The following is a 72,089-nucleotide window of genomic DNA, read 5'->3' on the forward strand; positions in this document are numbered from 1 at the left end:
ATTTTCATAGGTTGAAGGATTTGATTTTAAAAAATCATTCACTTCAACTGCCAAAATGACCATTATTCACATAATACTTGCTATGGACACTCATAAGAAGTTGCCAATTTACCAAATGGATGTTAAATTGGCATTCTTGAATGGTAACCTCAAGGAGGATGTATATGTGGCTCAATCCAGGTTTGAGCCCCCCCATTGTGAGAACAAAGTTTATAAGCTAAAAATGAATTGTATGGGATGAAACAAGCCCTTGGAGCATGATATCTGTGGATAAATAAATTATATTTAAGCTTAAACTTCAATAGATGTGCCTCAAATGCTAACTTGTATGTTTTCTTGTATGGTGAAAAGTATATAGTGATTGTCCTATATGTGGACAACCTTCTCCATCAAACTCGAAAGGCTTTGAGCTTCACGTTGAAATAATTGACTTGGGCTTTTGCTACACTATTATTTAGGGATTGAAGTGTGAGCTTGGAAAAATATTTGTCTCTTAGAAGAAGTATTCATTGGATATATTAAAAGCATTTGGCATGACTAAGTACATGGAGAATAGCTATATCTATGGAGATCAATGGAAAGTTATCCATTGAGGATACATCAGCAGTAGCAGACATGGGAGGTACAAGAGATTACTTGTGCAACACTAGGCCAGTTTTGTTGTTAGTGTTTTGAGTAGGTTCTCAAAAAACCACAAGAAAGTCCTTGGAAATCTAAGATGCAGGTGCTCAAATACTTGAAGGGGACTCCTAACCATGGTATCACATGCAGTTCTAGAAGTTCTCTTGTGGGGAACTAACTTAGATTGGGTAGATAACAGTGATTCCAAGAAGTCATTTTTGGATATTACTTCTCTTTGGATTCAAGAATCTTCTCATGGACTAGTAAGAAGCAAACAACAATGGCATTGTCTTCTACCGAGAGTAGAGTATAAGGCAGCTTGTTTTGCTACATGTGAAGTAGCATGGTTAAGGAGGATCCTATGGCATATGGGAGTGTAGGATGAAGATCCAATAGTGCTAAGATTTGATAATAAAAGTTGCATGACCATCCAAAAATATAGTGTTTCATGCATGCACCAAACACATTGAATTCTAGTATCACTCGATGTTGATTTGATCAAGGATGGGATAGTACAGCTTGTCTATTTCCAAAGAATGAGAATGGACTATATATATTCACCAAAGTTGTTATTATGAAGGATCTACTTTCAATTCATCTTTAAAGACTTGGCATTGGGTCAAGGATGTAGTTCACCTATACGAGTGGACATTGGGGGGGAGGGGGGGCTATTAGATATGCTCAATGCTAGGCCCACCCTCATAAGGTGCCACCAATGATCTATGATACTCAAAGTTATAAGGCCCCCATTATGAGGAGAAGCCATCAGTGAGCCCGAACTTGACTTGAATGTCAAATGAGCTCTATGTGACCGAATGGAAAAAAGTTAACCTTTATGGATCTAATCTTTGGGTTAGATAGAGGAGTTATATCATTAGCATCTCAAGGAACACTGCATCGAGTTGTAAGGTGTGGAAGTTATCAAGGACCCCTATTTTGGGGTTCGGGCATCGTGGAAGCCACACCTTGCTAGGGGGTCTCACAAGGGCAGCCACCCCCTAACAAGGGTCTAGGGGCATTGCCCTAGCTTGATGGTAAGGAGAATATTCCTTGGAATAATTCTCTAGCCAACTAGGGAAGCTTCATAATACAACTGGATAGGTTGACTAGACTACCTTCTGTGGCTATAAAAGGAAGACCCCTCCAAAACCATCATCAATCTATCTTTCACTCAATCAACGTTCTTGTAGCTACCCCTAAGCTCTTCACCTATCATCTATTTGGATTGCCATCTAAGCTTCACAATAGAAGCACATAGGTGGACAAAGCCATCTTTGTATCAGTGTGTTTGAAATTAAAGAAGTTTCTGTTACTCTTATATTTTCTATGTATCCTCTACTCCTTGCTTAAATCCACCACTGCCACGGTTGAAAATGTCTTGAGATAACATAAGTGAATGTTGGCCTCAAAGGAAAATGTTCATTATAACTTAATGTTTGGAGGAGATGGAGAATGCTTACACGAAATACAAGCCTGCAACATAGTTAAAACCTTCTTGAGAGGCCACACCTTGTGACAACAACATGAGGATCCCATTTGACAATAATCTCCCTCTTCTGCCCATGCCATGGCTTATATGGATACAAGTCCATACTAGGATCCACAAAGTAGCCTGAGAGGAAGTCAAAATCTGAATTCTTCACGTGATTCTTCCTTCACCATCACTTTTTCTTTGTCTCTTTAATCTTCACACCTATCCTTTCTTCTTCTTACCACCACCTTATCCCCATATCTTTACCTTCACACCCACCATCACCATCTTCTTTGCTACTACCTTATCCTCCCTAAACCCAACCATCCTTCATGTGGAAGCTGTAGATGACTCGCTGAGAAGAGGAATCTTTAAAATGGGTGCAACAGTTAGTGTTGTTTATTAGTCTATGCTAGAAGCATTGGAAAATCCGCCCACCACACTGAGAGAGTGCATTTCAACCTTATAATGCTCGATAGCTACAAGCTTTGATTGTTGGCAAAGTTGAAATATGGGCTTGTTAAAACCATGAGGATAAAGAGCGTGTGAATCGTTGAACCAAGCATGTGAAGAAAAGCTCATTGCACATGTGTAATTAAGCCTAACACACTAGAATTAATATATGTCCTAATGAGAAACTCAAAACCATCTCAACCTAACATCATAGGGTTCAATATTTCAACCAACCATTGGGGATTAAGAAAAATTCTTGCTCAATAGTGATGGTGTCTCTAGGACCAACTTGTTGATTTTCAAGGAGCTGATTTAGTAACAAGAATGAAAGTGGGCAAGGCTACATCAAGCATTACTTGATTATCATGTTGAATTAGCCACACCGCTAATGAAGCTTGATGAACCTAGGGGAATAAAAGTTAGAAATGTTGAGGAAGTCTTCATTGAGACGAGGAAAGCGAGGATAAACAAGATGATGAATTTAGAGACTATGACTTTGATGGCAAGACCACATAACAAATTGCAACAAATCCCAAACCCTAAAGGTAGACAAAGTGCTTGTGGATGCAAGACTAGTAAGAGTGAAACTAGAGCTAGAATTATTAGAATATTTGAAGGTGATCACAATCTAATAGGGTTTCAACTCTCAAACCTCATTCTAGCTCTTAGCATCCTCATGTGGCTTAAGAAGCACAAGATATGGACAAAAACTTTTCAAGAATCGAACACAATAAACACATAATCAAACAATAGCATGGATTTTAATCTAGAGATTACATAGCCAACTCCATCCAAGAAACCCAATGTAAAATAGTTTGTGCATTTGTGAAGACAACATGTGTGTGGGTACTTGTGTGGGCATGGCATGTCTTCAATGCCACCCCGTTATTAAAGAAATTGAAGGAAACTCAAAAGACTCAAGACTCTAACAATGACAACCAAAAGAGATTTGCTCAATTAAAGAAGGGGAATTGCATAGACATTCTATTGGAAACTAAACAAGAAGGAAAATCTAGTGAACTAATTGAGGAACTCATAAAGGTCAAGGAAGTGAATCTTGCCAAGCATGAAGAATCTTCTAAACGTATGTATATTACTGATAACCTTTCAGGAGAGGATGAGAGGAAACTCATTATACTCCCTAAATAATTACAATACATATTTGCATGGAATTACACAGACTTCAAAGGTGCACCACATTACATTCTCACCTACACTATACCGAGAAAGACCCACAACTCGAACCCTCTAAGCAAAGATGATACCCAACAAACCTAAGATACACACATCTTGCATGAGAAGAAGTGGAAAAGCTTCTCAAGGTAGGGTTCATTTACGAGATAGAACATATGGCTTGGGTATTGTCCATTATGATTGTGCTCAGCGAAAATGTAGAGATATGAGTGATAAATTAAAAGAAAGTGAATGTAACTACTAATAGAGACCACCATCTATTGCCTTACACTGAACATGTGATTGAGTGTGTGGCAAGCAAGGAGGCTTACAACTTTCTTGATAGCTTTTTAGGATATAATCATGCACGTTCACCCTAATGATTGCACATCTACCTTTGCCACTGAATGGGGGATATTTGTGTACATTGTCATACCCTTTGGATTGAGAAACATGCTTGCAATCTTCTAGCACCTAATGTGCATGATGTGCAAGGACATGCTTTGTAAGTATCTTGAAGTACATGTTGATGACCTTTGTATCAATTTCTCATGTGATGAGCACTTAAAGATGTTAGTATATTGGATGTGTAGGCATATGACCAATGTCTATGAGAGTGGATGGATAATGGATGAGGTGGCAGCCAAGGAGGTCACATACAAATGGATGCAATGTATCCCATAAGCAAAGAGAGAGAAGAGTAGCATTATTGAAAAGCTATAAACTAATATACTAGCTTCATTCTCAAATCAAACAACTCTATTTGGTGGCATCATGCTTCTTCACTTGATCTTCTTCTTTCCCCCATAGCTCATATTATCTTATTGCCTAAACCATGTTTTCCAACATGGTATCAAAGACTCTTTCCTTGAGGCTTGTGAGGTAGATAAGCATCCATTGTTGTGCACAAGGTAAAGAAGCTCGAGACGAGGAGGTGGTACTCAAGAAGTACAAGGCTTGGGATTGCAGCTTGCAAAGGTGTGGATTCAAGAAAGGTTTTAATATACATCTTCATCATTTTCTCATTGTCACTCAAAGTGATTTAGAAGGCTTCCATTATCAAGAAGGAGAGGTTGTAGCCATTGTAAGTCTTGTCTCAAATCGCAAACAAGTTTGAGTTCCTAGTTGTCATTACTCAAGCAAGGGGGTTGTTTGAACCCCTTGCTTAGGGGGGTAGCTTGAAGGCATAACCTGGGGGGTATATTGGTGCCAAATTTGAAGCTGATGTGGCTACTTGATTTGGGATATTATGTTGTATGGAAGTTACTACTGATGTTGATCTGTAGTGATGAGTAATGGAGCATGCTAACTTGTTGGACAAGTTGTTGGATTGAATGCCATTTTGGTTATTATTCTTATCCTTTTTTTTTTAATAAAAACCTTATCACTAAGCTTTAAAGTCTCTCCAAATTGAAGCCTCTTTCACATCTACTCACTTGCAAACTCGATTGTCTTGAGCCTATTCACACTATCAACTCAAAACGAGCTCAACTTCAAAATATGCATACACACTTGCTCTCTTAAAATAGACTAAATTAAAGACCTTACAGTACTGCATCTCTATTATATTGACATGTCTACAAAAATCCATCATATGCGGGAACTTACAATGACTCTACCCATAATATACAAGAGCCCAACATCATTGTTCAAAATCAACTCCAATGCCTATGTAATATCAAGCCCATTGACTGATGTCCAAGCAATATATGCCATGAAATTTGCAAAGTTAAAGTCCAAGAAAATCCCAAATTCTATGTATCCCAAGAGGATCCTTGTAATGCCCCAATGAGTCATTTATGTTAAGAAGAGTCTCTCAAGCCAAGGCAATGTATCTTTGTGTATCCAATTATAAAGCAAAAAGAGACTGTCATAAAACTTGAAGTCAAAGGGCAACTAAACAAAGAAAAGACCAAGATAAAGACCATGAAGAAAAATAAGTCCAAGAAAGAAAGCGAGAAGATCAAGATTAGAGCTAAAGCTAAGGAGAAGAAAATCAACCAAGACTAAAGATTCAAAGAATAATGAGCATCAAAGATGAAAAACGAAATTGTAGTGTCCACTATCAGCACCAATAATGTAACCAAGGGGACAAAACTCCCAAATCAAGTTGAATGTCATTTGCTCACATCCTAACTATGTCACACCGCATGCTTATGAGTATGATAGTTGACTCATGGGGAACAATCTTATTTTGTAATCACATCCCTCATTACATTGGAAATCAGTAATGACCGACCATGCATCAAGGGGGGCTTTGTTAGCATATGTCTTGTGTAGGCATAAGAAAAATGTTTATGAGAGTGGATGGATAATTATTGATGAGGTAGTAGCCAAGGAGGTCACACACAAATGTATACAATGTATCCCATAAGCAAAGAGAGAGAAGAGTAGCATAGTTAAAAAGCTATAAAACAATGTGCTAGCTTCACTATCAAATCAATCAACTCTATTTACTGGCATCATGCTTCTCCGCTTTTTCTTCTTTCCCCCATAGTTCATCTTATCTTCTTGCCTAAACCATGTTTTCCAACAAAAGAAACTTTGACTGGTCTTTCAATGATGTAGGAAATATCAAATCTCATTGAATCCATTGGCATGTTAGTTTTGGATGAAACATGGCATCATTCTAAAGTCACTCATGTCCAAGAATGGAAATGCAAGTGACACTTTAAGATTCACATTATCTTAAGAGTTGTTGCCACCAAAAAACACCAAAGGAGTATAATGTTTTGTAGGATACATGAGTTACTAATAGATGTGCTTCATGCTTAGTTACGTGGACATTAAAAGACCGTTGTACAAACTCTTAGTAAACCAGTAGTACAATGCTTCCTAGGAAACCATGGTTACTAAAGATGCTTCGTGCTTAATTATATGGCCATTGCAAGACCATTGAACAATATCTTAGTACCCTCTTAATAAACTAGGAAAAATGGATCAATGGGTGACAACAAGCTTATGAAGTATTGAATAAGGCTTTAATTAGTATGGATATTTTATAAGCTCCTCATTACAAGAAACTAACCTTCCATTTGTACATTGACGCATCCAAAATTGCTATTGGAGGAGTGCTTTTCCAACCACGAGAACATGTGGATTAAGAAGAGATGGTTATATCACCAATCTATCTACACCTTGAACTCATTTCTTGAAAGGAGGTCCTAGTCAATGCACTCATTGACAAAAACTTGGACTTCAACACCTTGTCATATGAATTTTGGTATCAAGCAAGTCACCTTTCATTGGTACGATATAATGCGAAGTTAAATTTATGCAAGGGTTTACCTTATTCAATATTAGGCAAGTGTAAATTCATGGCGAAAATCCAAACATGAAAGAATTCCAATGCTATTTTACGTTCTCCCCGACCAAGGAGATGTGAAATGAGAAATCCTACTAGGAATCCCTTTCAAACACAAAACATGGTGCCAAGTAGATTTTCTTGATTAGTGCATTCACATTAATCTCCCTAGGGCTAGAATAACATGTGCCTTCAATAAAGGGGAACTAGGTAGGAAACAATCATCACCAACAAAACCCACCCAACCAACTATGTCTACAAAACAAAAAAGTAGTCTATTGTAAAAACCTGTGTTGGCCCAAGAAACCGTGTGATAGCATGTCAATCCATAAACAGTAACAACATGTACTTCTCCTAAGTCACAAACACACATATAGAATAAGCCAAAAGCTCGTATTACTATTGTGTGGATACCCAAGGCTCTATTGACCACTCAAGGTTGCTATGTGAATCATCATTGTATATCGATCCCAAAACGAGCCTCTCACCCTCACTATAACCCCACCACTCAAAGCCTCGTGAATTGTAGCCTAGATGCAACGATTCAATTCAACAACCAAGGACCCTTAATAGAACTATACCTCAACAAGCCATGTTAGCATACATACCCAAAAGAACTCAATCTGTGCTGACTAGAAACTTGATCTATCATAAATTTGAGAAATTCGTGCATCATGCAGTATCAATAGCTAAGAGAACACCAATTTTGGAGTCTACATGTGAGAAAGCAAAAAACATGACCATAGTTTATAATACACATCTTTACAATTGCAAAGAGAGTGTATCCAAAAGCAACCTAGTAGTCACCACTACAACACCCCTAACAAGTGTCATAAAGCCACAACTACCAGTTCAAATGAAGCATGATAATACTCGTCGATCAATCTATCACAAATAGCTACGATACTAATAACCAAGAAGATGAACATCCCAATTGCCAATTGTTTTACCTAGCTAAATGCCACATTTGAAACACTTTGCTAAGCATATGAAATGATAGACCTAGGAATTGTTGGTGATGCAAACGGTTGAGCTCATCTCACGTTAAAACACTACCTAGGAGGATATTGAACACATCTTTTACAAAAGTGAAGTTGCTCAAAAAGATATCCTGACAACACTTTTAGAAAAGAGCGCTAAAAACATGTGCCTCCTCACAAATTGGACTCCAATCATTCATGAAAGTCAATGATCTTACTAAAATGGTTAAGATTGAGCAAAAGTGTGATTCCAACTAGAATCACAAATTGGACTTCAATCATTCATGAAAGCTAATGACCTTACTAAAGTGGCTAAGATTGAGCAAAAGTGTGATTCCAAGTAGAATCAAGTATACACTCCTCAAAGTCCTATACAATCATCATCTTGGCATTGCTTATAACAGTAGTCAATTAATGACCAACACAGAACAACGATGTATTGTCAAAACCCTACAACACAACTCAACTCACTACAATGGAATTTCATTATTGAGGGGGAGGGGAAGGGGACATTGAATTGTATTATATTCACTACAAATATGAAACTATATTGATTTATTATAATTTCATATTGATGTTTTTCCAAGTGCATTGCTTTTTGTTCATGCAATTCTCACTATAACTTATTATTAAAAATGCATAGATGGCAAGCTAGATTCCAACTCCATCCATACAAATCATTGGCCTTGAGTTCCCTATACTAGCTAATGACCTTAGGAATAAAGATAAATGTGCATTTGTCGTAGAAGAGTGCAACAAGGATGACTTACAAACTAGCATTTGGGGTCTACGGCATATTAAATACTTACTAATGAAAAACTTTGAGCAAGTTAATAGAAATGACATGACAAAAAAACTTGTCAAACTTTGTTGCCTACAACTTTATGCTAAATTGTGCATTGAACCAGCTCACTTGATCATGTGTCTAAACTTTACTCATGACTATAAACCTAATTTAAAACTAAGTGTATTAGGCTACCAGATACAGAGAGAGTAAAAGGTCGACAAAGTGACACTAACACCACAGCTTGTAGACCTCACCCAAAGAATACAATAAAAAGAAGGAAAGTGTAAAGAACCTATATAAACTCCCACAGTCTCACAAAGATAGTAGAATCACAATCTTAGTCAATACAGTTTATGTGCCACTATGGAGAAAGAGTTGCACATATCAACCCAAGTCTTCCACCACATGTTTACTTATAACAAGCATAACATTTCCATAAGGATCCCAAAGTACCTCATGAAAGATATACTCATATAAGATATTATGATTAGAAATATGAATGACCTTTGGACAAAGGGAGTTCATGAGATCATAATGAAGGCCAAGAAAATGCTCACTCATGCTCATGATGCAAGCTCTATTGAGTTGAAAGGAATAGTCATCAACTTCACGAGTGCACTCACTAGAGTAATTAATGTAGGATTGGGACTCTCCACTAAACACCGCCTACTGTAAGAATTGTCACATTACTAATGAAACTCGTCACTCCAAGAGACACAACACAAGAACAATTGCACCCTAGAGAGTCTCTAGAACAAGCTAAGGAGAAGCAACAAAGAGAACAAGAGAAAAGAAACCAAACCTCCAATACGGAACAAAGTAGTCAAGGGGGAGAAAAGAGGAGCAGGGAGAAGAGCAAGAAGAGTTCATCCACCTCAAACTCTAATGAAGGAGATACCCTCCAAAAGAAGAGCAACACCCCGCACAACTAACAAAGCGACAAAGTGAAGAATATGAAAGAGAAGATGAGGGAGCACATAGAACATGTCAAAAGAACCCTCTTGTAGTCATTCGTGGAGGCAAGACAGTAAATGAACTAAACACTTCCTTGGCAAATGTAAGCAATAATGACAAAGAGAGAAAAGTAGCTCAAGTAAAGAAAAGGAAAAGCATTGAGAGCTCACAAAGCTTTTACCAAGGAATTCTCCAACTAGTAGTACAAATTAAAAATCTACAAGTCAAAATCACTAAGTTGGAGAAGGTAAAAACCACGAAGTAGGTCACAATCACTTCACAAAATGACAAGCTACACTTTGTTGAGTCCACCTCAAACCCACAAGAGTGCAGACTAACATTGAGTGCAATACAAAACCTAGGTGCCATAGAGTCACTATGCAAGGAACTTTGAAAGGATAAAACAAAAGCACTTCAAGGTAAATAGGAGCTCCAAAAAAGGTTAGATGATACCTAGGAGACATATATAGTTTAGACCAACCATCAAATGCAAGGCCTCCAAGCACAATTAAGGGAAAGAGACTTGGCATTAAAACCTAAAAACAGAGAAATGGAAGAACTGCATAATAAAATAGGATAAAGTGCAAGCCTAGGCAATAGACTTGATGGTCCAATTGGAGTAAAAGGAATCTAAAACAACTCTCTATCAAAAAGGAAATCTAAGAGAAACAACAAGCCTAGGAACAACTCAAAGCAACTTGCCATGAATTTCTTCTTGATATACAAATCCATTAGCAAAGGAATCAAGCTACCCATTCCAAAGTTTGGTAAGCTTCTTGATGTAGAGTTTATTGGTAGCTCAACTACGTATTTAAATAGGGATAGAATGCATTTATGCCTTTTGTAGAAACCATGTAGATTGAATAAGCTTCAAGTTCCCTCGTCAATTGGCATATGTTATATGGATTTTGGACGTGTGATTCCACGCTTTGATTGGAGACCCCATCAAGACTTTACTTGGGTATAGCATAAGGCTACAATGAGGTACCTTGGATGTTATAAGATTGATATTACCTTAGAGCAACAACCAACCCCTCTACTCTTGAGTACCAAGCAAAAGCTCCTTTATTAGAGCATCGGAGCTCTCTTTAGTCAAGAGAGTAGTAGTTGCTAACCAAGTTCTTGATGTGACCATATGCTACATTACTTCTTGTTGGGCATTCTCAAGGTCATGCATTGACCAAGCCAAGTGTCTTATCAAGAACTTTCTTTCCTCAATCTAGGAGAAGGTGGCTTGGGACATTATATTCAATCTAGATCTAGAGGCAATCTAGGGATCATCAATCCAAAAAAATCCCCTTATTAACCTAGATAACCAAAGCAAAGTCTTATTGCTTAAGCTCATTGTTAGGGGTCTGTCTCCAAGCCAAACGCCTTGGAAGAAGCCACCACTATGGAGATTACAATCTACCACCACCTCTCCTAGAAAACCATCACAACCTAGGATCTATCAAGAGATTAATACTCGAGAATTAAGGAGTTTTGAGGTCAATTTACAAATGCCATTACCAAATCTCGAATATTTGTCTCATTGGGTCTCCACTAGTTACAACCGATGATGGTTGGAGAGAGGAGGTAGTTTCTTTTGAACCACTATTTGAGATTAGGGTCTAGCCACACCTTCAAATAGAGGATACATCTATCCTTGAGAGCGTTCTCCTCATAAATTACTTTCTCAATGGGAAAGTGGTTCACAAAAGGTGTAATGACAAAGATTGTAAGGTCTTAGAGTGGCAAAGATGCATGCACTTCTCAGACTTGGACAAGATTCTTCTCCAGAAGCAGCATTCCATTGGGATAATATCGCCTAGTGAAGGTAAGGTATTTACTTACAATGGGGAATGACAACTAGCTCATGAAAGAATTTGGATCACATGGAGTTTGCAAGCTACTCCCAACAGATAATCAGATTCAGTGCCATTATTATACCAAGAGATGATACATGGACCCAAACCCAACCACTTGCTTAATGGAGGAATGGAAACCCTACGTATACAAGAGGAGACTCTTGAAGATTACAATGGGATTCGGGTTTGAAGATATCCATTCCTTGATAGGCCCATTGATCGTGTAGGCTTGTCTGGATACACCATAGGTTAGGAGGAATCTAGATGAGTAGAATTAGAGTAGAACCAGTAGTCGCTTAGCATTGAGACAGATGAGATATCTCAACCCCTTTCCTGCTTGATTTTCTACAGGAGATTAGATGATTGCTTTGGATCCATGAAGATATCCAGTCTCCCATCAGTGTAAGGCTCATGTCATCCACATAGGTTGCAGCATCAAGAACTTTTCACTTGCTTCCCTGAGGCACATACCAGACCTTTATTCTGCCAACATATCCATGATTGAAAGCAAGTGTCCCCCTCGTCATATGTAACCAAAGAAAGGTATAAAGGACCTCAACACCAGGGGAGTGAAGGACATGCTTTTAATCAACTCATTGGATGGCACAGACAGTAATAAAAGAGCAAAACACCAGAGGATTGAAGGACATGTTTTTAATCAACTCATTGGGTGGCACAGACACACATTGCAGGTGCGTGTACCTTTTTTCTGGGACATCCCATCACAGGAAAGGCACCCCTATTGTAATCATCATCAGAGGATAGGTAGCTCACATGCTTCATAGATGCATTTGGAATAAGATGTGAACAAACAGGATCTCAAGGCCTGCTGCAGTAAAAGAATCTCTCATTATCACAGTTTTCAGTCATTTTGACCCTATCCATATTAACCTATTTGCAAATATAATGCACACTCAGCAAGTTGGTCCATCGATGGAGAGGATCTGCACAAAAACTCATACCCCGCATATCTTGACACTTTTAATCCATCCAACTGGTTATCCTTCATACTTGTACTTGATGGCATTTTGCGCACCAGTGTGAAGAACTGTTCTGTGACTTCCCTGCAATGGAATTTTATGAAGGCAGAACTATCATCTATTCGATATACATCCATAGAATGGTTGAATTCAAGATCATTTACCATTGCTGCTTGTAATGATTCAAGAGAAGTGCCAGAAGGGTAGCCCCAGACCAATACTACATTGGAATAAAATGGAGGGCTTTTTAAATCTCTGATCTCAGTTCCTGTTGATAAATCCAGGACAGATGCCGTTACACTATTCATACACAGTATGTTAGCATATCTCTCCAACTCTGATTTTGCACCTGATGCATTCACTTTTGACATATGTCTGATAAGGCTCGGTTCTGTGCCTGTTAAAGCACAGGCATGAACAAACAGCGACCCGGCCATGTATGCTCTAGAACCTGTATCATGAACTTCTTGTTTCTGCTGCACTTCTATGAATCTGTGAAATCAAAGAAAAGGTTAGGCATACCCAACCATAGAACATACAGATCAAGCAAACATCAGATTAAACATCTAAAAAGTACAAACAGAGCTAAGAAGCTGGTAATCAAACACAAGGCTTTCCAATCTTGAATCCAGTATGTGTAATTGCGACGTCACTGTTTCAAACACTCCAAACAGAAACAGAAGTATGGAAGCATTTCGGATAAGGAAAAATGCATTTCGAGATAGGCCACGCCTTCCTCAATCTTCACCCTTCAGCTGCGCTGCTGCTGTCCATGCTCCAAACTAGCTGTATTTTCCTCTGTTTGCAGCTGGTTTTCTCTATTTCCAGCGAGCTCCATTAGCTTCTCACCCTGAGGATGAAGATGATGCCTCCATTGGCTTCTCAGATGGCGATGCCTCCTCTTCCTCTACTACCAGCAGTGGTAGTACTGTTGATAGTAGCTCAGATGAGGAGGCAGAAGAGATAATGTATTTAGATTATGTAGAGTGATGATGCCTTTAGATGATACATCATGACCATTTTTGGTAGTACTTTATAGTTGATCTGATTCATTTCATAAATCATCCAATGATTTATTTACATTATGGACACGATTATTTGGCGTTCACTATTCACAGGTTGCATATTCCAGTTTACTATGTACTCACAAGTCTTGAGTATTGACTCAGGCCTCAAACGCTCTCTTTTGAGTCTATATGACATCATGGCAATCTCTTATATTGAGTACTGATGTTGAAAATTCTTGAAACTCGTGTATTGTGGTCTTACTATCTTAGGTACTCTAGGCTCATCAATCTCTTATAATGTCAACCTACATGTATAATGTACTACGTTTAGGAATTTGAGTGGTTTTTGATCCAAAGCTTCAAGTTACAAATGGTATTAGCCCTTAATGTATGTGTAATATACAAATACTCCTAAAAATCAAAATAAATTTTGGATCCCTGTATCACTATTTCCACCTAAGCTGAAACTCTGTTTTGCGATTTGAAATGTGTTTTTGTTTACCTGCTTGATGGAACTTCATCATAAGAAATTGTATACCACTCACTAGCTTTCTTGCAACTGCAAGTTTGCCTTAGCTGAAAATTGCAAAGTCCCATGCAAATATTATAAATATGTAATAAAGCAACTTGGATATGTATCAACTATAAATATTAACTAATGTCCAAGGTAGAGTACGCAAAAACAGTAAAGTCCGCTGGCTGTAGGGACCTCAAGAGCATCACCATTTATAAGCAAACCTCAAGTATGTGGCCCACATGGAAGTGTTGTAGCCCTTTTTTGGGGCTCAACAACCTTTTGACTTCGATAACCCTCATATTTTGGATATCAGTTCTAAAGAAACAGTATAGCAAACACAGAAAACTGCAAAATGTTCGACAACCTGTAGAATACGATCTATAGAAAGTTGATTGAAAATGAGTGAGTACAATGAATGACAAACAATCAAGGGGATTCAAATCTCTATGTCTCAAAATCGCTTCACAGAAAAATGGTTGGGCCAGCTCAAGGCTGCCAAGATGAAGACGATGTTGGGCTGCCACAATGGAAGCCTCACAATTGAGGTGGCCAGCTCCTGTTAGTTTGCATGTCCAAAGGGCAGAACAACTCCAAGTCAAGGCATCTTGATTCTTGAGGGGGTGCTCGTTCTTGCAAGAGGGTGACCATTGCACAGAAGCCAAGGCAGCTTCAAAGGATGTAAATTTCAGATATTGACAAGCACTGCTCTTGATTTTTCTTGCACAAAGTGGATTCCTTGTTGCTGATCATCACTTTCGTCCTTTTTTCTTTTTCTTCCTTCTTTTTCTTTTGAGGATAGCCTCTGTTACCCATCAATCCCTTTACCTCAAAAATAAGAACACCTATCGACCTAGGAACAGCAGAGTTCACTGGCTGATCTCATCAAGGGATCAAAGTAGTGGCCCACTATGATAGATGATGGTACATAGAACCACACCTGACTACTTGCACAGTGGATGGCATGGACTCTGGAGACACTAGGCTTACAATAGGAGGCACCTACAAATATAACAATGGACCCAAGAGAGTAGATATGGAGGGATCCCTTCCTAGTCAAAACTTGCAACGCGTCGAGTTTTAATATACCGTCAGGCTGGTAAGGAGGATCCACATGAGTGAGATTATAGGGGTGCCACATGCTACTTGAACACTAGTATAGACAAGGCATCTTTTCACCTTTTTTGACTGACTTTTGGAGCAGATTGTAGACAATAGCTTCAGACCTAGGAAGATTTCACTCTTCCTATAGTTAGCAGCGCATAGGACCTTGGCACATTTTCCTAGCAAGCAAATAATATAGAGACTCACAGAGTGGCACATTAGGAATGCCCACTATTAGACAATTTTCTATGGAGATCATTACCCTTGAGCCTACTGGTAATCATCATTGACTCTATTCTCTCCTCTTGACTACTTTCCCCTAGACCACCTTAAGAGGCCTTGCCCTATTTAATGTAGTTCCAAGTCAACTGTGAGGTAGTTCCAACTCAGATGTGAGCATCTCTTTTGCTCCAACCATGCTGTTGAGCTTTTGTAACTTCTTGATTTACTTGAAATAATACAATTAGCTACTCTATTAATGCATAAAAGAGAGTCTCTAATTGCAAAATTGATAGATACTTTGGGAACCAATGTCTACATGTATCCCTGAGACTCCAGATAATTATGACACCACATTTAAGGCCACAATTTTTTGGGAGTGCAAAAGCCAGGCAGGCTAAAATGCCCTGAATCTGTGTACCCTTTTTCGGCCTTAGCATTGGTTTTAGATTGCAGATGTTTACATGAGAACTTTAATGATAAACGTTGATCAACAGGTTTAAAATCTTAAGGTGGCAGGCCAAAATAATCAGCTGATCCCAATGTCCAAAGAAATTAGGCTTTTCTTTTTCTATTCTTCCAGAGATGGTTGAGACTTTCATCCTTGCTATAAGTCACTAGTTTTGTCTTCTATGGCATGAACTAGGATTTCAAAGCCAAAAGAAAGGAAGGACCATTGAAGGAGGATACATCCATGTGATCATTGCTTATTTTCGGCAGAATTTTTCAAACCATACATTAATGGCAAAATGGTTTTGAACCTTTGTCAAACCATACACTAATGGTGAAATGGTTTTGTAACAAAGATTCATCAAGATTTGAAAGTAGAGAGGATGTAAGGACTCCACATTCATACCTCCAACTAGACTTGTCTTCTAGTGCATCTTCTATCTCCACTTTAATCCCGACATTTCCAGTCCCGTGTTTACCAAAATACTTGATATAAAGTGTGCTGAGCGAAAGATCATCATCAATCTTTACATCATAAATATGCTTCACAAGATAATTTACATCGAATATGAAAGTAAAATTTTCATGGAGGTCAGCTGAAAACTTTGCAGCAGTTACAGGAAGCCCTTTGATAAAACTTTTGTAAATATGAGCAAGCCCTGCAAGGAAAGTCATTGAACTTGAGCCAAGGAACCAACAAGCATAATGAAAGGATATCCAAAATCTCCACTATGTTTGAGACATGTCAAAGTTGACTATTTGAATTTGGTTAATGCACTCACCAAACAGACAATGATAGCCAACAACAGGCTTCCTAGAATCCACAATGACATCAATGACATGATGAACGCCTATGGCTTCGGTTAATTGATTTTCCCTTCCTCTGCTTTCCTTCTTTTCCAACTCTTCCTTTTAGCCAAAAAGAAACACACCAGTCATCAGTAAGTTCTAAGGAGATCAAATAGAGACGAAACTCAAAAACATTCATCTGCTACACTTATTGAGCTGCACAGATGACATTTACAATATTGCACAATCAACACACGCGCCAAAATATTAACTTCTGTAAAATTATTCCAGGGTCAGAAAATTGCAATGATCAAGCTGGGTTAATAGACTTGGTTGTCAAATCAGAAAACCCTTAAGTTGCTAGGAAGCATTACTTTCCCAAAAAAATATGCATATTCATTTTTGAGTTCAAAGAATACACCAATACCAGGTCTAGAAACTCCACTTCAAGGATGGTATTCCAAAGCTAAAGGGCCTTGATATTTACAAGCTTGCTGCTCTGTATATATCTATCATGTTCAAGACATTGGACATTTTCCAGGACTAGTAATATAACACTGCTGTACCTATGCTATCAGCAAAAGAAAAGCCATAGTTCCTGGATGCACAGGCCTATCGCCTTGGTCACAACCAAGGCCTATTGCCAAGTATCCAAGTGGTCATTACTCAGAAAAAACTCAAGTTTGATGTTTAAATAATTTTGTATATGAAATGATTGTCATACCAATTAGTCCTTGATACTGTTAAATTGTCACAAGGAAAACAAAGTGGGCAGTCCTGTTCATGCCCTGTAAGGACCCCAATATCAAATTCCAGTTGAAGCCACTCTTCAAGGCAAGAAGTGTAATGAGAACAGGATAAGGGCATGCTTACATCAGTGATAACTTTGAAAGCATTTGTTAAGTAATTATCTACCATGGAGCATCAGTCTAGGCCCTAGCTTGCATATAAGCATCAACATTCTAGAGTTTGAAATGCAGTCAATTCAAAATAGCCCTATGGAATGCAGGATTTAACAAAAAGGTGAAACATAAAGCAGTTTTAAAAAAACAACATGAGCTTATAATCATTACCAGTAAAAGATCCCTTTCTTTCTGAGATGCTGTGTAAAACACACACACACTTTTGTGAGTGCTAAAATTCCCTGCAGGTTGAACAACTATTACAAGGTCACTGAAATAAAGCTTCGCCACCTGCAAAGGGCAAATATCATTAGCACTAACTAGAATTTTGTGGAAATAGACCCTTCACTGACAAGTCAAATTTTGCACAATAAACCAATCACCTCTAGAAGTACTAAAAGCTCACGATGGCCTAAGGCCTCCCACTTCATTGCTGTAGACATAAGAGAGAGAGGCTCACAAGACTTTAGCCATATGACAGATGAGGTCAGAAGCCTATCTGACATGCTGTCTTCGTTCTTGAACTGAGGATATCTATTATCACTCGACAAATTAGTGCCAGCAGAACCGTCCACAACTCCTGCAGCACTTCCCGAGTGATGACTACAACCATTGCCTTTCACAGTCCTATGCCAGTGCACCAATCTAGCCCTAAACTGATTGAAAAGTAGCTTGTCACCATGACTTGTTTTTCTTTTGGAACCATCACAAAATTTTGCAAATAGGTGCATTGTTGCATAATCTTCAGTTTCAAATTTCATGTTCTTCCCAGCCATAGTCTGCTGACTCTTTGACATGTAGGGGAGGCCTGTCACAACAGCACTTTTTTTACCAAAATTTGAGGCTGTGCCACAGTGTGTAGTCACATAATGGTGTGTAGATTACAAAACTGTGTGAGATAAATTAATGGAGAAGTTCCTACATAAACAAAATCTAGTGTTGTAAATGACTCACTGGGTTGTTGCTCAGCATTTGTACAAGAGAAAGCCAGAAAAGGGATCCACTGGACAATCTGTCCTAAATTCTATCTGCTAATAATGACACTTCAGATAGTATCAAATGTGAGGAGCTATTGTTTGATTGCTTACCATGCTGGATGCATGCATTCAAATCCAACCCCTGGTCAGCAAGAAGCTCCAAATTTGCAGTCTGGCACAGAAAAGAATCACCTTCCACTCGAGGAAAGAGAAGAAAGTTGTACCTGTTAATTAAATTGTACAGTACACACAAACATTAATCCAAAGTTTATAAAACTCTACAGGATAGAAACCATTCTAATGATAAATATAGTATTAAAAAGTTTCAAATGACTTGCTAAATTTGTGAGCATACAGTTATATACACACAATTATATTTTTTGAAAAATCATAAACCTTTATAGATGCATAGAACATGCTCAAATAAAACCCGCTGTATGAAAGAGTTCAAATGATGTTATTAGATTGTGAGGCACAAATGCATAACCCCTGAGTTGAATGGCACTCTCCCTTGCTTCAGGCAAACAAGAAATTCAAGCATCTGATCTTACAACAAGAATTTCTTGGAACATGTTGTTGATGGTTAATGACTGCCTTCACTCTACAGTCATCCCCCTATTAAAAGATATCTGTACATTCACAGAAACGTTAAAGTTTTTCCTGTTTCAGCCCTTGCATTCAGTTGAGGAAAATTTTCTCCTTGAGCCTATCTTACACACAGCTTTTTCTTGACCTATGGGACAGCAACATCAACTTCGTCGGGAAATCCTCTTTATACAATTACTTTTGCATGACTCACTTATGAAATTGGGGCATTTATGAAGTTTTTTGAGAAGCAAGGGACAAAAGCTGTACTTCACACGTGTGCGCGCAGATATTTCCAATTAGTCTGTGCATCCACTTCCACACTCTTGTGTTGAGCTAAAAATGCATTAGCTTTACTTAAACAGCCCCAAAACTTGCTTAATTAATGAAGAAACCTAGTTTATTTAAAAGAAATGCGATCCTAGAGAGTTTCTGTGTCCCATAAGCACAAATCCACTTGGGAGGGCCCAAACTTTCTATAAATATATATGCTACCCTCCATTCAGCCTAACAATCTCGATTTTGCAGATTTCAGGTGTTTCAGCTTGCTGCCCACACCCCATTCGTAGAGGACATCTCAGCCGAAGCTGTCCATTGCTGTCTACATCAGTTGGCACCTGATTTCCAGCCCTCTTCACGCAGTTTGGAGCTGATCCCAGCCACTCACCTACTGTTCCTGCACAGACCTGCTGCCGTACTGCCTGCCACGTCATCTACAGCCTGCGTTTGGCAGTTTTCTCTCTCCTCCAGTTGTCGCCAAGCTATTTTGCCTGCGTTTGGCAGTTTTCTCTCTTCTATAGGCTGTCCTACCTGCGTTTTTAGTCTTTCTCTCTCCTCACTGCTGTCTGCATCAGATCTACCTTCTCACTGCTGCATTTGCTCGTATTCGACATCCGGAGGCTGCCTTGCTGCGATTCGGGATCCATTCAGAGTACGACACACTCTCCAGCTCATTACCCCTACCCTGATCCTTGAGATATAGGAGTTCGAGGTTCAGTATTCATTCACTACATAGTGTGTTTGCTGCATGAGCATTGTATATTCAGCAGTTATATCACTTCAGTTATTTTCTGTGTTCATTGTCTCTGAGTTACCCTAACCCTAATTGAGCTCTTTTATCAATCTGTGCTTTGTTGTACAATTTGTTATTTGTGTTTCTATTGTAGTCAACGAGTCTGTGTATGAGCTGAGAGTGAAGGGAACAGAGAGTGAGAGAGTGAGCATCACACAATGGGTATTCGGTACAATGACTAATGTACCACATTTTAGGTTTTGAATGTATATAAAGTACAAAGTATAAGGGTGCGTTCACACCTAAACACAATAAAAGGCACGATGACCCTTTATTCCCAACAACCTCCCACCTAAAGGCAACATGCTTGAAGGTAGAGGAAAGAATCAACTAAGTATATGTATGTACAAAGCTGAAAGGCATATATACTATCCAACCCCCATCATCTAGCGGCAATGAGCAAACCGCTCAGCTGGGAGACCTTTTGTGAGAGGTCTGCAGGATTATCATCTGCATGTACCTTGACAAGCTCAATGCATTTGCTGTCAAGTACATCCCTGATGAAGTGATACTTCACCTGTATGTGCTTTGTCTTTGCATGAAAGATAGGATTCCGTGCTAGCATGATAGCACTCTGACTGTCACAGTGAAGGATGGAAACCTCTATAATCCCAAGCTCTCTCATTAGACGTGAAAGCCATAAAGCCTCTTTGTATGTCTCTGTGGCAGCCACATATTCTACCTCTGTAGTAGACAGTGCAACACACTTTTGTAGCCTAGATATCCAAGAGATTGCTCCTCCTATGAATATAAACATATATCCTGCAGTAGATTTATTGCAGTGAGGATGGCCAGCATAGTCTGCATCCGTGAAACCAACAACAGATGACTTCTGCTTACCAAAGCAATAACACAAATCCTTTATGCCCTTAAGGTATCTCATGATACCCTTTACTGCTTTCCAATACTTTTTGCTAAGATGCCATGAATCTACTAACTACTCCCACCGAAAATGCAATATCATGACGTGTAGCAACCATAGCATACATCAAGCTACCAACAGCTGAAGCATAAGGTATATTGGCCATTTCAGCCTTACCATCATCTGATGTAGGGCTGTCATCTGCACTAAGTTTCACATATGGAGACAATGGTACACTGATAGCTTTTCCCCCCTCCATATTAAAACGTTGCAGAACCTTGGTAATATACTCTTGTTGTGACACATAAAAAAGATTGTTTGATCTGTCTCGGAGTATACGCATGCCAAGAATGTGATTTGCCTCACCAAGATCTTTCATATCAAAGCTATTGTGTAGACTCTGCTTCAAGGAGTCCAAGGCATGAACATCCTTGCCTACAATTAGTATGTCATCCACATACAATACCAAGAGAATAAGGCTGCCATCTTGGTATATAAGCAGTGATCAACTTGAGAACGATGAAATCCCTGAGATTACATAAATGTATCAAATTGTTGATACCATTCGCGTGGTGCTTGCTTCAGCCCATACAGACTTTTGTTGAGTTTACATACCATGTGCTCTTTTCCCTTAGTAACAAAACCGTCAGGCTGCTACATATAGATTTCCTCATGCACATCACCATGTAAGAAGGCGGATTTTACATCCATTTATATGAGTTCCATGTCCTCAAATGCAACCAAGCCTAAGATAGTTTGCAAAGTAATCATTTTGACTACATGAGTAAAGATTTCATCAAAATCAATTCCATGTTCTTACTTGTACCCTTTAGCAGCCAAGCATGCCTTGTACTTGGGCAAAGAACCATAAGTGACTTTCATTTTGACTACATGAGAAAAGATTTCATCAAAATCAATTCCATGTTCTTACTTGTACCCTTGAGCAGCCAAGCGTGCCTTATACTTGGGCAAAGAACCATAAGTGACTTTCATTTTGTAAACCCATTTGCAGGGTAGCACTTTTTGTCCTTTTTGTTCTTCATGAGAGATTCCATCTCTGATAGCATTGCTTTTTGCCATTTTTTACTATCTTGTACATCCATTGCTTCCTGGAAGCATGATGGTTCACCACAATCTGTTAACATGACATAATCAGCCACATAGTTTACTCTAGGAACAAATCTATTTGGCTATTTTTGCACTATGGTCGATCTACAAACCCAATGGTCAATATTTGCTGGCTATTCAGCCTATAAATCTGCATTAACAGCTTGCTGTTCTGCAAGTACAGCTTGCTGTATAACTAGTTCAGGTTGTTCCAGGTGCACATGTTCTTGTTGAATTTGTGGGACATTATGGGCAAGATCCTGCTGATCATTTACAACATCATTCCTTGCATTGTCAAGGACATTTTCAGCAAGTGTGCTGCTGTCTAATGGACATTCTTTGCTATCCAATTGGTACATCCTCCTGGAATACAACCCTTCTGACTTCCTCTGTTCTTTCAGGCTGTTTGTGTATGCGATCCTCCCAGAAGATGACATTATTGCTGCGCACTACTTTTCTTTTCTCGTGATCCCATAATCTATATCCCATTTCACCTTCATCACCATATCCTAGGAAAATACATTTACAGGACTTTGGCTCAAGTTTACTACGTTCTTCCTTACATATGTGCACAAATGCCTCGCAACCAAACACTTTCAAGTGTGCATACGAAGGTGGCTTGCCCGACCACGCTTCTTGGGGAACTCCCCCCCCCCCAAGACTTGTTTGGTGACCGATTAATCAAGTATACGGCTGTCATAACAGCCTCTGCCCAAAAACCATGGGGTAAAGCAACATGTGACACCATTGTACGGACCTTGTCTTGAATGGTCCCATTCATACGCTCTGCAACACCATTTTGGGGCGGATTATAAGGAGCAGTAAGCTCCCTCTTAATCCCTTTGCTGTCACAAAAGTCTTGAAAGGCTTTGGATACATATTCCCCACCATTGTCAGAGAGAAGGCATTTTAATGTCTTACTAGTTTGATTTTCAGCAAGTGCCATGAATTTTTTAAATTTATCCAAGGCCTCGTCTTTGCGACGGATTGGATAAACCCAAACTTTGCGTGTGGCATCATCGACAAAGGTAATAAAATACTTCTTCCCCCCTAAAGATAACCCTGTCATTTGACATACATCTAAATGTACTAACTCTAAGGGTGAAGACTTTAGAGAAATAGATTTTTTGTGTGACGTTTGAGCATGTTTACCATAAATGTAATGATCACACTGTTCAAAATCAGCATATCTCAAACACGATAAATAACCCAAACGAGAGAGCACTTTCATTCTAGATTGACTCATGTGTCCCAACCGGCCATGCCGCGAAGAAACACTTGGCTACTCAGTTATGGTGACAACATGGTCACGCGCACTAGATACATGCAAAGGATACAAAGTATCACTTTTGGACCCCTTGGGCAATAATACAGGAGCCCTTAAATATTTTCCATTTGCTATCCCCAAAGGTGGTGTGATAGCCTTCATCATCTAGTTGCCCTATGCTAATCAAGCTCTCCTTGAGCTGAGGTACATGTCTCACATTATGTAAAACAAACATGGAGCCATACTGAAATTCCAATTTCACACTGCCAATACCTGCAATTTTACATACATAGTTATCCCCCAAGTGAACAACACCACGTACAGCACCATTGTAGTCAGAGAACCACTCATGATGTGGTGTGATATGAAAGGACACACCCGAATCAAGTATCCAAGTATGAATGTCATCCTCAAAATCTGCAATCAATGCATATGCATCCAAAGAAGAAGCTAGAAGTACATCACCATCACTGTCATGAGTAACTACATTAACCTCTTCTATTTTTACATTGCTCTTTTTTATAGGGTGGTTGTCCTTGTTTTCAACCTTGTTGGCTTCATTGTTTTTGTTTTTGCCCTTCTCTTTCTATAGTTGAAAGCAATCCCTTTTGTAGTGCCCCTTTTTGCCACAATGATGGCATTCTTTCCATGAGATTTGATGTGTGCTCTGTTTTCAAAACTGCTCTTATGCTGAAATCTGCCTCTAGTGTGTAATGCATTTGAAGACTTGTTTGTTGAGTTGTTCTACCTATTGAGTTCTTCCATCAACAAAGAACTCTCCACATCAGAGTATAACAGCTGAGCATTCGAATTACTCAAAGCTGTCCTGAAAGCATCCCAACTTTCAGGTAGAGTGCATACAGAAGGTAACTTTGAACTCTTCATCGATATGAAAATCCAAAGCAATCAGCTGACTGAAAATTGAGTTAAACTCATTCAAATGTACAAACATGGCTGTACCCTCTTTCATGCGAAAGTCCATCAGTTTTTTCAGCCAATAAACCTTGCTGGCTGCACTTTTCTGAGCATACAATTCTTCAAGCCTTTGCCACATTACATATGCTGAATTCAGCTTCTCAATGTTGAAGAGCAAGTTGTCTGACACTGAGAGCTCAATGGTAGAGTGAGCAAGTTCGTCCAAGTCATCCCACTCGTCTTGTTCCATGTCTGCTGGTTTGATTCCCTTTGTTTTGATGGGCTTCACATGTTTCTTCTGCACCAAGACATTATAGCATTGTTTCTGCCAAATTGCAAAATTATGGGCACCCTCAAGCTTCTTAATGTGCAAAAGATTACTGTTGTCACTGTTTCCAGCTATAATTTACAGCCCCAAATTGACTAACCAGTCACCAAAGGCAAGCCCAAATATGACACAACTGACCACAATGCACAAGAGTACCAACCAGCAATGAAAATCCCAAGATTGCAGAAATTTTCAGGTCTGCAAATGAATTTTCAGAATTAAAAAATGTCGTTTGTTGCACTCCTCAAGCAATTTCTGACACAATTAGAGACCAAGCCAACAATTACATGTGAAATCCCCAAAATTTCACTGTAATTTCTGCTCCTAAAGCATTCCTATGCACAAATTTGTGAGGGGCTTTAAAGTGCTGGACGGCTTGAAAGCCACCCTTGAGATTGTTTGTCCGAACACAGTTTCTTGCGCAGTTTTAGTGGTTATGGTAGCCAGGGAAGCCGTGGTTCAGGCTGGAGGACCTTATTATAGTATAGCCAAAGGCAAATGAGATAGCGCTAACTCGTCAGCCAAGGCTGCAGCAGAGCAACTTCCTCTTCCGGACTTCAATATTGCAGAAATGAAAACCTCGTTTGCTAACAAAGGGTTGGATGAAACCTCCGATCTTGTGAGCCTTTTAGGTGCGCACACAATCGGCCTTGTTAATTGCACAATCATATCAAGAAGGCTGCAAAACTTTCAGAATGGATTGCCAGACGGTCACTTGAATATAAGCCTTTTCCTGGCCAATGTAAAGAAGCTTGAGATGAGCTACAAGAGTTCAAAAATACTCTTAATCATGAGCAGTACAACACTTACATTTTTGGCGCCAGCAACGTGAGTGCATGTTGAAGTACCATTTGATCAAGAAGTGGCTAATAAGCCATTTGAGTACTCAATGGGAAGCTTAGAGCATGGAGGCTTAAGCTATTAGGTCCATTTTGATAGTGGAGATCATGGGAGAGAGAGAGAGAATGGAGTTTTTGGCTATGGAGGTTGAAGGAAGCTTGGGGCAAGAGAGAGAAAGACTATTTTGCAAGAGTAACCCTTCCCCTCTCAAAAGTAACCCATACTAAGCCCCATTCTAACCCTGATTACCTGTGGTTTCTCCATTCTCCTCAATTTTTGGACCAAACTAAGGTCACAACCTGCCAAGTTGGCTGTAGCCCGCCATTGTCCACAGGGTAATGCATAGATCCTCCATCTTAGTCACAGTTTGTGACAAATCTCCATGTCTGACCACGGTTATGGAAGAACTAACTCCTGTGACTAATTTTTAACTGCGGTTTTCACTCCCAAGTCACTGCAACTAGATCCAACGCATGAAAATGACTTCTGACAGGATCTAAACTAATGCTCTGATACCAATGTAAAGAAAGACTAATCTAACAATGGAAATGAACAAGAAATCAAAGTATTCTAAGCTACACGTAACAAGAAATATACCAAACTGAGATCCAAGCATGGCCATGCCATGGAACATCTTCTATTACCATAGCACAGGTAGCCATGAGCTACAAACCAAGTACAAGAAGATGAAAGACAAGAAGGGAAAAAAATTAGTAATAGTGCCAAAGAATGATGCTACATTAGCACTTCTTGCCTTTTTATACTAAACCCTAAAGCCCTCGTCTCTCTTGGCTCAAGTATTTACAAGGTTTATACTTGGAATAGGCTTCAACTCTCATGTTGATAATTTGCTTCATTACATTGAGACAACTTTGCTCCTCCTGTAACAAAAGAGACACAAGCTGGTCAAAGCTATAGGTAACTTGGTTATCCATAGTTACCAACCGCAAGGTAGTAGCAAAACCTTAATATAACTCCAGTAAACCATTAAGAGTGATGGAAACAAGCTGATTATCAAGAACTTTTTCATCAATATTTAATAATTGCTCGATAAGATCTTTGATGGCAATGAGATATGCATCAATATTACCTCCTCCTTCCATGCGAACGTCTTCCAGTTACTTATGTAGGTAAGCAACGCACGCTTCATTGCACACTTGATATAATGATGCAACCTTATCCCATTCTTCCTTAGATGCCTTGCATGATCAGATGTGTGGAATGATGCCTCTCTTCATGAATAACGCAATTAGGGTATGCGCTTGGGCGTCACAACCATCCCATCGAATCTGATTGTCGCGAGGACAAGTATTTTTGAAATCTCACTTAACATGTGGATTAATTTTTTACCACATGGTTAAGTAAATGTTGCACATGTGAGGTGTAACTAGGGTTAGAGTAATTTGAGGCTTTCTTTGGAAAGAAGCATTCTATATTCCACTTTTGCATCTTTGGGCACAATGCTTATGTCCATATGCACAAGAAAAACAAGACAACAAACTTCACCCGAAGTCAAAGAAGCTTATCTTTTTTTGTTAAAGCATGACCACAAAGGACTACAAGCTCTATGACCTGTTGACACAGAAGATTGACGTGAGTTGGGATGTTGTCTTTGATGAGGCTTCCACCTCTGATGATCCCATTGATGGTGCATCTTGTACACGTAGTTCTTCATCATCAACCAATGCCCCCACCATCAGCTCCACCCCTTCCTTCTCGGTTACTATTGGCACCCCTTCTTCGTCTTCAACTCCTCCCCCTCCATCCCCTTCTACTCCTCTTGCACCTTTAACAACTCCTATTCCTTCTTCCTCGAGTGTTTCTAGTCCTTTCCTATCCCCTCAAGTGTCTTATGGCAAACTTGAGCCGTCTAGGGAGAAGCACTATTCTTCTGATGAGAAGGATGTACCTTTACCCAATGAGGGGGAGTCCCTTTCCCAAACATATACTTTACAAATACCGAAGGCCTTTCGATTTCTCTCATAGCAAGATGAGCCTATCACCATTCCTCGGTCCTTGGTGGTATTGACAACTCATGGAGGATGCAAGTGTTTCTCACTTTCCTATGACCCCTTCAAGTCCGCATAGATCAACCACGATATAAGCCCATTAGGATAGCTCACTCTGTGTAAACTACACTCTTATGTCTTAGATTCTTCAGGATCATGGGCCTACCACTGTTGATGAGGCTTTTGCAAAGGATATATGGCATCATGCTATGCAAGAGGAGCTTGATTCTATCAAGTGAAATCAAACTTGGGGGTTAGTTCCACAACCATGGAAGCAAAAGGTAATTGGTGTGAAGTGGGTCTTTAAGACCAAGTACCTAGCTAATGGCTCCTTGGACAAGCACAAAGCTAGGCTTCTTGCCCAAGGATCTACGTAAAGAGAAAGGTTGGATTATTCAAAGACTTTCGCACCCATAGCTTGAATGTCCACTATTCAAGCTATCCTAAAAGAAAAGATCTGTCTCACAACATCCTGGCTTTTCTATGCAAAGGGAAGAATGACCATGTTTACAGATTGCAAAAGGCCCTCTAGGGCCTGAAGCAAGCTCCTAGGGCTTGGTACTAAAGGATTAATCAGTTCTTCTTACAAAGTGGCTTCCATCGATCAAAACATGACCCCAACCTTTATTACAAGGTTGTGAATATGTGTTTTAGTTATCTTATATATGGATGACTTAATTATCATGGGGAGTGACTCATAGGAGGTTGATTGGACTCGTGAGATCTTACGGCAAGAGTTTGACATGATGGACCTAGGGATCCTTCGCTTCTTCCTTTGGCCAGGAGATCTATCCAATGGCACAATGCGTCTTCATCTCCTGGCACAATACATCTCCGAGCTTCTTTCAAAGTTTGGTATGACCAAGTCTCAGCCTATTTTGTGCCCTATGGACCCTAAGTCCAATTTGGTTTCTACCAACGACCCCTTTCTTGATGCTACCCGATACATATGTCTTGTTGGATCACCAATCTAGCTTATCCATATAGACCCGACGTGTCTTTTGTGGTAGCCTTGTTATCTTCTTTCATAAAGACTCCTACTCAGGCTTATTGGCGAGCTCCTTTGTGCATGTTGCACTACTTACAAGGGACTTGATCCTACGGGATCATATATGGAGAGAGGGCCCTCTTGCTAGATAGAGAGACACATTGGATAGGTGATATGGAGTCAAGACAATCCACTACACGTTATGCTTTCTCCCTTGGATCAAGAGATATCTCATGGAGCAATAAGAAGCAATATACCATGGCTTTATCTTCTATGGAGGCAAAGTACCAAGCGCTCTGTTCTAGAGCTATGGAGGCAATTTGGCTCCGTCAGATATTGACAGAGATTGGCTTTCCACAAACAGGACCCATTCGACTATGTGTGGATAACTAGAGTGTCCTCGCTCTAGCAAAGAACCTTGTGTTTCATGCTCGCACAAAGCACATACAAGTTAAATATCATTATGTCCAAGAGCAGATCATGGAATTCCAAGTTAGCGGTGGCCTATTGTCCCACAGAGGACGATGCAACAGATCTCTTCAAAAAGCCTTTGACCAAGGCTTCTATGTTTCATCACATGAGATTGTTGGGGCTTCAAACACTCCAGGATCTAAAAGGGGATATTCGCCTGCCATGTTATTCTACCAGTCTATCATGTCTTGATTGTGAGATCTATTAGAGTCTGATGAAGAAAAAGGAGTTCTTACTATCTTTATCACTCAAGTTTAGTGAGCATTTCTTGTTTCTGTCAAGCATATGTTAGCCTGGGCAGCCCTATCTAACTACAATCAGCTCCAAACCATAGCAGCTAAGAAATGCGTTCCTTTGACTTTGAAACTTACGAAACATTTTTTAGAGTAAAAAACGTGGGCTTTTTTAACATTTTTTATTTTTTTGGTGAGTTGGAACCCAAAACATGGTTTCTTGGAGAAAAACTAATGGGCAATGTTAAACATGATGATGATGATGTATAATGACTCGTGAGGGCTCATGATTTTGGATGAGAGGCTGATTTTTTTGTGATTTTGTTTAGTTATTGAACTTTGTCAATCTAGTATCTATCCTTGTCTTGAGATTTGAATATTATACGACTTTAGTCTCATTTATGAGTTATTTATGATATATTATGATTCATTCTTGATTTTGTTTGTCAGTTTGTTTTAAAATGAGAATCATAATGTTGCAACTTGACTTAGTCCATATTATAGATAGGCTATTTACATGTTAATTTCAGTTTTCTTTGTATGATATATATGAATCATAATATTTGAGTTCTAAACCATAGTATGGCTTGTCTAAAGATTAACTTTGACGTAAGTAACAAGTCAATAATGAATCATGGATATGTAACATATCAAGTATTATTCTCAATTGACTCTATTATCACTCAAGCTCAATTAGCCATTCTTTGTTTAAGAGAGAGTTCCATAGAGGTTTAGAACCTCTTTCCCCAATCAAAACTATTAAAAATCTCTATATAAAAAAACCCGTATTTCTTATTTTACCCCCTCTTGAAAGAAACTTACAAAACACGTTTCTGACGTTTCATTTCTAAACATTTCCGACGTTTCTGGCTGCTATGCTCCAAACTACTTCGATTTTGCCGAATAGCAACCCACATCAGCAATTTTGCTACCTGACTGGCAATCGAACTACATTTAATGCAGTCAGCCAGCTAGCAACAATCACTCAACTGGCTAATCAGCCAGTTTTCATCATTTTTCGCTATTTACAGCCATGGGCTGGCAAGGGCAGATCATCTATTTTCTGTCTCTACAGGATTTCAGTCAGCTTGTAGCGTTCTTCCCAATCTTTTGCAAGGTCTGCTAATTGCACACTCCATCTCCATCATCGTCACTGTCTGCTATCATCATATTCCAGCCTGGGTCCGGTGCCCTCACTAATACTTTGGGCTGCATGCAAGGACTAATCAGCCCATTATTGTATTCAACATCTTTCCCAATTTAGTGTAGATTTCTCTTCACTCCTACTATGTTCTCTCTTCTCTTTTTCTCTCTGTGTATGTGTTCCTCTTCCGTTACGCACTCTCATAGAAGGATAGTAAAGTGGGATGATGTAGGATGAAAGTGGCCTTGTCCCTTGTTCTCTTTCTTATAAAATTTTTCAACACTACTAGATTTCCTTTGGGAGTGGATGAGAATTGAATAAATTGGCCAATAATGGAGGACTAATTGGACTTAATTTGTCATAGCTTTACACCCCCCTCTCAAACCCAAAAATGGAGCTCGAGAGGAAAAGACAACAAGGCTCTTTGCCCTACATTTTTTCATTTTAAGTTAAAGGAAACCTAAGGAATATACCACCTTGGAGGGTCTCCACTTGTACTAGATCTACCATATCAATCTAAAGCTCCAATTGGAAATCTACAAGTGGAAACTAAGTGCTCTTGCTTGAAGGTGTATTGATACTTGTAAACTATGACACAAGCAACAAAGCACCAAGCTATTTTCAAGAGATTGCATTCATATTTCTTTCTTTTCAACCATGGAGACTTTAGACACAATTAGATTCACTGCCATCGACCAAGAGCGACCCAAAGTTTGAACTCAAACACTCATCAAACTTGTTACTTATTTCACACTCAAATGAATTGGATTAAGACAACATTAGCTTTCAACCATGGAGACTTTGAGACAAGTAATATAGGAGAGGGTAAGGGGGCCAATTGTGAAATAAGTGCCAAAATGCAAACACCGTGGGGATAGTATTGTAATTTAAAAAGGGAATATACTAGGAATCTTGCTTAAATGTCACTCGGTGATCTGCTAAAAAGTATATCACGTTACTAGCTCACCAAGTGTACCAATACCTTGTAAAATTCCTAAATTTTACTTTTCTTAATTATGTAAAATATTATAAAATTTGCAATTCCTCTTGATAACACATATATGCTCATATGTTTAGATCTCAGAAAACTGCAAAATGTGAAATCCCCCCTCCCCCAAAAAAACATGCATATATCTGTTTAATTAGGTGTTCTATAGTTGGTCCCCCTTACCCTACTACTAAAGACTTTTGTAGCCTGATTTTATTTTTCTGTCTTTAGTTCAAAGACCATGATCGAGTAGCAACGCTCAAACTAGCCCTCTTTTCAGCAGGGATGATTTTAGGACGCTTACGGATGTGCGAGGTACTTTTGTTGGCTCTCGATCCATTTGAAGGTGCAGAAGCCGAGCTGGAGCATGGCAAAACGTTTGACAGAGTCCTTGAGCTTGTGGTACCAGGTTTCGCAGGTATCCAGGGCATGGCAGGCGCGCCAGGGCGCACTGTGGAGGCCTGTGAGGCCGGCGTCGAAGGCCATGAAATCGGCCTCCTCGACATCTCGCCGGATGCCATCCAGCAGTTCAGCGATGTTCTTTCTCGTTACCAGCGTGCTAGGAACCACTGCTGCTGCTGCTGCTTGCTGGTGATGCTCTCTCACCATAGCTTTGTTTCTTCCTCCTCCTCTGCTTATTTTTCCCCATGCTTTCCTACATGCCGTTAGTTGTCTGCTACCATTCATGCTGCATCGACGTGCCCCAACTGCAACAGACTAAAGCTACTGACGTATCAAGTGATAGGGGATATCGTCATTCCCTCTATTTTTTTAATAAATAAAACAATGCGCAGGATTTAAATAAGGCGTTAATAAATAAAACAATGCACAAGATTTAAATAAGGGGTTTGTGTCGAACTCATGCAACTGTAGTCTGTCCTCATACTCGTGAGCCTTTGACTAGTATTTACGAACTAGGTTGACATGTGCAGCTCAGTAAAGGAGTTTGAAGTTCTATATGCAGTTCTTGCATGTTTGTTATGTAGCAGTTTTATTGATGGTGTTTAAACATGTATCGTGTTTCAAAGCGAAGTACGTTTGTAGATAAGTTTTTGCATTGTTTAAATACAGGGAGGATGTCGATAGGAGAATATGTTTGCATATGTAGTTCGAGTCATTGATTGTGATTTTGAACGTTCACATTTCTTTTGGTCGTAGGAGGCACCATGGCCAAGGAACGAAAACATTGCATTTTCCAAAGTGGTATCTAGTCAGGGTGAGGTTCTTGCAGGGGCAAGCCGTCCGTCCTGAACGTCATTGTTCTTTCAACAAGACAGTTATTATTACATAATATGATGCATGTGAACTCGTGCTGATCGGCTCTTTGAAATGCATATTCGTCGACTTGGCTCGACTACATTTTTTAGCAAACTTTTATATCTTTCATTCTCATGATCTGCTTGGAGCATTGGGTCCAATGGAGAGCTTTCACAATCGCTCTTGTCGTTTTGCAAGCCGAGATGGATGTATCAATGATGCTCAATAGTTGAAGCTATAACAACTTTGCATTGAGAATTCGTTTTGTGTGGTCCGGTAAGAGTGACACCACATATTTTTTTCTCTTTTTCTTTGCAAGACATGGTTGGCATTTAGTTATCATCATGTTGACTCCGTATTGTTGGCATACAAGGATGAGAATAGTGCTTAACAAAGCCGTTGTAACTTGTATCTCTTCTATAGATGGATCGTTCTTTTGTGAGTTCACAGCATGATGTTGCATTGTGACTATACCATAGGATGCGCACATTATTAGTCTTTCAATGACGTTCTCACATTATGTCACCCAAGATTATTCAAATTTTTCTATGTCATACCAAGTTGCAACAAACGATTTTAGTAATGTTTATCTAGAAGCCATAGTTTTCCTTTTTTTTAGAAGTTCTGAAGGATGCCTTGTGACTTTGTTTCTTTGTAGCATCCATTGATGCTAATGAGAACAATATGTTTTCATCATAAAACTGCAGCACACTTGTTCACGAAAAAGCATGTTGTACTTCGTAATTTTATTTTATTTTAAAGATTTTTTTTTTTTTGATATGCAAGGATGATGATTTTTTTCTTCTTAATAGTAATTCTAATAAAATTAATAAATAATAAAAGTACTTCAAAAACTTAAAAATACTAAATGAAATGAGAAAACATAGTATGTAGCATGCTGAAGAGTTGGCACAAATCTCTTCGTAATGAAATTATTATAGGAGAAGATGCCATTCTCCCATCCATTCAAAATATCCAATTTGTTGAAGTTTTACATTTTTTTTTTCAGTACATTCAAAAGTTTGTTACACTTTCGTTTTCACCATAAGTTTAAAAGATCATTTTCTTTCATTTTCATTTCACTACTATTTACTAATCCTAAAAAGAACTAATGATGAAGATTTGAATCTAACCTTAATAAATTAAAAAGACGAATGATAAAATTATTTAAACTAATCCTAAAAAGAACGAATGACGAATATTTGAATCTAACCTTTTAGCTTGCAAACGCAATAACCGAGGAACTGACATATGTGTCTCCATACACTTGTGTATGGCCTTCCTCTCTCCTCAAATAAGATATGAATTTCATAATGAAGAGAATGGCCTATATTACTTAACTCTCCCTCTTTTATATAAGCTTAAGGCTTCCTAACATTCAAAGCTTTCCTTTAAGCATTTTAAAGCTTTTGTAGTTTACAAACTTGAAAAGCCTAAAAGCTTTCAAACGTTGAATCTTTTCTTAAAAAGCTTTTCTTCAATTTTGGGTGTACAATTATGTTTTTATTCTTTAATCCAAAAATAACAAAAAATATAATTATAAAATATCACATAACTGCACCTATAAAAATCGAGGTTTAATATAATAAAGCGTTAATAAGTAAAATAATGCACAATATTTAAATAAGGGGTTTGTGTCAAACTCATGCACTTTTGCTCATAGTTGGAGCTTTTGACTAGTGTTTACGAAAAATCGAGGTTTAATGTAAAATAAATTGTAAAAATTTTCTAAAAACCCTCCAAAATTTAAGGAAAAATATTTAAAACTTTAAACTTCCCAACATTTCTAGTTATACATGTAGCAAACATATGCAATTTGATTCAAATATCCCTCTAAAATTTTGAGTAAAATGTTTTTGTATCTGGTAGTAAATATGTTTTTTGTGAACACTACTTTTGACCAACAAGGCTACACTCCTAATCTCACATGCCATGGATGTTATAGGGCTAAATTATCATTCAAAATGTCTAAGAGGGCCTTCCCACATACACCATGGCCACCATTGGCCATGATGACATGTATCTATTACACTCTCATTTTGACATTCGCATTGAAAACTATGCCTTGCTTTGTAAACTATTCCTCTATGGGGTAGGTACAATTTATAGAGAATGTGCAGTATCAAGATTCTTGGTAAACTAGAGAGGAGTTTGAAGGTTATCTTAAAGGTTGATTCAGATTGTCTATTATAAATCATCATTCATTCTTAGCCTATTGAAAACTAATCATTTGCTTTCAAATCCATAAAAGAGGAGAGTTGGAATCCATAGCTGAGAATGATACATTTTTTTTATATGAATGGTGATCATTCATGGAAATGAACCCTCCCAAAAGTAAGCTAGGACATGTGAATAAACTAAGTGTAAAAATTACATGGTGCAACAAACAAAATCAGCAACAATGAGTAGAGAATACACAAAAAATATGAAAAGAACATCAACTTCTTTAATTCTAAATAAACTAATACAAATATGGCACCGTCCACTCATGCACTTCCACTATGAAGCTTCGATGGCGATCCAAATAGATGATAAGCAAAGGGCTTAAGGTTAGCTAGAAAAACTCTACTTAGATAAAAGATAGATTGATAATGGCTTTGGAGGGGTCTTTCTTTTATATCCCGGAAATATAGTTTGGATCCGACCACATTATGAACATTCCCTAATCGACTAAGGAATATTCTAAAGAATATTCCCTTTACCATCGGGTAGACCCCCAACCATGGGTAGCTTTTGTGGCCCCTGGACCCCAAAATAGGGGTGCCAAAAGATAACTCCCATATTACGCAACTCGACACATTGTACCTCAAGTTGCTACAAGCATAACTACTCTATCTAACACAAAGGCTAGATCCACAAAGGTCACCTTTTTGCCATCTGATTACATAGACCTCATCTGACATCAAGACCCAACCAAACTCCAAGATCACACATAGCTTCTCCTCATAATGGATGCCTTACAACTTAGAGCACCATGGACCATTGGTGGCACCTCACAAGACTGGGGCATTGAGCACCATTAGATCATTGGTGGCAACTTTTATGAGGGTGGGATATTGAGCATATCTAACACAAAGAACACTTGGAATAAATTAATATATATGGATAAACTCAAATTGCTAGAAAAATATGGACAACTATAAAATATATATATATATAAGAACAAGATAGCTAAAAGTAGCTTCCATAGTAAGTGTCATTGTTTTGGTCTCTCTGTGGTTTAAATGCTTAAAATTTTAGGCTGAAAAGATGAGGTCACAAATATAAATCCCAATCTAATTTTTTTCCCACAAAATTTTCAATGTCTCCTAAAACTAATATTTTTAAAAATAGGTTTGGGCTTCAAAACAACACCTTGCTTTTTACAACACCTTTGCTTGCACCACCAAGAAGGAAGTGCCCACTTCTTTAGTGTGGTTCTCCACCTTTGGTATCTCATGTGCCTTATCAAGAGCTTTGTTCTTACAAGCAAAGAGTTTCAAAGTCAACAAGGTCCAACAAGGCAATAGCAAGAAAAATGAATCGCTTGAGAAGCTAACATATGAGCCACTGATGGAGAGAAACTTCTTTATTGTGCTCAATAATGAGTGTTATGATTATGTTGACCCATATTAAAAATGGGTTTCCTCTACAAAGTACTTAATTTTATTTCATGTAATGTAAGGGTTTTGTGCTTAAGCCTCACCTACTTTGATCTTATACAAAAGTGCAAGCCCAATGCCATTGCTCTCTAAGAGATGAAGCTTGGTGAGTCAAATTTGCAACATAGCTCCTCTAAAAATCATAAGCTCTTTGCTAATCTAAGGGCAATGATGGCACTATCTTGCTAATCAAGAAGAACCTTTGACCTACCTTGTTATGCAATGTAGAATCAGATAATGTAGTGGCTATTAGAATGATAGTTGACCACTTGATGGTACATGTAGTGTCCACATATACTCCCCATAGCTTTGTTGCAAGAGCTCAATGCAAGAATTTGGTGAAGAGTACAATGGCAAATGAAAATCCCTAGTATTGGAACATGAAAATGCAAATTGAAAATATATCTCAAAGCATCACTCCAATTATCCAAGCTAAGAAATCTAACTACAAAGATTTAGTAAGATCCCATAATCAAATCAACATTATGGATCTTTGGAGTGATTACATACATGGCACAAAAAGCATGCATTAACCATTTGGTAGAAAGTCTACCTAGATATCTTCTATGCATCTATAAGTGGCTACCAGATTGCCTCTATACAGTTGTAGTTGTTGGGTGTAAAGGCACCTATGCCTAATTGCCCATCTATTCATTACATTGACAATACCCACATACCTGTACATTGCAAGTGGTGGCCACCCATCATTGTCACTTCATTCTTTTTTCTTTTAGTGACATTTGAATAAGGGAAGGCCAGTCACACATTATAATTGTTGGAGTTCCCACATACTCTCTCTCTCTCTCTCTCTCTCTCTCTCTCTCTCTCTCTCTCTCTCTCTCTCTCCATCCACCATAGCTCTTGCTTTGCTATTTTCTTCCACTTGTGTACTTCTACTCAAGCTCTACCTTTCAACTAGTTTCAAAGCTAGCCATTCAAGAAGCTTCTTCATCCTTTGCTCCAACCCAAATTCAAAGCTTCAGCTCAAGGTTTCAGAATAGCCATTTTTTCTTCCTCCCAAGGTATGCATTTAGCCTTTCCTTCTCCCAGCTTGTTGAGGAGCTTCCCAAGGCTTAGCTAAGCCTTGTTGAGTGCTTACTAAGCTGAGGAGCAATCATTCTATCCATTTCAAGTGGATGTAGAGCATGCTATAGAAGTTGTGGACAACTGTTGCAGCTTAATAGCACTATCATATTTTGGCCATAACTTTTACATATGGTATCAAATTTAGGCATTCTATAGCTAAAAATGAAGAGCATGATAAGAGTTACAACTCTCGATATTGATAAAGTTGATTTTTGTAGTTTTTTTTCTCTGCTGCACACAAAATAGAACACTTCTTGTTTGGATAGTAAACAATAAATTCCACAATGCATGTTTGATATTTCAAGGATATTATTTTCGTGCTTGAATGGTATGATTATGCTTTTGGAATGCTACTTGGATTGTTTAGAGATTAATTAGCTCAATTTTGCAAAGCTTTATTTTTATTGTAATAGTTTGGACAATAAGCATACAACAATGAGCTTCATACTTTGAATGCCTATTGTCTATAGTGATGTCTAACATTGATGTACGATCCTGAATATGGTTATGACATGTTTTGTCACTTAGATTTGAGCTAATTTGATGTACTTGGGCTTTGGTAAGTTGCTTTAAGATTTTATGCTTACTCACTTGTAGATATCAAGCTTCATTTGATGCTTACGGAGGTATTTGTAATGCATTTGGGCTTCTCAGATGCTTTGATGTATATGCCTTAAGCTTTGCTTACTCACTTTGCATTTTGGATTTGCTTCTAGTAGGTGATACTTGTACTTACTTGGCAAAGCTTGTTTCTTGGTTCATGCACATGTTCTCTTGACATGTATTGAATGATTGGAGTTGTGATGGGCGTCAATGCCAGTTATTCCTAGTCTTTCTTTCTTGCTCACATTGAGTGCATGTGAGAAGCGAGCTTTTTTTGGAAAACCTCCAATTTTTGTTCCACATAGTTCACTTATCTCTCCTCGTCTCTTGGGCACATATTAAGCACTATTATTGCTCCTCCATTGCCACCACCATCTCTACCACCACCACCATTGTCACCTTTACCACCACCTCCTTTTCCAATGCCACCACCATTGTCACCTTTACCACCACCTCCTTCTCCTTCTCCACCACCACCATCTCCTCCACCACTATCTCCACCGCCACTGCCACTACCACCTCCACCGCTTCCACTACCACCGCTTGTACCCATGTTTCTCTCCCCATGTTAAGTACCTCAAGTATGACTCTCTCTCTCTCTCTCTCTCTCTCTCTCTCTCTTTCTCTCTCTCTGAATTTTTTCCTCTCTCTCTCTGAGCGAGGGATTACTCTCTCTCCCTCCCTCCCTTCCTCTCTCTCTCTCTCTCTCTCTCTCTCTCTCTCTCTCTCTCTCAATTAGCAACTTCTTGCTTTCTCTCTCTCTTACTCTCACTCACTCACTCACACACACACACGCACACACACACACACAAAAATTTTCTTACTCTTGGACACAGATTCACATTATGCATCTATTTTTCACAATCCTATTAATTTTGCAAGGGTCAAGGGTTTGCATGAGATCCATTGTATCTAACACTTTTAGTAGTTAATATTAGGGTGATAAGAATATTACATCATTACTTCCACATGCTTATATACATTCATATTCCTTTATGCTCATATATGCATGTTTTGCAATTGCATCATGATATATCAGTACTTTAATTTTGTGCACATGAGTGAAACTATAATGCATATATTTATGCTACGTTCAATTGAGAATTATTGCATGAACTTACTACAAGAGGATACGATATCAAATAGTTTGTTACGCTTACTATAAGAACGTGCGATATCTATTGTTTTTCAACTTGTTCAAATAGTTAATATTAGAACAACAATATTTTATCATTGTTACTCAATGAATTGTGCACATATACATTCACATACATGCATACATCTACATTCCACCCCTCCCTCAATTCTTTGCACATACTTTATTTACACATCTTATAGTATAGCAACTAAGTGAAAATACATATACCATTGGAGTCACTTGCCCAATCCTTTCTCTTTCACCTATTCTTTCTCATCCTCATTTCATTGCACTTGAAATTTAATACAATCAAATAATTGTGAAAATACATATTCATTGCACACATCAAATACCCATCGAGTTCCATTGCTGGAGGATGGAATGGGTGATCCCTAACAAAGTCTAGGATTAAAACATGGATGCATGCTAGCTTAGTCAAGTAGAGAAGCATGTGCTCCAAGAGGATAGTATCCATGCGTGGGAGCTTTCGCTCAACTGCCAAGACCCACGGACCGCTTATTGCTTCAAGCATTCCAAGCGAGCTCTAATGGCTACCTCTCACATAGCCGACGCACCGTCGATCCTACGAGTGTAGTGAGCTTACCTTGATGCCGATATGAGTTGCCTTCTCTCTTGCACACACTGGTAGCTCCACGATCCTAGATGCTAGCTCAAGCATCCTCAAGCCTCCTCCTCCTCCAAGCTCCATCCACCATAGCTGCACGCGCAAGAGAAGGGAAGAGAAGAGAAGAGAAGAAGAGAAGAGGGGATGGTGAAGAGCTTCACCCTCTTGATCCCTCACTCTCACACACTCACTCCCTCACACTCTCACACTCCCTCTCTCAAGAGCACACACAAGCAAGAAGAGGAGAAGAAGAGATGAGCTCTTGTTAGCCACACACCAAAGAATGAGCTTCCATTCACTTTTTGAACTTTATATATACAAACCCTAAAACCCCATGGGCGTCCATCTCTCTATTCTTTTACAAGTGGCACAGGAGGGATCCTAGTGCTCTTTACAAGAGTTTTTGGAGTTTTTGAGGCGCCTTTTATTTAAAATTACGCTTTTGGCCCTGGCTTAGCTTTAGAGGCCGACTGCGTGTCTTTGCTCCTCTTCCATCTTCTTCCTGCTTTTTCATTCATTATTCCGCCTTCTTGGCTTGGGGTTAACATTACCTCCCTCTGAGACGGGTGCCAGTCCCATGGCACTCTTGGCGACTGTTGGAGTTTAAGAGGTAGTTGGTGCAGTAGTCGTGTGTAAGGGCAGGGCTATGTGTAGACTCGGGTGCTCGTGGAAGCCTGGTAGTAAGGTTTGTTGGAGAAGTCAAACGGATAGCAAGTGGTTGACAGGGGTCTCCGAAGTCGATGGTTGGTCGCCTTTGTGATGCTTGGGAGGAAAGGGTGCTCTACCTAAGGGGGGTGTCTACCTTATTGTGTAGTGCCTTGTGCTCGTGCTGGTGGAATGGGGAGTTGGGTCTAACCACAACCAGCCGGGGTGATATCCCACACTTGGGGGTCCCATTTGTGCAAGAGGTGGAGTGCAAGTAGCTTAGGGTGACAGGTCTAACCATAGGTGAGTGTGACCTCCCTAGGTATGTCCTGCCCTTGATGGGCCCTAAGCATGAAATAGGGAAGCAAAAGGGGCTCGGGGTTTAGGAGCGAAGCCGACCGACCGAAGCCACCGGGTATGCCTAACTTGAGGATCCCTAGGTGCAGTGATCGTGCTCTACGTGGTGCTAAGTGCTGCTCTGTAAGTGAGTTGTTTTGTCCATTCCATGTGTAATGTTTCGCTTGCTCTTTCTTGGATGCTTTTTCTTTTTCTTTCTTTAAAAAAAAAGTAGTTTTACACTAGTAGAATGACAGCATGTACCTAATCTTCCTCGTCTGATTTAGGCGGAGAAGGGGGTCGGATGGATTTGCTAAAAAATTGATGGCTTTGCATGTACCCTTTGAGGTTCATGCGGACGTGGAGGGAGGTGGTGGAGAGGAAGGGATGGTTGCACGTAGTGAACTGGCTGTCGTTCATATCCTCTAGGAGAGCTAGGCAAAAGGAGAGGAGAAGGCTAGCTCTCATCATTAAACATGCCATGGCACACGTGTCAATGGTGTTAGGGTCAAAAAAGAGAGGAGGCAAGCCACACTCTTGTGGGATCAGGTCCTGCTTGAGTAGTAGCTTAAGTAGCCTAAGATAAGTACATGTAGTTATAAAGGCTGGATCGGGGCATGAAGAGAAGTCCACGAGAAGACACGTCATGGAATCATTTAGGCTTCCCGAGTCAAAAAGGTGGGCATGTTCGAAGGAGGTGGCATTAGAGTTGTAGATGATGGGAAAATCATGACGCCCATGGAGGGTGGCAACAAAATCCACATCTACCCTACAAGGATACGCCATGAATGTGGGGTCATTCCTCTCATAGGGAAGGGTGTTACAAAAAGACATCCAGGCAAGCATGCTAATATCGCACACTCGCCTCCTCCATAGGGGTTGGCAGTTGTAGCCCTGTACAGTATGTGGTATTTCGAATACATTGTCTTGCCAAAACTCTACTTCTTTCCTTTCCCACAGAGTGGGGGCCTCTCCCTTTCTTCCAACCATTTCTGTCCTAGTCGGCCGCCAGTTGCGATCACCTCCTCCATCACCTTGATCGGTAGGACCCTCCGCATGCTGTTAGGCATGAGGAAGCTGAAGGTGAATGGGTCTTTTTCTTTTTCTTGTCGTTCCCAAATCACCAGCTTCCACGTGGAATCCAACAGGGAGGTCATCGGGGCACTGTGGGAGGGGTGCGGACGGCTGCACGACCGGTTTGTCTCTTAACTGCTTCCTGGTTTCCTCAACTAATTTTCTTCGTCTCTCCCTTAGTATGGCTCGTCTTTCCGTGGATGGATCAATCCGTTGCTGTTCTTAGACATGCGACGAGGGGAGTTGTGGGATTACCTCTTCTCTGATTCTCCCCATAACGAATTCAAGGTCAGCCTCCTCCCCCTACCGGTCTTCTAGTTGTGCTCCTTCTTCAAAGCCCAGTGCGCCCAATTCCTGGGGGGTTAGGCCGGCCAATAGTAGATACTTCCGTTGCTCTTCTAAGCTCAGTCTAACCTTCGCAGGTTAGGGTGGCATTTGTAGCCCCGCATGCAGGGCTCTGCGTGCGATGTTCAGTTTTTTCTGCACCACCTCCAATGACTCCTTTCCCTCTGGGCGGGTCGTGTCCAGTAATGTGTTGAGGAAGGCCTGCTGGGCACTGAAGGCTGTCTGGGCGGCGTCTGCTTTACTTTTTGCAAGGATTTTTTCTTTCTCCACCAAAGCGAGGCATCGTGCCAGTGTCTTTACCCAGTGTCTTCACCCATTTCTCGTTCTGCGCTGCCCATTCCTCTGCTCTTTTGTTCATTTCTTCTATGCTTTCCCCCTGCTTATGTGCTAGGGTTACGAGCTTCTGCTCCTGGGCTTTGAGTTCTTTGCTCATATTCTCGTGCTCTTTCCTTCCCAAGTGTAGTTGATCTGTCATAGACTCGATCTCCTTTTGCTGCTGCTCCCTCTCTTGCTTTCTCTCCTCCTCTTTGGCTTTTAATTCCTCCATCATTTACTCAATGTTGGTGGCTTTCGCCTCCAATTCCCCATGTTGCATCAGAGGAGCTTATATTTCCGCTGCATTTGCACTAGTTCTTGATTCTCATCCTCGAGCCGCTGTTTGTAGCTTTCTTCCATGTCTTCCTTGGCTTTTAATTCCTACTTGAGGTCAAAGATTTGTCATTGTTGCATGGCTATTGTGCGGGTTTTTTCAAGCTGAAAAGAAGCTATTGACTCCTTTTCTGCCATCAACTCAGCCACAACCATCCTCTTTTTCTCCTTCTCGCCCTCTCCAATTGGGAGAGCAACTCAGCGACATACTCGTCGTAATTGGCTGGTGGTGTCATTGTTGTGTGGGCTGGGGTGGTCAAGGCTTCCACTCTCGGACGCTTCTGGTCCTGTCTCGACTCAGCATCTGCGGTTGGTCTCTTTTGCCCCATGGCCGTGGTTTCCGTGCTCTTTCCCTGGGCCATTTTTTTATTGATAAAATATTGCATCCAAGCCACGAAGTTGGAAACCTCCATGTTGGTGGGGATGCTAGGGGTGAGGGTGGTTGGTTCGGTGGAGGGCACCATGAGGGTGGGGATAGGATGGAGGAGGGCCTTGCCTTTGCCTTCAAAGACATCGAGCGGCGTGACTTTTGGTACCTGCGTGCTAGAGCTAGGCCCTTCTTCCCTCAATGGGCTCCAGGCTCCCGGATCATCAGCCTTGCATTGCTGCTCAATGGACCATCGTGTGGCTTTGGCTAAGTCCTCCTCCTCCTTCCTTCTTAGTTCCTCTTCTTCCTCCGTAGCTCTTCTTTGCCTTTCTTCTTCAGCTTTCCTATACTCTTCCTTCAGTTTCTCTTTTTCTTCATGCTTTTCTCTTTTTCTCTTCTCGACCTCCTGTTTTGACACCTTTTTAGCCCTCTTGAATTCTTCTTTTGTTTTTTCTTCTTCTTGTTTCTTCTTCTTTTCCCTCTCCTCGGCCTCCTTGAGGGATTGTCTTTTTGCCTTTTCCAAATCCTCTTTCTCCTTCTTGCGGCCTTCATCCGGCTTCTTTTTCTTTTGTGATGTCTACTTCTTGTCCCTGCCCTTCCTTATCAGTCTCGGTCTCGCTGGACCTCTCTTGGTCCTGGTGAGGGGGTGACCTGTTGGTCGTTTCTCCTTCCCATTCTTCTGCATCCTGTGTCTCTCACTACCTCCTGGATGAGCGCAGTCAAAATGCTTCCATAGGCAATAAACGAGGCCTTGGACAAGGCCTTCTTTCTTTTTGTGGCCTTGGAAGCTAGGGACTCTCCTCTTGCTGGTGTGCTTCCTAAAGCCAATGCTTTAGCTGCTTGGTTGATAGTTTTATGCACATAACCGTTCCAGTTGACTTCATGCTAGGGACTCTCCTCTTGCTGGTGTGCTTCCTAAAGCCAGTGCTTTAGCTGCTTGGTTGATAGTTTTATGCACATAACCATTCCAATTGACTTCATGCAGGGTGTGAGCCGCTATGTTCTCCAGCACAGGCATGCTGATTTGATGCATTAAGGCGTTGTAGCACTGGCTAGAGAAGAGTGCATGTACTAGTTTTGCTTGCAATCTAGCTTCCGCATCAGGGATGTCCTGGATGTTGATGCCATCATTCGTTAGCACGTCCTCCTTTCTCATTTTCAGCATGGCGTACACATCCCTCTTTTGCTTCTTCTCTATCTTTGGCTCCAGTCCCAACGCCTTCTCCAACAAGGCAGGGGTTAAGCGAACCTGTACCTGCTTGGCGTTTTCTCCCCTTCCTACCGTGATGGTGCCGCACTCATTGTTAGGGTCGTAAGACCTAAGAAACTCCACACACTTTGTGTGGTCATGTTCTTGTGTAAATTTTTCGAGGTACTTGGTGAAGTTGTATTGTTCAATGACTCTCCTGGCCGCTTCCTCCTTGGCCACCACACCCTCTACGTTGTTTCAGAACTTAAGCTAGTTGTAGGCACGGCTCTCAAGAGTGATGTTGTACTGCGCTCTTTCCTCTTCCATGAACAGAAGTCGGTGGGCATGGTCTTGCTGCGACATCTTTTGTTTCTGTCATAATCCCAAGTTTCCATTAGTGCTTCCACATTAACAATTCGTAAGAAAAGTCATAGTCTAAAAAGAAAGACTCTATACGTTTATTGAATGAAAGCATGAAAATCCTATCCAATGTGGAGTCTTCCCTTTCGGCTTTAACTTTTTGTCCTTTATTTCAAAGTTCTCTTGACATTTTCCTACCTCGCTCTTTGTTTACGTGCTTATGCATTTTGCTTGATTTTCATTGGTTTTAATTGATTCACCTCACTTGATTCATCTCACTCCCCTTCCCCTCCCAGCTTGAGAAGAATCCTTCCTAGGATTGAAGGATTTGGAGGTTGACATTCTGCAATGGGCCTAGGAGTTACCGGCATAGGAACCAAGTGTAGAAATTGGGGTTGTACTCTAACTGAGCTGTGCGGTCGAGATCAAAAGGGCGAGTGCCAACGTGTGTAATGTAAGTGAGAACATCTGTTAGAAAGTCACCGGAGGCACCGTGCTAGCAATATGTAGCTCTTCCTCAGTCAGTAGGTGATCGAGGTAAGGGTATCCCTTGATGTGCTCTTCTAGGGGGCGGTCGCGAAGAGTGGTTAACACTCTATACGAGGTTGGCGCGATATAAGTGGGGCCGTACTCTGCTGTTTTGATTGCGCGACATTGCTCAGCGTTTGTCATGACTAGGTATCCCTCTACTTTCCATTGCAACCTAAGAGTGTACCAGTGCCACAAGAATGGGGATTCAGTCTTAGCAAGTTTGGATAATTCTGCAATTTCTTGGTCGATGATGGCAGAAGTGGTTCGCTGATCGTATGACATGATGAGGCATTGTTTGAGGGCTTGCTCTTTAGAGATCTCGCTGTTGAGCAATACAGCAGGGGAGTTTGTTGCCTTTGCGAAGGCAAGTTGAAACGTCTCCCAAGAACAAGGCATCGTACGAACTTTGATTGCAAAAGGCTCAGGTAACAAGCCTAAGTCCAAGCGGTTGTAGCTCAGAGCTAGCTCTCTGAAGGTGGCATCGAGCCATTTAATGCAATCAACCACATCATCCCATGTATCTTCGGCTAAATCTGAGGCCAGTGTCAAAAATGATTTCCGCTCGTAGGAGGGTTTAAGACGTGCTGGTTGTTGAGAAATCAAATGATGTATGCCTAGAAGAGGCTTTGTATAAGAGAGATGACAAAAGTTCTATGCTCCAGAAGAGATGTCCAAAATCCCATAAGCACAGAGAGGAAGAGTGGTACTATCCAAAAAAGCTATATAAGCATGTACTTGACACTCATTTCAATGCAATGGTACTTTCATTTTGTGTCACTCAAGATTGTGTTTATGAGTCCAAGTTAATCCATCTTGGAACCTAATTCACTTGAGTTACAATCTTTCACCTCTACCATGTTCCATATCTATAATATCTGCGTCCTCCATAGCTAGCATAGCTCTAGATCCGTGTTTCTCAACATGGTATCAGAGCTGTGGTGAGCTATGTCTAGCCACACCCATTCTCCCTCTTCTACTTCTTCTAGCTCTCATGGTAATGATAGCAGTTTAGTTTAGGAGGAGTAAAATCAGTTTGATAGTGTAGGAGAGAGAGAGAGTTCTATTATTGCAAGTAGGTTCCTTAGTACCAAGTAGTTGCTGCCTACTATCCAAATGATGTCTCCTTTTTTGCTGAGCACCTTAGTGATGAATTAAGGAGGCATTTTCTGGAGTACAGAGCTCAAATTTGACCGACTTCCCAGGTGTAACATTCATGGCCTGCCTGGCGGCATTCCCATAGGACAAGAAGGATCATCCATCATTGACAGAAGAAGAGGAAAGCGGGAGAACACAAAGACAAAGGAAGAAAAGGCACATCAGTTTTTTCTCTCCCGTCTGATCCATCTCTACTACTACAGGTCACTCCCACAGGCCAACATATACAAGGTGTAGGAAAGACTACAGTTCTTCTTCCTTCTTCTCAAAAACACCCATACGCAGACACACGAAGCAGATTAGTGGAGGCAAAGGACTAAAGCATCAATCGGGGTGACTGAGATCACAAAGGCAATCTCTAATCTTCTTCCATTGGCAAACTCTTGATCATCATCAGACAATCTCTGCATGCATTTCCACATGGATGACCTCAAACGACCTGCATAGCTAGGTCGTCAGATCTGTTGAAGGCTGTGGACATCTTCACGGTCATCAGATCTGTGGACAACTTCACGGTCGTCAGAAGGCTGTGGACATCTTCACGGCCTGGTATCGATCGAGTAATAGGAGATCGGTTGCTGTTGATAAGGCTGCTGTACTGAAGAATCTAGAAGACGAAGAAAATGATGCAGTCTGACACGATCAATCTTGGAAGATGAGACTGCAGGAGAAAGCGTGAAAAAAAAAAACAATAAGGGTTTGGTCTATTCAGTTTAAACCTTAACATTAAGATAAAAAATCAACCCTTCCTAAGTACCCCCTTTCACACTATATCTCTCTAATCAGCGTAGCACAAGCCTAGTTCATGCACGTAGCCTTTGAATTCATTTGTGCAATCATAACAGTTCATACTCATAAGCACTCAAATACTCATAAAAGTGTTGTTGCTACCAAGACACTTTGTAATTTCCACATAAAAAATTATTTGCTTGCACAAAAGTCACAATTATCAAATCCCTTGTAAATCTCAATCTTCTTGTAAAAGGATAGACACTGCCCCAGAGTTCTCGTGGTAAGATCTCCTACTAAAGATGACTGAAGTGGAACATATAGCAAAATTTAATGGTGAAGGCTTCCATGCCTGGAAGGAGAAGACCATGTACCATCTTATGCGGAAAGACTTATGGGACTTGTTTGAAGATGATGCAGATAACAAGAAGGAAGATGATGAAGATGGGTTTGTTGAAGAAGACCAGTTCAAAACCAAAGAATGGAAGAAGATGAATAATAAGGCATTAGGCATCATTGCCTGGGGACTAAGTGATGATGTGCTACATCATATCTCTGGCATAAGAAATGCTAGAACCGCTTGGGAGGAACTTGACAGAATGTTTAGTACCCAAGCAAAGAACTCAAAGGTAAAACTACTCATGCAGTTTTATAAACTAGATATCAAAGACAGTGCTTCTATGACCGTGCACATTAACAAGTTCAAGAGCCTAAAAACCTAGCTTGCAACTCTTAAGAAGAATATTGATGAAGATGAAGCAATAGCCGTACTACTTGCAAGCGTAAACAAGGATCCATATGAAAATCTTGTGTCTACTCTAAGTAATGTTCCAAGTCTCTCACTCAAAGATATTGAGCACTCACTGCTTGATGGAGAAAGCAAATTTAAAAGCAAAGATGTAAAAGAGACCAGCTCAAGGGAAAACCTATTATACACTAGAGGAGCTACTGGACCCAAGGGAAGAGGTCGAGGATTCAACACCGACAACAAGAATCAGATGACATGTCATTATTGTGGTAAAACTGGCCATATTGTCAGTGAATGCTTCCACAAGAAAAGAGCACAGCAGATGCAAAATAACCACCACCAAAATCAATTCTGTTGAGATATCGAGCTCCACTCGTGATACGCCAGGGTGACCGTTGTGTATTTATGTCACCGACTTGTCAGTTGCAGACGCGGTTGGTACACCGCCCATGAATAATAGCTACATGATAGCTATCCTTACCTACTCTAGTTCGTGGCTCAGTTAGTATGCCACCTTAGTTAGTTGAGTTTGGTTTGAGACCCATACATAGGGTTCTTCTATTTCTTTGTACTAGAGTTCTTTTTGGCTTACACAACTAAGAAGAGGAAAACTGTTTTCAGCCTCCACCCTTGTTTGTCTTCCCCCATTGTGCAAGCAAGAAAGCTTCAAGCGAGACTCCTTCCTTCTCTCCCACAATCTTGACATGGTATCAGAGCCTTGTTCGTGGTAAGGAGCTCAAGAAAGCAAGCCAAGCTCGCGGTGTTCTGGTAAGAGGAGCAGTGTTGCTTTCATTTTCTGTTTTGGGAGCAGATCTCTGCAGGTAGCACAGCCGGAAATTGCAAGAGTGCATTGTCTCAGGTTGAGACGCCCTTCGCGGTGAAGCGACCCTGTTTTTTTGATTTGAGGCCATTTCGGGGCCTGTTTTGGAGGCGGAAGTTTTTTGCACGCACCCAGGAAAAAGCCCTGTTTTATGCTGTGCGACCACTGTTCTACAGGTCGGTGAAAAGTTACCACAGATATTGCATCGTATGCTCGTGTGCAGAGACATTGGGAGTTACAGAATCATCCCTGTTGCCTGTTGATGCAAAATCGTCACTAGGAAGTGACTGTGTGGTCAAATACCACTTTCGCCAGTTTTGCAGATTTTCCCTTGTGAGGGTGAAGCTGTGGTTTTTGCAGTGACAGAATTTTTTGCAGGATTCTGTAATGGCGTCTGATTCTCTTTCACAGATTGTAACTGAAAAGCTTGACAAGAACAACTTCCAAGCATGGAAGTTTAGAATGACGAATTTCCTTATGGGAAAAGGATATTGGGAATTTGTTGCAGGAAATGAAGAAGAACCAGTTCTTCCTGATGTTCCCAATCAACAGCAAATGCAGGCATTCAAAGCATGGCATGAGAGAGCCAGGAAAGTTATGTACTGGCTATCTATCAGTATTTCAGACTCTATGATTGTGCATATTCAAGATGCAAGTACGCCAAAGGAGGCATGGGATACTTTGTCAAAAATGTACAGCACAAATACTCAAGCCAGGAAAATGCAGCTCAAGCAAGAGTTGCATAATGTGCAAAGAGAAAATATGAGCATCAACGACTACCACATGAAGGTGAAGAAGATTGCAGATGCACTTGCTTCCATTGGGTCACCAGTGGAAGATGATGATTTAGTTTCTGTGACCTTGAATGGTCTAGGAAAGGATTATGCACAGTTTCGGACATCCATTTCAGTTCGTGAAAGATTTCCTGATTTTGAGGAGTTGATTGCTCTTCTAATTTCTGAGGAACAGAGAAATGGTGGTGCATCTTCTTCAGGAGGAACTTCGAAAGAAGCTGTCTTCTACTCAAATGCTGGAAGAGGTAGAGGCAGAGGTAGAGGAGGCCGATTTGGAGGCCGTGGTAGAAATCAGAATATGCAGCAAACTCAAGAAAACCAGTCCTATGGAGGAGGACGTGGTAACTTTAGAGGCAGGGGGAGCCAAAGAGGTCGTGGTGCATGGCAAAGAGGCCAAAATGCAAACAGTAATGTTGAATGCTATTACTGTGGTAAAATGGGTCATATGGCTAAAGACTGCTATAAAAAGCAGAATGACATCATGAATGGAAAACTGCAACAAGGGAACTATGCATCTTCTAGTAGACAGGGTGATGACAGAAATGAGCATTTGTTTATGGTGCAGCACATGAACAATTCTGTGACAAGTGCAGAAGAAAGCAATGATGTATGGTATGTTGACTCAGGTGCATCAAACCACATGACAGGTCATGCAGAATGGATGGAGGATGCAAGGAAAATGGAAAAACCAGGATTTGTGGAGACTGGTGATGACACTGCACATCCTATTGTGCAGATTGGAAAAATTCCTTTGTCTATGCAGGATGGGAAAAAGAAATACCTGTCCGATGTATTTCATGTCCCGAATATCACCAAGAATCTAGTTTCTGTTGGTCAAATGGTTGAACAGGGCTTGCAGGTCAGATTTAATCCTCATGGATGCTTTGTTGAGGATATGAAAAATAAAGGTCGCTTGATAGCAAAAGGAAAGAAGAAGGGCAGAATGTTTACATTGGATGCAAACATGTCTGAATTGAGTGCAGCAATGTTTGCACATGGGACCGGTGTAGTTGCAGATATTGATATCTAGCATAAACGCATTGGTCATGTTAATGTACAGCGACTTAAATCAATGCAGGCCCAAAATATTGTTGCAGGATTGCCAAAATTCAAGGTTGCAGAAATGCATAAGGTATGTGAAGCCTGTCAGTTTGGAAAACAGGCAAGGAAACCATTTCCTAGACATGTTCAAGAGAGTGAGAAGCCATTGGAATTAATCCACTCTGATGTATGGACTACTAAAGCTGCATCTCTTGGAGGCTGTCATTATTTTGTCACTTTTATTGATGACTATAGCAGAAAAGTTTGGGTGTATTTTATGAAAAAGAAAAGTGAAGTTTTTGGGCATTTCAAAACCCTTAAAGCTATGGCTGAAAAAGAAACAGGTCTGCAAATAAAATGCCTAAGGTCAGATGGAGGGGGAGAGTACCTCTCAAATGAGTTTGCAAAGTTCTTGCAGGAGCATGGCATAAAGCAGCAATATTCATGCAGTTATACCCCACAACAAAATGGAATTGCAGAAAGGAAAAACAGGCATATTGGAGAGGTATCTCGTGCCATGCTCAATGAAAAAGACTTGCCAGATTTTTATTGGGCTGAAGCAGTTGCTACAGCAGTCTACATAATGAACAGGACTCCCACTGCAGCAATACATGGAATGACTCCAGAGGAGAGGTATACTGGTAGGAAACCAGATATTTCTCATTTGAAAATTTTTGGTTGCATTGCATATGTACATGTGCCAGATGAGCTGAGATCCAAGTTGGATCCAAAAGCTGAGAAGTGCATCTTTATTGGTTACTCTCTGCAGCAAAAAGGGTATAGATGCTATAACCCTTCTACTCGTAAGTTTACAGTGAGCAGAGATGTTGTTTTTGATGAGATGAGTAGCTGGTATAAACCAGTAAATGTGATTGATGATGTAGATGCACAAAATGGTAATGCTGTACAGAATTCACAGCAGCAGTCACAAAATATTAGAGGACCTGGAGCGTCCTCTAGCAGTGGTTCACATTCTTCGCCATGGACAGGCAGATTGAGATCAGGAGAATCTTCTCAAAGCAATGCAGATAGTGGTATGCAGGTATCACGAAAAGGAAAAGAGAAGGTTGATCAGCCCATGGTTGATGTGAATGCAGGTCACTCTTATGTGGATGGTGAATCCAGTGGCTCAGAACAGAGCATTGATGATGAGTTGGGTATTCCTTCTATTGTTACACCTGGAGTAAGGAAGACCAGGGATGTTTTGAGAGCACCTGGGAGTGAACCTACTTTGCGCAGGTCTACGAGAGCTAGGTATCCTGTGGATAGGCTGAAATATGATGGATTTACAGCCATTCACTATGCATATATGGTCAAAGTGATACAGGAACCAGAACCCACTTCTTTTGAGCAAGCCATGGGAAAAGAAAAATGGGAGAAAGCCATGGATGAAGAAATGGATGCCTTGGAAGCAAATGCTACATGGGAGTTAGTACCTTTGCCTAAAGGTAAGAATGCAATTGGCTGTAAGTGGGTTTATAAGGTGAAGCACAATGCAGATGGTTCTGTGAACAGATACAAGGCAAGATTAGTAGTCAAGGGGTATGCACAAACACATGGCATTGACTATGAAGAAACATTCAGTCCGGTTGCAAGGATGGCAACCGTAAGAGCAGTCATTGCTATGGCTGCATCAAAGGGATGGTCTTTACATCAGATGGATGTAAAGAATGCCTTCTTGCATGGTGATTTGCAAGAAGAGGTATATATGGAGCAGCCACCAGGTTATGTGCATGCTGTTCATCCTGAGTTTGTTTGCAGGTTGAAGAAAGCCTTGTATGGCTTGAAGCAAGCACCTAGAGCATGGTCTGACAAGATAGGACAGTATCTTGTCACTATTGGCTTTCAGATTTCCAAGGCAGATTTCTCACTTTATGTGAGAAAAACAGAGAAAGGTATTATGCTACTTGTCATTTATGTTGATGATTTGATTATGACAGGTGACAGTGATGAAGATATCCTTCATGTGAAAATGCTATTGAAGCAGAAGTTTGAGATGAAGGATTTGGGAGAGCTGCGTTATTTCTTGGGCATTGAGGTGATTAGATCACCAAGTGGGATACAGCTCTTGCAGAGGCAGTATGGATTGGACATGCTGTCCAAATATGGGATGACAGGCTGTAAGCCTATTTCAGTTCCTTTGGAGCAGAATGTGAAGCTGAGCACAGATACAGGTGAGCTTCTAGAAGACCCTACTATGTACAGACGCATAGTAGGAAGTTTGATTTATATGACTATTACCAGGCCAGATTTGAGCTATGCTGTTGGATTGGTAAGTCAGTTTATGCAGGCTCCAAGGAAACCACATTTGGATGCGGCTAGACGCATACTCAGGTATGTGAAGTCCACATTGCAGTATGGACTATTTTATGAGACTGGGATTCAGATACAGTTGCATGGATACACTGATGCTGATTGGGCTGGTAGTATTTCTGATAGACGATCTACCAGTGGATATGTGTTCTCTTTTGGGAGTGCTGCAGTCACTTGGAGCAGCAAGAAACAGCCTACAGTTGCCTTGTCGAGCACAGAGGCTGAGTACAAGGGTGCAGCAATGGCTGCATGTGAGGTAGCTTGGTTGCATAAGCTACTTTATGATATGCATCAGTCTACAGATGGGCCAGTTGTCATTTATTGTGACAACATGAGTAGTATACACTTGGCAAATAACCCAGTCTATCATGCTAGAACAAAGCACATTGAGGTGCATTATCACTATGTGCGAGAGAGGGTTTTACTAGGTCTTATTGATCTAGTTTATGTCAGCACAGAGGATCAGGTAGCTGACATATTCACGAAGGCATTGGGCGCAGAGAAGCTGCACAAGTTCAGAGACCTGCTTGGTGTGCAGGAATTGGGATTGAGCTCGAGGGGGAGTGTTGAGATATCGAGCTCCACTCGTGATACGCCAGGGTGACCGTTGTGTATTTATGTCACCGACTTGTCAGTTGCAGACGCGGTTGGTACACCGCCCATGAATAATAGCTACATGATAGCTATCCTTACCTACTCTAGTTCGTGGCTCAGTTAGTATGCCACCTTAGTTAGTTGAGTTTGGTTTGAGACCCATACATAGGGTTCTTCTATTTCTTTGTACTAGAGTTCTTTTTGGCTTACACAACTAAGAAGAGGAAAACTGTTTTCAGCCTCCACCCTTGTTTGTCTTCCCCCATTGTGCAAGCAAGAAAGCTTCAAGCGAGACTCCTTCCTTCTCTCCCACAATCTTGACAAATTCATGAATGAAGAAGAAGAAAAAGATACTTCCGCTACCATCAACAACTATGACAAACTGTTTTAAGGAATTTGTTCCCATAGTGGATATGGTAAAAACCCTACCAAGATGTAAAGTTTCAAGCCTTAACTTAACTAGGCTGCCAAAGAGCTAGTCTCCTGGTCCATGTTTACATGCAGGGGGGACAAAAGCCAGCAAGGGTAGAGACTCATCATTTGAGGGGGGGTGTTGAGAAATCAAATGATGTATGCCTAGAAGAGGCTTTGTATAAGAGAGATGACAAAAGTTCTATGCTCCAGAAGAGATGTCCAAAATCCCATAAGCACAGAGAGGAAGAGCGGTACTATCCAAAAAAGTTATATAAGCATGTACTTGACACTCATTTCAATGCAATGGTACTTTCATTTTGTGTCACTCAAGATTGTGTTTATGAGTCCAAGTTAATCCATCTTGGAACCTAATTCACTTGAGTTACAATCTTTCACCTCTACCATGTTCCATATCTATAATCTGTGTCCTCCATAGCTAGCATAGCTCTAGATCTGTGTTTCTCAACACTGGTGGTTGGGGTTTGATAGCATAGAGCCTTTGACAATGGATAATTGTGGTTGCGGGTGCTCTTGAGGTTTCGGTTGGGCTTCCTGGCTTAGGGCTGGGGAAGTAGCAGCTACTTCTGATGGACTGTTGCCTTCAGAGTGGATCATTGTAGTCGGATGGGCTCTAACAGGTGATGGCTCATGTGACGTCTGTCGTTTGGGCCGATAGGCTTGTTCAACTCTCTTGGGCATGTGTATGGATGAGCTTGATGGATGTGGGCTTGGGGAGCACTGCGGTTTATGGTTTTGATGTTCTATGGGGTTGGGGGTTATCGGGCTTGGGGGTAGCGTACGAGTGGTGTTCTTTGCCATGTGAGCTTTAGGGATCCATATCCAAGTATTTCCCTCATAGTAGCCTTGCGCATGCAGGAGGGCTTTAAGGACCCATATTTGCCTGATTATGCGCCAATTTTTGTAACTGTGCCGTGGTGTCCTAGGTTTAGAGCTTCAGATCTTATGAGGTTGTGTGCAGTGACTCCTAGGCGGCGGTTGTGGCTGTTTAGGCCTCCATTGGAAACTAGGCTATTGAGCCTTAGCTTTTGCTACCACGAGCAGTGGGTCTTGAGAGATGGTGGGTAGTGGCCAAGCACTACTCTTCTCCTTAGATTTGGCTGCTAATAGTTCTACCAGTGGCCGTGTGGACTGTTCTATCCCGCAGCCCTTGTTGAAAGCTGTATCAATGCGGATGTTGCCTATGGTGAAGTGAATGCACTATAACTCATAATCAACGTTGCAACGAGTTTGCTTCTTGAAGGATCACCCTAGTAGCATTTCCGTGCCTGTGTCCTTTGCATCTGGCAGTACGTAGAAGATTATTGGTATAGTCTCAGACTTAATAGAAATGGTGGCCCTGCACTTGCCGAGAAGTGCATACGAACGGCCCCCATATGGGCTTAATTTGGCGTTAGTAGGTTGTAGTGGTGGTTTGCCAAGTTGGGTCCAATGATCGTGAGTCAAGACATTGAAGTCCGCTCCCTCGTCAATTAAGACATTGAAGACGCATGTTCGCTTGGCAGTGATCATGATGTGTAGATATGTAGGTTCCACGATTTCCTCATCCTCATCATTGATTTCGGTGATGGTGGCTACTCATACCTTGATAGTGGTTCCAACATTGGTGGCTCATGCAAAGGATGCGTGGGAGGATAGTATTTCTTGACACGATTGCCATTAAAGAAGCCTATTCCCTCACCATCTAGAGTCTCGAGCTCGACGTTTCCCGTTCGACTGATTGCACGGACTCTGAAAGGTCCAAGACCCCTAAACTTCATTTTTTACTTATGCCCCTTAACTGAGTATAGGAGCACTAAGTCGCCTTGTTCGAAGTCGCGTTGCTTGACATGCTTGTCAAACCAGCTCTTGCGTCATGCCTTCTCACATATGAGTGCATGAGTGGCTAGAAGGCGAGTCTCTGAGAGGCGTTCGAGCTCAACTAGGCGTTGCATCCATGCCTCCTTTCCTTCCCATCGCTCCTGAAGTGCAATTCGTAGGCTAGGCACGAAGAATTCTACGGGGAGAATTGCTTCAGTTCTGTAGGTCAACCTAAAGGGGGTCTGTCCGACAGCCATTTTGTAAGCTGTGCGGTAAGCCCACAAGGCTGCCATCAGCTTGTTATCCCAGTCGCTGCGTGAGGCCAAGACTACCTTGGTTAGGACATTGATAAGAATCTTATTTGTGGATTCTACCTGGCCATTTTCTTGAGGGTAGTATGGGGAGGATTTCTGATGGATAATTAGGAAGGTGGATAGGAGATGAGCTATCACTTAATTGACGAAGTGTGTCCCCTAGTCACTGACTAGTTTGATGGGGCATCCGAATCGTGAGATCACAAACTCCCACAAGAACTTGGCAGTCATTCAAGCATCGTTCTTTCGTGTTGCTCTCGCCTCTGCCCACTTTGTTAGGTAGTCTGTGGCCACAATGATGTATTTGGCCTGAGAATACTATGCAGCGGGGCTGATGGGTCCTACGAAGTCGATTTTCCATTTTTCGAAGGGTTGTCATGCAATGATTGGGGTCAATTCCATTTGATCCTTGCGAATCGGGACCTTCGTTTGCTCACATTCGTCACAATGCTTAACAAATCGTGCGGCATCATGGAACAGCATTGGCCACCATAGTTAGGACTGCAACACCTTGCGCGCCGTCGTGTCTTCGCTAAAGTGTCCACTAGCAATCCCACTGTGTGCCTTTGAGAGCACGTCATGTATCTCATATTCGCACATGCATTTGCGCAGCAATCCATCTTGCCCTAAGCAATACAATTGGCATGTTATCAATTGGTAGGGTTGGATTTTGAGAATAAGTCGCCTCGGCCTTGCCTTCTCTATTAGTTGTTCAGGCAGTCCGTGCTCAAGCACTTGGACTATGTCATCTGCCCAATATGGCGTTAGATCGGCCTTGAATAAATCTCTCCCGTTGGAGAGGTTAAAGAGATGGGCGTCTGGCAATTAATCGGTAATGCCTTCTCCAACGGATTCTCCTGTGGGGATGGATGACATATGATCAGCCATGTAGTGTTGTTTTCCCTTCCGTACAACCACGGAGAAGTCAAACTCCAAAAGCAGAAGGAGCCACCGAGCTATGCGTCTGTTAGCGCAAGGTTTGTTCACTAGGTATAGCAAGGCTTGATGGTCCACAAAGAAGGTAAAGGGTGTAGCCAATAGATAATGTCGGAACTTCTTTACAGCAAACACCATGGCCAAGCCCTCTCTTTCTGTCTCGTCGAGTAGTTCATTTCCATCTCCTTGAGTTGTCTGCTAGCAAAGCTCACTGGATAGTCTAGGTTGTGCTCGCCAGGTTGGCACAACACTGCCCCCACAACAAATTCAGAAGCATGATATGCACGTGGAAGGTTATGGTCCAATCCGGGGCTCGTAGAATTGGTACTGTGGTTAGAGCCTTCTTTAACTCTTCATATGCTCATTGGCATGCTTCAGTCCATTCAAAGACAATCGGCAGCTTTTATAAAGGTCTGGCTATCAATGCGTAATTCAGCACAAACCGTCGATAGTATCTCGTATGGCCTAAGAAGCATTGAACTCCCTTGTAGTTGGTTGGGGGTGGAAGGTCGACAATAACCCTGACTTTCGAGAAGTCAGTGGCAATGCCGTTCTTCGACACCACGTGGCCAAGGATGCATCCATGCTTCACCCAAAACTAGCATTTCAAGGGATTCAAGGAGAGACGATATAGGCGACACCAGTCAAAGACTGCTTGGAGTTTGTTTAAGTGTTTCATCCAGGTCGAGTGAACACAGAGGTCATCGACAAAGACTTCCAACTCCTTGCGAATCATGTCTTTAAATATGGTGCACATGAGACGTTGGAAGGTGGCAGGGGCATTAGTCAACCCAAAAGGCATGATTATGTAAGCAAAGACGTCCCACTCGGTAGCGAAGGCAGTCTTATGCCTGTCAGCAGGATGCACTTGCACCTGATTGTATCCTGAGAAGCCATCCAAAAAATTGTAGGCCTCCTTGCCCACCACTCTTTCAAGCATGCACTCAGTGTATGGCAATGGATAATTGTCCCTTTTAGTAGCAGCGTTCACCTTCTTGTAATTGATGCACACTCTAATTTTTCTTGATCACTACCCTATCTCCTTTCTTGAATTTTGTAATTTGTTTAAGGAGGTCCCATGGTTTTCATTGTTCGTCTGTTCATGTGTCCCTGGGTTGGTTCGCCCTTCCCTGCTTCAACCGTTTGTACCTCAGGTGGATGGGTAGGTCCCCATTGGTGCGTCGGGTCTTGGGCGGGCTAGGTATTTCTGGGTCGCTATCCAAGCTTACCTCCGACTCAGAGTCGAACTCACCGTCTTTGCTAGAAGAGGGGGTCTCCCCTGGTGGTCGCAGTTCAGATGGTGATTCTACCTTAAGCACCAATGTCGCTCTTGGTTGAGCTAGGCCTGCTTGTTCAAGGTCTATGGCTCCTATGTGTTCTAACCAAGCATGATCACAATTTATGTGCATGATTCCTCGCTCTATCCTATAGACACTTATCTTTTGTGGCTTGGAGTCTGCCCGCATTTGTTCTATTTCATGTCCCTCAGTGGCGTATTCTACTGTGTCCATCTCACCCTCACTTTCATCACTGAAGGATTGCCAGTCTTCGTACTCGTTGTCAGAGTCCTCTACGTCAGACTGCTCATCATCTCCTAGGGCTTGGTATATCTCTTGTCGTTGATTAGGGACTAGGGCCCAGTTGTACATAAGGTTCAAGTCATGCACCCTGGTCCATTGCCACCTGGATTCGCCTCATATCCTAGAGTGGTTTGAAGTTTGCTGCTGAATTGTCAGCCAACTTGTCTGTTAAGTATTCCAGAGCCTCCTGGAGTTCTCTCTTGTTGCTTGGCACTTGGAAGGTGACGGGCTTAGGTCTCCCAAGAAGGGTTCCTTCCATTATGCAAACTGGTACAGAGGGCATGCCGTTGGTCGTGCCCATCATCTTGATGGCTTGCTCATACGCCTCTTGATTTGAAAACGGCAGGTCGACTGTAGCAAGGACATGCATCCAATCCCGCTCATCCTCTGGGCATGGGATATACTTGGTCAAGGACTCATAAGACTTCTTGACTTGACCATCACCCTTGAGCATCGCGGAGATGGCATCCAAGTTGACTGGTGAGGTCTTCCAAGTGTCCATCTCTACCCTCACAGCTTCCGTTCTGTTACCTAAGAATATCAAGCCATTACCCCAATCTTCGATAACTTTGGCATTGCGCATCCAGGGTTGGCCTAACAGGACATCGTAGTCCCCTTCATGACTATAAAGTTGACAAAGAACTGGACACTTGCGATTTTCACTAGCCAGTTTTTAAGTATCCTGAATGGCTTCACTCTCATGCTGTTTGCTAATGTGACATTAAATCGAGTGGTCTCAACAGGTAGGTTTCCCCATGTCTATAGTACCGCATGGCTCAGCACACTAACCCCGGCTCGCGTGTCTATGATCCCCTTTCTCGTTGTGTCGCCTAAGGCTAGGACTGGTAACACTGCATGCATCTCGATGCCTTCCTAGAAAGCATTAACGTGCAAGGATTTTGGCAAGAGTGCAGCGTTAGACTCGGTATTTGTGTTTCTGCATCCTGGTCATGCACATCTGCAACTTGTTCTTGTGACCCCTCAACCCGCTGCTTAAGGTCTTGCCATAGGGTGGGATGCTGCTTAAGCAGGTCTCCTAGGCTTAACGTCATAGGGGTGGTCACTAGTGTGATAAGGAGTCTGTCGGCTGCTCGTCCCTCTCCTACACCGAATTGTCCTAGCCAATGGGCGTGATTGATTTGTGGGCCTGCAGCATCAAGGCTTGGCCTAACGGGTATTGTCTGCGGTGCGGTTGCATCTCCTGACTTTAGTCGAGGGGGGAGATCGCCGTGTTCATGCTGGTGAGATCATTGACCTCGTCTTCTAGGATGGGCTCAGCATCCCTTAAGTGCTCTTGGGCCTCTTTTACATAGTCCTTCACTTTCTCTATGGCCTCAAGTTGGCGCTTCGGATGCGGGTACTGCCCCACCTTAGCACTTGCCTTTTCGGCCATCTTGGGGGCTGAAGTTTCTGCCTCTGCGTCTGTGACTTTCTTTCCAATAGGCAGAGTTATAGCACTCTCAGTTTTCAATGCGATCTTAGCCTCCGACCTCTTCTTCCTTCGCCTGGGGCTCTTCTTCCCTATCAAGGTTGCATCGAGGTTGCTAGGCCCCGATAGTGATATGCTGGCCTGCTTTGTCTGGGCATGGGTCATGACCCGCAACGGGATGGGTGTGGCCTCCCCATCAAGGTTCTCGACACCAAACCCCCAATGGAACAGATGGTACGTTGGTTAAACTTGCAGAAGGTTTCTGCTTTGTTTAATCGACGAAGACATGGGTGATTCCGCAATCCATGCACCTTAGGTCAGCTTTTTCTCTGTTCTGTTGCTTCCTCTCGGGGCAACGTGATGAGACATGACCCGGGTGACCACAAGTCCAACAGATGATTGGATCCTGCATCTGCCCTCCTAGGCCTCTACCTCGTCCTCTCCCCAACACCATCATTGATACTGGTCAATAGTCCATAAGGGACCGAGCAGCCTAGGTATACCTGTAGGGTTTATTTCCACCCTAGGGATGGCCGGCTTAATGTCGTTAGGTGCAGTAAGGGCCAATGGGGGGCTCCCCTTCCGAAAAGTGACTGTGGCTTGTTCGCGAGGTAAGGTTGACTGTATGGTTGGGAGTACGGAAATCTCCTGGGCAATCTGTAATGCACAATGTCGTGACCAAACCTGCCGCAGTTAGCGCAAGGTCTCAATCGAGGGTCTTGACACTCGGCCGGCAAATGGTTTCCGCCACAGTAGACACATTGGATGTGTGGCCGTGTTGGTCGTCTCCACAGGTCTTGCAGCTTGAGTATCTCCATCTTGACATCAGCCAAGTCTTGGTTCGTCTCGGTGGCCTTCCCCTTATCTTGGGATGATGGGGTTGGTCGCTCACTAGAGGCTGATGCTCTTTCTGAACTTTGCGAGATGGCTTCTTCTGAGTTGAAGCTCCTCTCCTTCAGTTGATCATCAACTCTGATAGCTTCCTCAAAAACCCTAGCTAGTGTGCCTCACTGCAAGCTCGAGTTGGCTGCCAAAGTCTTATACAGTTCCTTGTTTCGAATTCTGTTGATGAACACAGTTGAAACTGCTCTTTCAGTCGGTCGTTCGCCTGTAGGGATTCTCTTGAAGAGGCTCCTCATGTGGGTTATGCAATCACAAATGTCCTCCTTCTCTTTTTGCTAGACATTCATCAGTCATACTAGTAGATTGTTGGAGTATCCAGGCTCGGCAAATCTCTTAATGAAGAGGTTCTTGAGGCTATTGAAATTTGCTCGCTCTGTGGCGTCTAAGCTTGTATACCAAGTCCTACCCTTATCACCTAAGTAGAGCCCAAATGCTTGAGAGCACTAAGTCAGGTCGCTGAGGTCGTTGGCTTCACAGACTTGCTTGAATTGCTCTACAAAGCTGTATGGGTCATCGTGGGGTTGGTACTTGTCAAGCGGCTTTGTGACTATTGGGATTTTAGACTGGCTCTTAGAGCCTTGGGTTGCTCCTAACCCTGCCAGCAGTGATGTCACCAATGCTGTAGCACTTTACTCTACTGCGGTGTTGTCTAACAATCGCTTCATAAGAAGCTCGCTCAGCGTTAAGTTTCCTTTGCTCTCTCATGATCCCTTCGGTTTCTGCCAGCTAAGTTCAGCACTCACTGCACCTCATGCAACTCCGTGCTTTGCCTTTGACTCCTGGCCTACTGATCTCTATTATATGCGGCTATGCTTTGCAACGCCTTGTGGGCTAGCTTCCTCTCTTCTTCTAAGTCCGCAATGATAGCATCTATTGTCCGACCGCGGTGCTCATACCGGACGTGCGTATTGTAGCTGCTGACCAGTTGCTGAATAGCCTCTAGGAAGACGCCTAAGTCGAGTTCCTCATTAGACCTGCGGTCTGAGCTTTCCTCTGCCATAGTCGAGTTCTCGTGCTTCGCCAAACTATCGATTAGGTTGAGTAGGTTTGTCAAATCCCCATCGTTTGCATCGCTTGCTTGGTCCTACTTTGCGTGTTGATGGTTTGTCTCTGTCTGTGGGTTCTCTCCTATTCGTGGGTTCCTTGAGTGGCTTATCTGAGTGAGTTCCTTGACTTATTAAATACAATCCTCAATTTATCTCCACTCCATGCATGTGTTCTTCCTAGTGTACTTGTGCTCAATCAGGCTTTCAGTTTTTCTTAAGTGCACTTCAAGTGCGGAAATTCAAGGTGAGTGTGGCAAACAGCCTCTAAGCATCTTACGCACCCTCGCTTCGTTTTGGGCCTGATAGGTTTTGTCGATTAATTCTCTAGTCGTCTAGATGGGATTTAGGGCTTTTCAGTTACCTTGCCTTGTCATTTTTGGGTCCAATCAGGGTTTTATGGCTCGGCGGGTTACCTCTAGGTCTCTAGGTTTCTAGGTATCGCGACAGCCCACTCAAATTGCTAAGTGGCTGCGCCTTATGATTTTGTCTATTCCATGCGCCAGAATCAAGTTCTGAGCATCAGGAGGGCTTACAACAATTTGCGCTGCGGAAGGGCCCGAGTACAAAAAGTTTTTTGCGGGCTGAGGTTTGAGTGGTGTGACTCGGATAGGCCGAGTCAAATGTTGGGTCGAGGGGCCGAGTCGGGTCCTGGGCCGAGGACTGGTGAATGGGGCCTAGTGGACTTCGAGCCGAGTGTTGAGTTGGTCAAAAGGCTGAGTGCTGCCACTCGAACGGGCCGAGTGGACAAAGGGCTGAGGGCCGAGTTGGGTCCTGGGTCGAGGTCCAAATGGCCGGGTTTGAGGGTCGAGTCTAGGACTCGGCCTAACAAAGGCCGCTCGTATGGGCCGAACACGGCGAGACGAATGCCGCGCGACGACGATTTCAATCAAATCTCACGAGTCAGGCAATCATTCCAAGCACAAACTTCTAGATCCTGGCTAAGGCACCAAGGGAAGTGATTGGTATACCTGGGGTGAGCGGTAGGCTCTCCGATGACGAGATTGAATTGAATCTTTGCGAGGGCTCGCTCTCTCTCTCTCTCTCTCTCACTGCAATGGTTGCAAATGAGATCTCCCTTGGCCTCTTGGCTCTTAAACCCCCTCTCGGGTAAGGCTTTGACGCTCCCAATCACTCACTTGTCGACATTAAGCATCCCAAGCAAGCTTTTTGCTATTTTTTGCATGATTTATGCCCTGTTTTGCAACAGTAAACCCTACCCTTTCCCAGTTTGATTTCCTAATCCTATCCTACACCAAATGCAACGAGAATCGAAAGCAACAAACTGAAATGTTTTCTCCCTCTTTTCCAATCATCAAACAAACTAACTAACCCAACATACTTACTTGTTTCGAAGATCAAAACACCCAACCTTTCTACCTATCTCAAGCTTCGTTTTGGGGATGAATCCCTTACTTCGATGCTCGATATGGGGCGCGGAAGTGCTCAAGCTTGAATCCATTGGTCTCGGCCAATGGAACCAAAATGTGGGAGCTTTCACTCAACTGCCAAGACCCACGGACCGCTTATTGCTTTAAGCGTTCCAAGTGAGCTCTAATGGCTACCTCTCACATAGCCGACGCGCTGTCGATCCTACGAGTGTAGTGAGCTTACCTTGATGCCGATATGAGTTGCCTTCTCTCTTGCACACACCGGTAGCTCCACGATCCTAGATGCTAGCTCAAGCATCCTCAAGCCTCCTCGTCCTCCAAGCTCCATCCACCATAGCCGCGCGCACAAGAGAAGGGAAGAGAAGAAAAGAGAAGAAGAGAAGAGGGGATGGTGAAGAGCTTCACCCTCTTGATCCCTCACTCTCACACACTCACTCCCTCACACTCTCACACTCCCTCTCTCAAGAGCACACACAAGCAAGAAGAGGAGAAGAAGAGACGAGCTCTTGTTAGCCACACACCAAAAAATGAGCTTCCATTCACTTTTTGAACTTTATATATACAAACCCTAAAACCCCATGGGCGCCCATCTCTTTTTACATGACTGGACATTGTGGCAAGGTCTCTTTTTCTAATTCCTTCTTCTTGCTTCATGCCCTAAGCCTATACCCATCTATTCTTTTACAAGTGGCATAGGAGGGATCCTGGTGCTCTTTTACAAGAGTTTTTGGAGTTTTTGAGGCGCGTTTTATTTAAAATTACGCTTTTGGCCCCGACTTGGCTTTAGAGGCCGACTGCGTGTCTTTGCTCCTCTTCCATCTTCTTTCGCTTTTTCATTTATTTTTCCACCTTCTTGGCTTGGGCATTCTTCCGCCTTCTTGGCTTGGGGTTAACATTACCCCCCTTCGAGACGGGTGCCGGTCCCATGGCACTCTTGGCAACTGTTGGGTTTTAAGAGGCAATTGGTGCAGTAGTCGTGTAAGGGCAGGGCTACGTGTAGACTCGGGTGCTTGTGGAAGCTTGGTAGTAAGGTTTGTTGGAGAAGTCAAATGGATAGCAAGTGGTTGACGGGGGCCTCCGAAGTCGGTGGTTGGTTGCCTTTGTGATGCTTGGGAGGAAAGGGTGCGGTGCTCTACCTAAGGGGGGTGTCTACCTTATTGTGTAGTGCCTTGTGCTCATGCTGGTGGAATAGGGAGTTGGGTCTAACCACGGCCAGCTGGGGTGATATCCCATGCTTGGGGGTCCCATTCATGCAAGAGGTGTAGTGCAAGTAGCTTAGGGTGACAGGTCTAACCATAGGTGAGTGTGACCTCCCTAGGTATGTCCTGCCCTTGATGGGCCCTAAGCATGAAATGGGGAAGCAAAAGGGGCTAGGGGTTTAGGAGCAAAGCCGCCCGACCGAAGCCACTGGGCATGCCTAACTTGAGGACCCCTAGGTGCAGTGATCGTGCTCTACGTGATGCTAAGTGCTGCTCTGTAAGTGAGTTGTTTTGTCCATTCCATGTGTAATGTTCTGCTTGCTCTTCCTTGGATGCTTTTTCTTTTTCTTTTGTTTTTCTTTCTTTAAAAAAAAAGTAGTTTTACACTAATAGAACAATAGTCTGTATGTAATCTTCCTCGTCTGATTTAGGCAGAGAAGGGGGTCGGATGGATTTGCTAAAAAATTGATGGCTTTGTATGTACCCTTTGAGGTTCATGCGGACGTGGAGGGAGGTGGTGGAGAGGAAGGGATGGTAATGATTCCTTTTTCTTTGGTCGCCTATGTAGAAGCACCATATTCACATCAAACATAATTAATTTTTGGATTGTGGGAGGAATTTGTACATGCACGCATGAAAAGGTGAGCATGCATGTATTGGTATGACAAAAAAGAGAGCTACATTATGGTCAAATATTATACAAGTTTATGTAAACACATTACCTTTGCTCTTAGAAATCTTTTATCGTTAGCAAAACGGTATAGACATGCAAGTTGTCTATTGGAATCTAGAACTACTTATGCAAGGTCACCGCATTGTGCATTGCAATCTAAAATGGTATCCCCTTCTTTTGTGTACATTTGTTAAAACAAGCTCCAAAAAGCCTTACCACATTACATGCCACCTACAGTACATGGTATTGATATAAGGGATTAGGAATTTACTAAATGCCTAGAAAACAACTCTGTAGTAGTTTAATAACATTGGATCTCATATTGACCTTTTATTGGGAACCTTGATATATCTCGCATCCACTCATCTGTACTAATGTCATCTTTTGTGAATTCTGGAGGGGTAATTCCATTCTAACTAACGTTTGATTGCATGCACACTATAATGTATATCACATGTACTTGCATTGAAACATGAAATACTAATTTTAGCAATTGCACTTACTACATAAAATTTGACAAAACGGCCTAATCGGTGCCCATTGATTTCTGCCTTGAACTCCTCGTGTTTCTTTAGTCAATGGGGGTCCCACTCCTTGTAATTGAATCATCAACCACCTTGCATTGGTGCCTTGGAGTCTCGAATGATACTATGAATATACCCATCCCTCCAATGTACCCATTCTTGAAAAAAGTCTTAGAGAGTTGCTTGTACCTCAATGTAACTTGTCTTATCGTAGGCATGGTAAAAAAATGATATAACGGGATGGGTGGCAAAGGGGTGATGTCCGCATCTATATGAAACTGTCATCACTCTTGTGAGCAAACCACCAAGACTCATAGACTACTTATTGCTTCAAGCATTTCAAGCTGAGAGCTTCCTCTCACATAGCTGTGCGCACTCTTCCATACACCAATGTAGTGAGCTTACCTTTGAATCTAATTGAGTACCTCCTTCCAAAAATCCATTGATACCTCAATGATTCAAGGTGTGCTCTCAAGCAAGCTCCATCTCCAAGATCTAATCTTTGACCTCTATAGCCATGTGTGTAAGAAGGGGAAGGAGAAGAAGAATATGATCAAGATAGGAGAAGAAGAGCTTCTCCATAGTCCCTCACTCACTCACACACACACACTCTCCCTCCCTTGCACTCCCTCTCTCATGCACAAGAAGGAAGCAAGAGCAAGAAGCAAGAAGAGAATAACTTTGGCCACACATAAGAATTAGCTTCTTCATTCATTTCTTGACTTTTATACATGCCCTTATCCCCTCCTTGGGTGGCCATCTCCTATTTGATCCCCAGTCTTTGTCCATTCCTCTACTCTCTTTTCTTCTCCTTCTTATTAGCGTAGACCTCAACCCATGCCTCTCATTCTTTACAACTTGCACGGGAGAGAGCTGAGTGCTCTTTTACAAAATGAAATTGCAATGTGCCCAATGCTTTTCTTGCTAACATATTAAGGTGTGCTTATTATTGTGTGTTTCCTTTTACATTTGAGACTTTTCCTACATTTTGTGTCTTCAGATTTTTCTGAGTGTGCTTTTATTCTCCATTCTCCTCTTGCCATGGGACTGTCTTCCATTTTTTATTTTTTGACTTTTTCATCTTGGTCCTCCAAGGTGCAGCATTACCCCCTCCTAGCTGGGTGCTAGTACCATAGCACCTGATGGTACAGGCTAAAAATGTTGGGAGTTGGTGAGGAATGGTGCTTGGGGTCATTGGAGAGGTGGATCACATTGGGGATGGTTTGTGAAGTGAGTTTGGGAGTTTGTTGATGGGGAAGATAGATGATTGGGGGAAGAAGGCCTCTGCGCACTCTTCCACAAGCTAATGTAGTGAGCTTACCTTTGATTATGATCGTGTACCTTCTCCCATGAATTCACCGATAGCTCTATGATTCAAGATGTGCCCTCAAACAAGCTCCATCTCCAAGCTTGGAGCTTCAACCTCCATAGCCATGTGCGCAAGAAGGGAGAAGAGAAGAAGAAGATAGAAGAGAGGAGAATAAGAGCTTCTCCACGGTCCCTCACTCACACACACCACTCTCTCCCTCTCTCACACTCCCCCCCCTCTCTCTCTCATGCACAAGAAGGAAGCAAGAGTAAGAAGCAAGAAGAGAACAAGTTTGGCCACACACAAAAATGAGCTTCCTCATTAATTTCTTGACTTTTATGCACTTTTCTTCTAAGGCTATATGGTTATCTCTTTCTTCATCGTATAGATCTTTCAAGATTTTTTCTCCTTGCCTTGCCTTTAAGGCCTCTTTTAATGCAATCATCTCCCTATTTATGATGGTCGCTACCCTCATTTTTTCTACCATGTAGGCTTCAAAGACGATCTTCTCTTCTTCTAGCTCTGCAAGTGTGGCCTTTTTCTCCTCGGTTATCTTGTCGAGTTGGCTCTGAAGTTCTTTTACCAAATCATCTTAATATTCAATGTTGTGCATGGTGGTTGAAGGCATTGAAGTAGTTGGACACTTCCAAACGAGGTACCTTCAACCCTTGGTGCGATTCAGCGTGGACTGCTATTGGCCTTTTTCTTCCTGCAAAGGGGGCTCCTTCGTTGGGGATAAGTGCAATTTCTTGCACTTTACTCACTAAATATTGTACCCAAGCCATAATTTACTTTCATCGACTGCCCCTTTGGTGGTTCCTTGTGTCGGGGTGGCCATGACTAGTGGGATTGTGTGTAGAGGAGCTTTACCCTTACCTTCCACCACCAGTCTTGGTCCTGCCTCTTCTATTGTCATGACACTTGTGCGTGGCATGTCATCTAGTATTGGGCTCATCAAAGCCAATTCTTGAGATCAAGAGGGTTTCTCCACTAATCTTCGAATAGCCAATGCTATTTATTCCTCCTCTTGTTGCCTCAGTCACTCTTCCTCCACTTCTTGTTTCTTTTTGCACTCATTTCAAGTCTTTTCGATTCCTCTTCCACCCTCTGCAGTTCTCTATTTTCTTCAAAGGTGGACCAAGTTCTTCTAATGGGTATTTTAGGAGTGATCTTCCTTCTCCCACCTTGTCTTGATAGTTCTGAGCCTTGCTGCTCACTGATTGTCCTTTCACTCGAAGTTCCTTGTTATTGAGTAGGTTGGTTAGCCTCCTTCTCATTAGGAGCTCTTTCTACTTTGTCTTGCTGATCCATGTTGGATTCATCCTCGCCTTGCTCTTTTGTTGAGAGTGAAATAGGTAGGCTCATTGGAGTGGGGGAGCGATGCTTCTCTTAGATTGATGACGATTTTGGGGTTTCCTCTACTACTTCTCTTTTCACCCCCCCTAGGGCCTCCTAGATTATGGCCGTTAGTACTCTTCCAAACCCTATGGTTGAAGCCTTGGAAGTAGATTGTTTCCTCTTTGACTCCACTATAGTAGTTGGAGACTCCCCCTTGTTGCCCTTGGTGTTATTGCTAGTACCTTTGCTGATGCTTGGATTGTTTTTCGGACATAGGCATTCTAATTTACCTTGTCCAGTGCATTTGCTATAAGGCTCTTCATCGATGGCACTCCTATTCCATTCTTGAGAACATTGTATCTCTACCTTGAGAAGAGGACATAGACCATTTTTTTCTTGCAGTCGGATGGTGGGGTTAGGAATGTTAGCCAAGCTCATTCCATTGTTTGTGTAGACTTTCTTTTTCTCCATCCCCAACATCCCATAGATGTTCCTCTTTGGCCTCTTCTCCGGCTTTTTCTGCTAGTCCCTAGGCCTTCCCCACAATTTTTGGACTAAGTGCGACATCCTCCCTTCTAGCGGTATCTCCTTGCCTGATGGTTAATGTGCTGCTATTCCTTTCTGCATCAAAGGTTCTAGGAACTCTGTGCATTTGTTGTGGTCGATGTCTGGCCCCATCTTTTCTAGGTACTTGGCAAGATTACATCGTTCTATTTTGCCCAACGGCCTCTTCAGATATCACCAATCCTTCCAAATTGTGGATGCTATGATATTTTAGTTGGTTGAATGCATGTATCTCTATGGCTAAGCCATATCTTCTATGTTTCTACTTTGAGAAGGGGAGCTTATTGGCTTTGTCTTGTTGACTTGCCATTTGGGTTCCTATCACCATACATCAACCCACAATTAGTTTTCTTTAAAGGACACTTATTGCACAGAAGGTAAAGTGACTAGAAAGATTAGTGTCCTGCCGCAATGATGGAAGGGTATAAACCACAAAATGAGAACTCTCATATTACTCAATCCATACACTCTTACACATTCATTAGTCCCTTTAAAACTTAATTCCTATTTTGATTTTTCATTAATTTTCCACTATTACCCCCTTGGAAAGGATGAAAATCCTTCCTAGGATTGTGGAAATCAAGGTGTATGGGCATTCAATGCATCCGTGGTGTGTCTTACTTTCTCAAGAGCCAATTGTAAAACCTGGGGTTATACTATAGGGTGGTCGCATAGCAGTCCATATCCAATGGACAAATGCCTACTTGCATGATATAAGTTAATACATTAGTCAAGAGGTCACCGGAGTTGATTCAACTTGCAATGCGGAGTTTCTCCTCCATTAGGATCCTATCCAAGTATGGATGGAGCATGACGTGGTCTTTTAACGACCAAATCCTTGTCACGGGTAATACCCTAAAGTCATACTCAGGAGTCTTGGCACGCCATTGCTTCGCATTGGTCATGATTTGATAACCCTTTTGAGTCCGTAAAATGCACAAAGTATACCACTTGCGTAAGAAATTGGACTCATGCTCAACTAATCATTGGAGTTTAGAAAGTTCTTGTGGTGGCATGGGAATTTTGCTTTTCTTGAAGGATGTGGTTAATCATTGACTTAAGGCCTTTTCTTGTGAAATTTCATTGCCAATAATTTTTTCTGCAATAGTGGAGGCCTTAGTGCAAATGAATTCATATTCTTCCCAAGAACATAGTAAAGAACCTACCTTGTTTGCTATGGGTTCATCAAGTAGGCCTAGGTCCAAACATTTGTAACTTCTAGTAGCAGACATTGTGAAAGTTGAGTCCAATCATTGGATGCACATTACCAATTCATCCCCTGTGTCCATGGCCATGTTGGAAGCCACTTCAAGAATGGATCGTCATTGTTGGGATGGCCTAAGGCCTATTGGTGGCTTGGGTTTAGTTGAATTGGTCAAGTTGATGCGTGGTACTTCCACTTTGGGATTCTTAATGGATGTGGTAAGCTCGGTTTGAGAAGTTTGGAGTTTGATGGACACTTTGTTGGGTTTTGCAAGGGTGAGTACCTTAGGGTCATTAGGCAGGAGCTCATTCATAAGCGGTTGCTCATGGACTCTTGGTTGAGCTTTGGGTTGATAGACCATTTTAGCACTCACGGATTGAGCACCCTTCCTTTTGGTTTTTCTCCTCCCCTATTTTGATTGATGTTTTTGGGCCTTGTTTTTTGGGGCATGAGATTGAGGATCATACATGGCACTTGAGAGTTTAGGCATCCTCATCAAAGTGTTACCTTCATAGTAGCCTTGGGCTTGCAATAGGGCTTTTGGAACCCAGCGTTGCCTAGTCATGTGTGAATTATAGGAGTGCTAACTCTGATATTTAGGTTGAGAGTCTAAGGCACAAAAACTATAAATTTCCCATGATTTACATTTTGTGAGATTGTGGTCTAGGCTTGGGGACCCACTTGAGTGTTTGGATCGTAGCTGTGGTTGTGGTCTCTAGGTGCTGATGTGACTTTACTATGGGAGTACATTGTGATGCACTACCCCCTCCTTTAGGGTTGACACTAGGCTTAACTACTGGTGACATTGTAGGCCTTTGGATGGCCGTGGTGCCCTTGCTAAAAGCCATTAATATTCCAACATTGCTGATGGGACTACGACGTGTAGTCAACAATACAATGAGCTTGTTTTTTGAACACACATCCTAATAGTGTTCCTTACCAACACTTTGCTTGTTAGATAGCATGTAAAAGATGACATGTAGGTTCTTAGGTCTTGATAGAAACCATTAGTTTTCACTTCCCCAAAAGTGGATAGGATTGCTCCCCAAACCGGCTAAGTTTTGCATTGGTTGGTTGCAATTGGGATTGACCTATGGTGTTCCAGTGATCATGTGTTAAGATATTTGAGTCGACTCCCTCATCAATTAGCACATCAAGGGTGCATGAATTTTGGGCACTTATAGTTATTTGCAAGTAGACTGGTGCTACTGTTTCCTCATCCTCCTCATCTACTTCAATGATGGTTGCAACCCTCACATTCATAGGTGGATCTATTGTCGGAGGTTCATGAAGTGGATGTGATGAAGGGTAATATTTTTTTATGTGACTTCCATTGAAAAAACCTATGTCCTCCACTTCTAGAGTTTCAAGTTCCACAATCCCTATTCTACTGATTTTGTGGACCTTGGAAGGTCCCAATCCCCTAAACTTCATTTTTTGTTTGTGTCCCTTGATAGAGTATAGCAAGACTAGGTCTCCTTGCCCAAAGTCTCCTTGTTTGACATGTTTGTCAAACCAACTCTTGCGGCAAGCCCTTTCATAGATTAGAGCATGGGTTGCAATGAGACGAGTCTCAGATAGGCATTCCAACTCTACTAATTGATTTGTCCATGCTTCTTTTAGCCCTCCCATCTCTCTTGGGTTGCTATTCTCAATCTTGAAACAAAGAACTCTATTGTAGAATAGCTTTGGATTTGTAGGTCAATCTAAATGGAGTCTGTCCTATGGTTGTTTTGTAGGCCGTCCTATATCCCCACAAAGCTGTCATGAGCTTGTTGTTCTAATCATTGCATGAGGCAAATACTACTTTTATTATGACACTCACCAATATCTTATTCATGGAATTGACTTGACCGTTGGCTTGAGGGTAATATTGTGAGGACTTTCTGTGGATTATTAAGAAGGTGGATAACAGATGAGTGATCACTTCATAAATGAAGTGTGTGCCTTGCTCACTAACCAACCCTATGGGTCAACCAAACTGTGAGATTACTTGCTCTCCCAAAGGAACTTGGCCATAGTCCTAGAATCATTTTTGCGAGTTACTGGAGCTTCTGCCCACTTGGTGAG

General features: G+C 41.7%; 1 protein-coding gene across 1 annotated transcript; it reads right to left on the bottom strand.

Moving 5' to 3' along the window:
* Positions 1-11,556: 11,556 nt before the first annotated feature.
* On the bottom strand, positions 11,557-32,092 carry LOC148017172 (poly(A)-specific ribonuclease PARN-like). Its single transcript, XM_087663033.1, has 7 exons — positions 31,646-32,092; positions 18,644-18,756; positions 17,939-18,363; positions 17,727-17,846; positions 16,647-16,773; positions 16,271-16,523; positions 11,557-13,062 (listed from the first exon to the last, which is right to left on the bottom strand). The coding sequence occupies exons 1-7, from the start codon at positions 32,026-32,028 to the stop codon at positions 12,477-12,479; spliced, it is 2,007 nt and encodes a 668-aa protein (XP_087519159.1). The 5' UTR covers positions 32,029-32,092; the 3' UTR covers positions 11,557-12,476.
* Positions 32,093-72,089: the final 39,997 nt, after the last annotated feature.

Source organism: Lygodium microphyllum, chromosome 22 (genome assembly GCF_053477565.2).
Source record: "Lygodium microphyllum isolate KBCC chromosome 22, Lygodium_microphyllum_v1.1.10, whole genome shotgun sequence".
Classification (NCBI taxonomy): domain Eukaryota; kingdom Viridiplantae; phylum Streptophyta; class Polypodiopsida; order Schizaeales; family Lygodiaceae; genus Lygodium; species Lygodium microphyllum.

Excerpts from the sequence above, each read along its gene's own strand:
- LOC148017172 (XM_087663033.1), bottom strand. The coding sequence starts at position 32,028 with ATGAATGGTAGCAGACAACTAACGGCATGTAGGAAAGCATGGGGAAAA. Across the intron at positions 18,364-18,643 it reads GAATGCATGCATCCAGCATG|GCCTCCCCTACATGTCAAAG; the intron begins GTAAGCAATCAA and ends CTGTTGTGACAG. Across the intron at positions 13,063-16,270 it reads GAAGACAAGTCTAGTTGGAG|ATTCATAGAAGTGCAGCAGA; the intron begins GTATGAATGTGG and ends TTGATTTCACAG.